We start from the raw sequence: 72,089 nt of genomic DNA on the forward strand, positions 1-72,089 counted from the left end.
CAGCCCAAATACTTTTTAAAAAGTCATCTGCTATCAAATTTATAGTGTGTAAATTTTTAATGGCCCCTTAGGGGCTGTTTATAAGCAGTAAAGCAAATACTAAATTATTTTCTTCAAGCATATTGAAAATTGCTGAACAAATAAAAAGTGGCAGAGCAGTGTTACAGATAGTCACATTTCCATATTATGTGAGGGTGGGTTTTACATCTAAAAGTCCTCAGCTAACATAGATATAGCAGTGTAGTGGCTCACAGAGCATATGGACACCAATGGAGGCCAAGAGTTAAAGGCAGTGAGAGAAGACCGTCCAGAAGAATCAAAGTATAAAAGAAACATTCAAGGGGCTGGCCCCGTGGCCAAGTGGTTAAGTTCACGTGCTCCGCTGCAGGCGGCCCAGTGTTTCGTTGGTTCGAATCCTGGGCGCGGACATGGCACTGCTCATCAAACCACGCTGAGGCAGCGTCCCACATGCCACAACTAGAAGGACCCACAACGAAGAATATACAACTATGTACTGGGGGGCTTTGGGGAGAAAAAGGAAAAAAATAAAATCTTTAAAAAAAAAATACACATTTAAAAAAAAAAAGAAACATTCAAAAGAACATGAATACCCACAACGAGAAGGACCTGCAACTAAGATATACAACTATGTATCAAGGGGGTTTGGGAAATAAAGCAGGAAAAAAAAAAAGGAACATGAGTAGAAAAAGCATTAAGGAAATGCTGACTTAGCTTACACTCAAGATAAAAAAATTATAAAGGAAGTTGATTAAAACATGTTCATTTGCATATTTATGATGTTTAAGGGGGGAATGGAATATACTATTGTATAGTTTACTGGATATTCAAAATGTTTAGGAATTGAGAGGATAAATATTTAATTTTAGGTTATATGAAAGAACATGATGTTTATGGCTCATCCAACCAAAGAGTTAGGTTAAGGGACCCATATGCATTTATTTTTTGAACATAGTTGCATATGTTTGTGGTGTAATAATAGTTAAAATATTTATAGAATGCTTTCTATATTCAAGAAACTCTTCTAGTTGCCTCACATATCTTATCATGTGCTCCTCATTGTAACCTTGTGATAAAAATACTATCATTATCTCTCTTTTACATTAAAGGAGATTGAATTTTTGAGAGGTCCTACAATATGTACAAGACAAATAGCCAAGAAGTGTTCAAGCTTGAGATTCAAATATACATAGTGTTTCTTCAGGTGTCATATGTGATGAGGATTTTAGGCTGGTTAATTTTAAAACTGCAGATGAGAAGCAGGCTCCGAGGAGTGGAATTTGCTTGCCCTTTGATCAGAGACAGCTGCATTTGTGAAGGAATTCTCCATGCCTCCCTCTCTGTCCCAGGAGGAAGGGGGGATGGCCTTATCTCTGGAAACTCTTAATGGGGAAGGCAAGAACTTAAGTTGTTTACTGTCTGGCAACCTCATGTAACTGACCCCCCACCCCAAAATCCTCCTTTGTCTTTAGCTGAAGATGATATTTGAGCAGTGACTTCTGCCATTTACTCAATCAGGTTTGATTCTTATCTAAAAGTTGTGGGACCGCCAAATGGCCGGACCCTACAGGCATTGATACCATTTTAACTTTTTTACATATCCTTTGTCTTGTAAAGAGATAACTCACATACCTATGCCTTAAATTTAGCTCTAACCCTCAACTTGGGGCAGCAGCAGAAGCAGCAGCAGCAGCGGCTCCTCCTGCCCATGGGTCCTTGTCCCCACGCAGCAGCTCTGACTGCCCAAGGGTCCTGTCCCCATGCTGGCAGCGGCAGCGGCAGCAGCAGCAGCTCCCCATGCCAGCAGCATCTCTGACTGCCCGTGGGTCCTGTCCCCACACAGCAGCTCTGACTGCCCATGGGTCGTGTCCCCATGGCAGCAGCAGAAGCTCTGACTGCCCATGGGTCCTGTCCCCATGCTATTCTATACTATTCTCTAAATAAAAGAGCACTACTGCCAGATCTTAAGAGTCTAAGAAACCTTTCTTTCGACTCCTCGGCTTACCGACCCCGCATCAATATGCACAGGTAAAAAAAAAAATTCTTAAGTACTCTAAGGAATGATCCTGAAGGGCAAAAACTCAGAAGATCCTCTAGGTGGAGAAACCAAAGTGGGGACCTAGAGTGTGACATTCTGATGGCCAAGTGATACTGTTACCTGAAGGACAGCGTGGGAGCCCAGGTACAGGTTGGGATGTCAGTCGGTTAACAGGACAGCCCTGACTCCTCTGTCTTCTTAATGGGCTTGATCCTTTCCCACTCTGTACCTACTAGAGAGGAGCTATCCTAGCTCTAGTTGCCTTATGGGAAGAAGGAGTTACTGCCAACAATCAAGTAATGACTTATCAAAGAGGCCCAGCCATTGAGGAATCAAGTGCCTGTGAACAAGCAGAAGCTCTTTGGACAATATCAGTTCAACAGAGTTTCAGCAGCTTGAAGGTGATGTGCCTTCATTCTCTACTCATATTGGCAAGACTTCAACATTCAACAGACAAAGATAATACCTTTCAGTGCTCATTCATTTTGAGTTTCAAGACCATGAATAAGCAATTTTGTTTGACATTCCCAAGAGAGTCATGATAAAGCAATGATTGATACTGCTACCCCCAAGAGTAGGATCTGATGGGCTAATGGGTGCTAGGTGGCACTTTGCTTTCATATCATGTTTTTCTAACTTTTCAGTGGCTCTCATCATATGCTGCAGTGATTTATAGGGGTTTATCCAAAGCAGTGGCTCAGCAAGCAAGGACTCCTTTGAGGAAAGTTTGCACATTTTTTTGCCTGTTTTACTCTGACATGATATAGAATCAGTGAAAATTTAGGCAAGAAAATATATTAAATTAGATTTAAGTAAACTTTGGGAAACAAAATTTATTTTTCTCTATGTTTGAAAGAGCACCGGTTGTTTTGCTTATGCTTCAAATAGTGATGCCCTTTGCATAAGTTTGGAATCTCAGTAACGCAGACCAAAGGTTATTCTATGCTCCTCCTACTCTCTAAAAGGAGATTAACAGGTGAACAGTAATTGCCGAAGGTATGATAATTACATCGTACATCAACGGACTGTGATCAGAAGGACAAAGATGTCTGACGCATAGTACCTTCAATAAATTCAAATGCTAAAAGCTCCACTCTATATTACATAATGCTCATATGCATTTATCATAATATCCTTATGAATTGACTATTTTCAATTTTCAGATAAAAAATGTAGTGAAGTGTTAAAAATTATTTTAATACAAACTTTACAAAGCCAGAAAGTGAGACTAAGTCTGTTTGTCTCCAGATATTTCGTTACCCAACCCTACCTTTTGTGTTTGTCAAGCTACAATATAAAATTCAAAAAATGCTGAGGACCAAAGGTGTGATGTAGATGAAGTGAAGTTTCATTAGTAAGTTCTTTAGTATTTAAAATCCCTCAGAATATAGCATTAAAATGGAGGGAAGGAGGGGAATATTTCAGGCAAAGTATTAAACCACAGGACAAAAGATACGAGGCAGGAAAGTAAAAGGCAAGTCATTTTAGAATTCACAACCATACGCTTTTTCTGTCTAGAATTTGAAAATGAAGAATTTGCTGATTAGAATTTCGTCTCATGACTCCAGTAAATGTAGGCTGCCGGTCCAAGGCCTCCCTCTACACATGTTGACCATCGACTAAGAGAACATTTCCACGTCATTCTCTCAGAATGAAGTCTGCAGCTCCGGACGATGGACTAAATGTGGTTTGACTGTTTTTTTCTGCTTTTCCTGGTACAATAATAGACCATGAAAAATCACCCCAAAATTATTGAAGCTAAAGCTTTTTTCCAGTTTGGTTTATAAGCTGGAGAAGATGAGCAATCAATGATACCTCTTCACCTTGCAATATCCAGAGGACACAGAAAGTGAAGTCCCCTGAATCAATTTTATAGTCAAGATATTAACCTCTGTGGTCCTTTGCCCAGCAGAAAGAGTAAGCTGTTAAAAACACCGAATCAGCCACTACTCACTTTTTTTATGATTATGAGTGTGGTAACAGCTTCTCCTTCAGTTACATGACTGGGGTTATTTTGCCAGACAGGGAGTATACCCAAGACAAATTTAGGTATTATCCCTTTGCAGAAATTCCCTGAAATAAGGGCAATAACTTATTATGTGGAGTATAGATTTCAACTAAAATTGATTTCGAATAAAAATTTCAATATTATCTGGCCTAAAGAATTTGGAAAAAATCATGCTCTGCCTCTGTGAACTCCACTGCAGAGAAGGGGGGGGGGGTAACTGTAATCTTCTTTTCTCCTTTTGGAAATTCGCAATATGCTTAAGCATATTTAAAAACTGTGAAAGGGGGGAGAAAGCAAATCTGACTAATTTGGTTAGTCCAATATTCCTTGGGTAAATATAAGCTTTGTATCTAATCTGTTTATATCTCTTAAGACCAGGAATTCCATATCAACCCTTAGCAGGTTAAGAGATCCCATACATCAGTGATAACTATATGTTGTCACTTTGAGAGACTCTACTGTGCCTATATGAATCTTCCAGAAATGCCCATTTTAAACCTTATCTCACATCTTATCAATCAATAGTCTACTCATGTTCTTAACATATGGTCAATTTTCATTAATCATTTTTTGAGATAATTATCGACTCACAGATAGTTGCGGGGATAGCACAAGAAATATTTCTTTGAAACTCAGAACATCCTAAAGATACACCAGAATACATGCATTAATGAAAAATAATAGAGTACACAATTTTGGTGCCAGTAAGTTAAATCACTACAACTCTCATTTTTCTCTGTTTTTTTTCTACTTGCTTATAAGAATCTACTTCATTACAAAGGTAATCCTTGAACTGAAACATTACTCAGATTAAAGAAGTTTTTAGTGAATTGATCAAATGGAAGAGTTAATGGAAAAAGGCTACGTTTCTCTAAGTAGATGGTTGTTCATCCTATTATAAGGGGTATCTTAAAACAAGTACAATTGATCCAGGGAAAGACCACCATCCAATAATGGAATACCCATATTTGACAATAGTGTATCGTGTAGAGAAGGTTCAACATCACTAGAAGCTTATATACTCTTGGCACTAAAAATTTGATCATGTAGCAGTTTGATGAGTAATCCATATATGCAGACTGCTTGGTGAGACATACAATTTACAGAAGAAAGTAGGTTGGGTGGCAGAAACAGGGTCTACAACCCAGGAGTGGCAACATGTCAGCAGTTTGGTGGGGGCTAGAGAAGGCAGCCATTCTTGGGTGGCATGCCTCAGTCAACATAGGGGGTAATTGGAGAGTAGGGGTATATACAATACAGGACCAGGGCCAGAGTGAGGTGGTTGGAGCCTAGGGTCCAACATTTAAGGAGACAATCACTTACACAACCCTGACAGTGAGTGTCCTCTGAAGAATAAGACATTAGAGTAAACCAAATTGATGGGATGAGAACAGACATAGCAGGACACTAGGAAATCAGAAGGTTCCTAAGGGGACAGTAAGGGGAATTCCCAGAGCAGCAGTATGTAAGACACGGTAAGACATGTGACTTCCTGTTGAATAGCTGAACAAAGTATTTTGAACTTGAATGACAACTCACATTGCCTTAATTTAGAGTGCAGTACCTCTCAAATTATAGTCTGCATTCCTGAACTCTGCCCTGTGTATCCCAGCATTTTATTAAATTGTTAATTGCAACTGAATGAGTCCCCAGTCACATAAATAAACACCTTAATTTTTCTACCCAAGAATAAAACAAGCCCAAAGAACCATTCCCGCATATTAAGTGGGAAGGTTATTTTTTAACATTGGCATCTTGTCACTCCTGACACAGAGCTCAGGCTTTCTCAAGCATCTCAAGCTTCTGTCTCTATTTCTGGATCTGTAGAGTTGGACAATCTCACTTTTAATTATAATTTTATTTAATTATTATGTAATCTCTTACCTCTCGCTGCCCAGATATTGTAGTTTAATAAAAAAAGAACTTGTAGTTTCCCTCTCCAAACTCCACACTATATTCTTCCAACCAATTGTGCCATTGTTTCTGTGGTTACCTCTTCCTGAAGCTCCCTTCACACCCACCATTCACACTGAGATAATGGGAGAAAATTTGAGGCTCTCATTAGATGTGGACTAACTCTTTAACGGCAAAGGTCTTGGTCTTTTCTAAGCTGCCAGTATTTTTCACCAAAGAACTCTAATGCAAAGTTAAAGCTCAAGACATATTTAGTGAGCTGAATTCAGAAAGTTGATGCTTAGTTATGACTGAGCAGACTGACAGAGCTTGAGAGGCAAGTGCCCCATGTCACTCTCAGCTTTTTCTTGCTCAATTATAGAACCCAGCTTTCTCTGACAGTCTCTGTCACCGTCATCCAACTTGGTCATCAACCTGCTGTTACCTGGTGCCCAAACTCAACAGGATGCTAGAGTGTGGATGTAAAGAAGAACAGAGTATACATCAGAGGTGAAAAGTCACAGAGAGAGACAGAGACAGAGACAAAGGGAGAATAAAGAAAAGCAAAGAGAGGTGAGAAGAAAAATGAAAAAACAGTCGGAAATTAGCAGTGATGAGATAGTAAGAAAAGATTACTATGCAGAGAATGAAAGATGCAAAGGGTATTCCTCTTGTCTGATCCCTGAAATCAAAATCTTGACATAATACTAGTAAAAGTTTAAATATTGAATGTATTCTAACGTATTCGTTTCCTGTTCTACCCTTTGCTTCTTTGTTCCAATTTTTAGCCTCTCATCTCAAAGATTCCATTAGAAAGGGGGAAATTCTCCTAGTCGTTCTAGAACTAGATTCTTTGTCACTGAATACTCCTTCCTTCCATCTTGGGATTGTTCTCTGTTTTAAACAGTTGTCTCTACTCATCACTCCTTGTAGGACCTGGTGCCTTCCTTGCTTGAGGTCAGAAGCTTCTAGTTCTATTAGATTTGCTGAATGCATTCTCCAGACTTTCTCACTGGCCATGCTACCATGATCCCTTTGAATTCGTTTCCCCAATGGTTTCTTTAGTTTACATTTTACTCATTCCACATTATTTTAAGAAGAATTAGCAGTCCACTCTCAATGCTAATAGCAATAATTCAGACTCATAGGCTCTTTTTGTCTTACTAAAAAATTTTAAATGCCTATTTACACCAAAGTCAACGAGTAACTCTGCATGTAGATAATGCATTTTTATTAATTATAACTTGTTGGACATGAGTGACAGATATTTTATTTTAATTATTTTAAACCAAAAGAAGACTTTATTGGCTCATATAAGCAAAGCGCCTGAAGGACTAGTAAAGCTGGCTTAAGATATGATGGGAACCAGAGGCTCCTGTGTCGCCAGGAACTTCTATGCCTCTCTTCCCTGTTCCTCTGCTTTCTATCTCTTGGGCAGGTTTCTGGACACAGAAGACCTGGTTCTCACACTTGCATGCTTACCTCTTTCTTGTCTTGAGTATAAGAGAAAAGAGGCCCTCTTTTCTCAGATTCTTTTAGAAAAACTTGAGGAAAAGGGATCCAGGAAGACAAATCAATAAACACTCGTAGCACATGATTGGAGTAAATGATAATCTTTGATAGTTATCCTCTGATTCATGGAGAGTTATTACTAAATATGTTATGGAAAATTTTAACTGAATTCTGACACTACCTTTAGTCTCTGAGACAAATAACTTGCTCAAGTTAAAAATAAACACAAAATGTGTCTTGTCTCAGTACTGAAAAATATAAAAGCACGAGATTCAGAACACTGAAAATAATCTAATCTTATCTCCAATTCAATGCAGAAGTCACTAAAAAATGGATGATTCATCTTCTACTTGTCAAGGGACTTAATAACTTAAAAAAATTACCCTTGTCATAATAATCCTATAAATTTATAATTCACAAATATATATTTCTTTATTAACAAGGCAACATATTTCTTCCTATAACTCTTTCCATTCCTCACAATTTTAAACTTTAAAACTCGTCTATCTGTCTCTCTCTCACACACATGCACAAACACACACACTGAATAACCCATTTTCCCGTGTATTTGAAGAACACCATAATGCCCTCCAACTTCTAACACTTAATATTTTCTTGCCTATATATTGGATTTATTCAAATATCTTATATAGTAGATTTAATTAGTATTTTTCACCTAGCTGACATCTTCTGGACAAACTCTAATTCAATATTGTTTTGAAAACGTAACTCAAAATCAAACATGATTGTCAGCATAAGATGTTCCCATTGAAAACACAATGAGAATATTGACTCCATTGTGGGCATATTCTCAATAATACTGTTAAGCCTCCTACCAGCTTTTATGGTGGAAGACATGTACATTTGTTAGCTCTTAGGCAGTGGAAGTGCCCAGTGGTTTCCCTACACACCAGGCCAGAAGCCATTGCCTAGGGAAATGGATTTCCTTGGGAAATCCAAACCCCTTTCCTAAGGAAAGTACTCCAAAAGGCTGTAGCCCCAAAGATAAATCACAAATCGAACTCAGAGAACCAATAAAGAACAATGAGAACATATCAGATGCAAGAGTGCATAAGTTTATTAGGTCAAGCAAAACTGAACTTCCATACATTTTGTAAGAATTTATGAAATTCTGAATCAGTTGTTTCAAAATTACAGACATTGGACTCTATATTTTGGTGATTTAATAATTTCACTATCTGAAAGAAGTAGTCCATAAGCCAGCGCTTGATACCAGAGAAAAGTTGGTGGTGAGAGGGCTTAACTAAGATTATTGAAAATCCCTATGATAGTAGCTCTAAGCAGAGGCTAAAACATTGTGCTTAAAAGGTCTGAAAACTCAACAAGTTGATCTACAGAAGGCTGATCTATAGCTTGGCCTATAACAAGAAAGCTGGCAGCTTCTAGAAGGCAAGTAGGCTGGGCTGGAGAATCTAGATCCATAGGCCAGGGAAGGGAAGCCACAGACTCCATAACCCAGAGGTCTGAAGACATTGGATCCACAGCCCAGTGAGGAGGAAATTCTCAATCCATAGCCCAAGAAACAGCCTCTGCTGGATCCAAAGCTCAGAGATGCAGCATAAGTTGACCGGCAGGGACTGCAGAGACTGGAGGTCCTTGGGCGGTAGCAGGATCTCTGGCAGCAGCTGGACACCACACAGGACATCTGGTGTCTGGCAGGCTCCCATCAGGTCTCCCCATAGCCACTGTAGAGAGAGGAGCCCAGCTAGCATGTGCTGGGAGAGCGGACGTCAGTGCTGTAGACCAGGTTGCTGGGGTAGGACAAGCCACAAGAGATGCCTGGGTTCTGCAGGTAGCTCCTAAGGAAGCAGGAGAAGTTTCCAGAGCAGCAGCTGTAGGACATGGTGACAGGAGAGGTGAGTTCAGCTGAGTTACAGTGAGAAGATTCTCTGAGTAACAATGTCATGGTTTCGACTCCAAGTTATATGCACTCTTAGACCTGGATGTGTCATTGTCCAGATGCTCCCTCTTCTTGCTCACCATTTTATACAAGAATACCTCTCTAGGTTATTGCTTAAGTTCACCTTATCACAACTTCACGTACTTAATTTTACTTTAATCACTCTGATACACTTAAGAGAAGTTTCTCAGTTTCTTTCCCCAGGAATTCTTTTTTGTTTGACCTTCAAAGTTATACGTCATCACATTTACAAATATCCTCCACCTTATTATTCATGTGTACAATGTGCCCTTGTCCTACTAATGGAATTACATAAACTTTTTCTGCCTTTCCTTTAAATTATTAGCAACATCAGAGGTTACTATTCAGAATAGTTTGTCCTTTTTTCCACAAGCATATTAGAATGGATTTCTCCAAATACCTGTGTTCAATAGTCTTAACAATCCATCAGTTGAAACTTTTACTCTTTTTCTTTTTGAAATAATCCACGCAATTCCTGATATCCATGAATTTAGCTTAATTAAATTGTGGATTCATTGGCAAAGCACTCAGCCTGCCTTTTCTGTGATGTGTGTGACTTTCTCATGTCTTGATCTCATGATCAGAATTAAGGAGTACAGACATCGTCTTTGGTATTCATGCCAATGGCTTCTTTAAAGGGAATAGAAGCCTAAAAAGCTTCCCAGGAGGCTATTCATTTAGGAAACAATAACTACAACCCTTTGAGTGGGACTTTAATGAGAAGTCTTTGCTAGAATGAATTTCTCTACATGTTTTCTGATGAGCCTTTCTTTCAGTAGGCATTATTCTCTGTTTATGCCCTAAATAAGCTCATGATTTTTTGTTTTGTTTTGTTTTTTAATGGAAGGACAGTTTCTTAACTTCAATTATTAACTTATACCTAAAATAATACTTTGGTAATAGTGAACATTTTTTAAAGCAACTAACTTGAAGTATTAGAGCTATATGGGTCTTTAAAATCCTCTGGTCAATCAATACATAGAAAAATTATGTTTCAGAGAGGTTCAATAAATTTCTCCTAATTTCTCAGTAGGATAGAAGCAAAACTGAAGTTGGACCATGGTCTCCTTATGCAGTCAAGATTCAGACACTCAAATACAAGAAAGAAAATTCAGTTTTAATTTGTCTCCTAAAAGAATCTATTAAGCTTATTTACACTAAGATACAAAAGCCTAATAAAGGCTTATTTACTTCTCCTAGGAATATTTGCATTGAACAGTGTTCAAGAGGAGAATTCCATACATCACTGATCTTTATATATTTAAAGTCTGTTTTACTTTCACAGCCCAAAAAAGAGAAAAGAACCTGGATAATCTATACTTAGATTAATGGAAAAAAGAAGACAAAGAAGTTCTTCCTATCTGGTTGTACCCATTTGTCTTCTTTGGAATATGACGTTTTATTTGGCAAAACTAAGGGAAATGGCATTCACAATGGTCATTGAAGACAGAGCTCCTTAACTACCTGAAAATTAACTTGCTTTATTTCAAAGCACACTGCTTCAGAGCACTTAGCTACTTTGTTTTATGATTATCTCTCCCATGCAGAATCCAAAGTGTGGTATGCATAACATGAAGTGCCCTTGTGCAATACTTAAACCATCGCTCTGTTTCACTGAAGTAAAGTAAGCTATGCTTTATGAATAGACACCTATTAAATTTACTGAAGAAGTATGTGCCATCCCCAACACATGGGACTTCTTATGATGCCAGTCTTTAACTCCTTTAGAATGGGTGGTACTTCTCTCTTCCTATTAGAAGTGGATTCTGTTAAAAAAAAAAAGTCTTTCTCACATCTACAAGTTCTGGCTTTTCCTGGCCAGCTCCCTATGTCTGGAAATTAATATTAAAATAACTTGGGAACAAGTCAATTCCAATTAACACTCCCCCAGTCCATTCCTAATGAGGTGAACACTTTTCATTAGAGTGCATTTGTGCACTTTGTACAAATGCTAATGAATAACTCATCAATGCTAATAAATGTTTCCCTCTGAAGGGAAGAAAAAGCACAACAAAACTAGAGTCGCTGTAATAGTCCAGAAGTGGATCCTGGAACTAATAAAATATTCTGTGTGCTCTATATACACAGTCAACGTGTTATAAGGAAAAAAAAAATCACTCTCTGGATATGTCAGAGGAAAAATGTGATTTGGGATAACTTTTTTTTTTATTTTAGAAATTGAGGAATACCCACACTACTGCATTTGAGGACCCACTAAACACAACTAGTTTATGATCTGAATTCCTTGAGTAGTGGTTGTTTTTCCAGGTCACCTTATTCTTGCAGCTCAGTCTTCAAGGTGACAGTCTCTTTTTGCAATGTTTGTGGAGATATTTAAATACCTTTCATATTAGGCAAATATTTTAGGGAGTAATCAAAACAGTAGAAGTCCATATGCTCCAGGCTAGATATTTTTTCCTTCCTGTTCACTTTTCTTTACATCCTCAAAACTATCTTCTCTAGACCTACCAGGGTCTTCTACTGCCCCGTCCCCAAAGATGCTTCTTTATAACGACTGTTCTTTGGTAAGATTTTACTTTCCAAATTCTCTTACCCAGGGGGTGGTCTGTCTGTTAAACATTGTTGCTAATCGTGGGCTGAAAGACTCATTTGTGGGTAAAGGACTTAAGGGAAACCACTCTACCCGTCTGCTCTGGCCTCTCTCCCAGGCACTGGTGCAAGTCAGCCTGGGCTGCTGTTCCCCAGAGGTCACCTGTCCATTGTTAGAGATTCATCTGGGCACCGACATTCCTTTGGTATCCCTGCAGCTTTTCCTTGCTTCAAACTCACCCATGTTATGCTTACAGAACCGCATCATCCATAATTTTTATTTTAAATGAAAAGGCTGGTGTAGCTGATTTCTAAAGGACTCTGCTTACAGACCTCTCTGATCTTCTTACACTTGCATTTACCCAATTCATTTCAAAAATGGAAAAAATAAAGAAAACTATATAGAGTAATAAAGCAAACTCTAGGGTGTTTTTGTGGAATGCCTAAATTCACAATTATTACCATTTCATCATATTTGCTTCATCTCTCTCTCTCTCCTTCCTCTCTCTCTCACTCTCAGTTAAAGAAATAAAACGTTACAGATATAATCCTTTTGTGGGCCAACCTCAGTCTCATTCTCCTTCCTATCTTTCTAAAGGCATAATAGTAATGCATTCAGTTTTGAATGGCGTTCCAGGGAACTTTCTTGATGCATATTTATAGATTTATACAGTTTATTGTTTTGTTGTTATTGTTTTAAGTTATAAGAATGCAATCTGATTGCACATATATTTGTAATTTGCTTTTGACATTAAAAATTATTTAAAAAATAAATCTATGTTGATATTTATACATTTGTGCATTTTTTTAATCATTACTTTAGTAGCACTTTTAAGTGCCGGGTAATTTTCTAGCACTTTATTACAAATAGTAGCTCATTTAATCTTCCTAATTGTCCTACTCTGTTATTCTTCTTATTTCATGGATGATGAAGCTGTGACAATGACAGGTTGAGTTCATTGCCCAAGGTCATTCATGTAGTAAGTAGCAGAGATGGGAGTTGAACCCAAATACTAACACCATTGTCAGAGTTTGTGGAAATAACCACTTTATTATCATATAAAGTTTCTTCTCTATTACAACTTTATAGAATTCTACCAAACAAAAATACCACATTTCATTTATCTGTTTCCTTACTATTTCTGATTTCTTTTCTTATTTTTTTTAAAGATTGACACCTGAGCTAACACCTATTGCCAATCTTCTTTTCTTTTCTCCCCCAAACCCCCAATACATAGTTGTATATTCTGGTTGTGCTATGTGGGATGCCACCTCAGCATGGCCTGCTGAGTGGTGCCATGTTCATGCCCAAGATCTGAACTGGCAAAACCATGGGCTGCAGAAGTAGAGTGTGCAAACTTAACCACTCTGCCATGGGGCCGGCCCTATTTCTGATTTCTCACTATCACAAACTGTGTGACAAGGAACATTCTTGAGCATATGTCCATATCTAGAGTTTCTCTCAGGTATACATTTAGAGGTAAAACTGCTAGGGATGTGCAATTTCAATTTTAGTGTAGTAATTCGAATCATGGCTTTTGGATTCAGACTGGCTGGATTTGAATCCTGACTACCGGTTGTAGAACCTGGACCCACTCGAGTTTATTCTTTTATAATTATCTTTTCGCTATGATTCTATAGAGTCATTTCTCCTTTTAATTTTATTTTTAGGGCTTCTTTGTGTATTCTTTATCTTAGGCCTTTGTCTCCCATATGTTTCAAATACACTTCTCCAGTTGGTTGACTATTTTTTTTTAAGTTAACTTTATCAAGGTACAATTCACACATAATGAAATTCATCTCTTTCAGGTGTACAGTTCAATGAGTTTTGACAAATGTACACAGTCATGTAACTACCAACACAATTGAAATACAGAACATTTCCTTTGCCACCCAAAGTTTCCTCGTGCCCTCTTGTGTCAGTCTCCTCCCACCTCATATCTGAATTTCTGTCCCTGTAGTCTTTTCTTTTCTGAAATGCACTGTAAATGGAACTTTACATTATATAGCTTTTTGTGCCTAGTTTCCTTCACAGAGCAAACTGCTTTCGAGACTCATCTATGTTGTATATTTCAGTAGTCCATTCCTTTTTATTGTTAAGTGGCATTTCACTGTATGGATGTTATCATTCACCAGGTAACAAACATTTAAATGATTTCTAGTTTCGATGATTATGGATAAGTCTGCTATAAACATTTACATGCAAATCTTTTTGTAGACATACGTTTTCATTTTTTCTTAGATAAATACTTGGGAGTGGGATGACTGGTTCATATGGTAACTGCATGTTTAGCATTATAAGCAGCTGCTCATCTGTTTTCCACAGTGGCTGTACCATTTTGTATCCCCAACAGCAGTGTATGAAAGTTTCAGTTGTTCTACATCCTCAACAGCACTGTGCGTTTATTATTATTATCATTTTGCCTACTCTGGTAGGCATGTAGTGGTATCCCATGTAATTTCAATTTTCATTTCCCTAATGATTAATAATATTGAACATCTTTTCCTGTGTTATTTGCCTTCCATATCTCTCCTTCAGTGGTATCTGTTCAAATCTTTGGATCATTTTTAAGTTGCTTCTCTTTTTACATTTGATTTGTAAGAGCCCTTTACACAGCCTAGATTCAAGTCCTCTATCAAATATGGGTTTTTCAACTATTATCCCCAAGCTTGGGGCTTGCCATTTCATTTTCTTATCAAAAATTTTAAAGAGTAGATATTCTTAATTTTGGTTCAGTCCACTTTATCAAAAACATTTGGAGGCCAGCCTGGTGGCATAGTGGTTAAGTTTGTGCACTCCACTTCAGCAGCCAATCCACACTGCCCATCAAGCCGTGCTGTGGCGGCATACCATATGCAAAATAGAGGAAGACTGGCACAGTTGTTGCTCAGGTACAATCTTCCTCACGAAAAAAAATTTTTCTGGTGTATTTTGCAAAGCATGGGTCGAGGATTTGTTTTTGTTTTTTTTTTTTGGCATATAGATGCCCAGTTGCCTCAGTACCATTTGTTGAAAAGACTACCCTTTCCCACTGAATCACCAAGAATCTTTTGTCAAAAGTCAATTAATCATATGTGCACAGAACAGACCCATTTCTGGAATCACTCTTCTATTCCCTTAATGGATATGTCTATCTTGAGGCCAACACCACAGTGCCTTAATTACTATAGCTTTATAGTAAGACTTGAAGTCAGATTGTGAATTCCCAAAAGTTGTTCTTTAGTTTCAAAATTATTTGCCTATTTGAGTTCCTTTGCATTTCCATATACATTTTAGAATGAGTTTGCAAATTTCTATAAAAAAATCCCTGATATGATATTGATTGGAGTTATATTAAATCTACATTCAGTTTGAGGAGAATTGGCATCTTAACAGTATTGGGTCTTCAGTTCCACAAAATGATGCATCTCTTCATTTATTTAAGCATTCTTTAGTAGCTCTCAGCAATATATTGTAGTTTTTACTAAACAAATCCTGCATATGTTTTATTAGATTCATAACTGAATATTTTGTGGGGTTTGGTGCTATTTTAAATGGTATTTTAGAATCGTAATTTCTATTTGTTCATCACTTTTACATAGAGTTACATATTTTTTTGGTACATGACTTTGTACCCTGAAATTTTCCTAAATTTTTTTATTAGTCCTAGTAGATTTTTGTGAATTATTTCAGGTATTTTGTATAGGCTATTGTGCCATCTGCAGATAAAGACAATATTCTGTCTTCCTTTAAAGTATGCGTGATTATTTTCTTTTTATCTCATTGTACTGGGTGGAACCTCCAGTACAACACTGAATGGAAGTGATCACAGCAGACATCCTTGCCTTGTTCCTGATTTTAGTGAGGAAAAGAGTTCAGTCTTTTTTTATTGACTATGATGCTACCTGCATGGTCTTGTAGATGCCAATTATCAGACCGAGAAATTTCTGCTCTAAACCTTGTTTGCCAAGAGGTTTTACCACGAGTGCATGCATGGTGATTTTTTTCAAATGCTTTTCTATGTATTTATTGAGATGATTACATAGTTGTTTTTTTAATCCTGTTGATGTGATAAATTGCACTGGGTGATTTTGAATATTAAACCAACTTTATATTCATGGGAAAAACATGATCATGATGTATTATACTTTTAATACAATACTAGATTAGATTTACTGACTTTTTTCTAAGGTTTTTCTTATGCCTATATTTATAAGGGATATTGGTTTGTAATTTTCTTATAATATTGTCTGTGTCTGATTTTCTCTTAGGGTGATGTTGACTTTATAAAATTAGTTGGGAAGTGTTTATACTTCTCTTTTCTGAAATATTTTATGTAGAATTGAGTTTTTTAAAAAATATTTTGAATAAATTTCCAGTGAAGCCACCTCAGCTTGGAATATTCTTTACTGGAAGGTATTTAACTGCCAATTCAATTTCGTTTATAGGTATAAGCCTATCCAGCCTGTCTAATATTCTTGATTGAGCTGGTAGTTTGCATCTGTCAAAGGATTTTCCCATTTCCTCTATGGCATCCCTGCAAGTAACCTCAGAGTCCAGCAACAGTGGTCACATGAATTTGCTGGGGCTGTAGAAAAGGCAGAAATTGTGGCCACCTGCCTCATAACCACAAGGACAGCATAAGCCATTGATGACCACTTGGCTAGAAAGCAAGGCAGGTTCAATGCTATTGGTTGAAGCAAAAACTGAATCCACGAGAGATGAAACCAACAATCTCATATTTATTATCTCACTCTATTTTGTCTTATTTTCATGTCAATCATTTCTGCCACAGTACTAATATATCTGTCCTCTCTCAGGTGTTCATTCAAACAAAATTTTATTGCTTTTTTTATTCAAAGTATTTTAAAGAAATCAAACATCTTTTGAATCCTATGAAACTCAATTTCCTCAAAATGGAATACATGCTCCAGTTGAACAGAGGCCCCAGTTTTCTTCTCTCCATCATTTTGCGTGGACATGCATGGCCCTTTTCTCCCTCCTTGCTCTCAGTGCCTCACTGAGCAGTGTGTTACTAAGGTAGCAGATTGCATCTGAAGTGAAGATTATTCCCTGGGTACTGGATGGATCATTTATCTGGTGGAGGCTAGTGGAAGTCCTCGATCTCCAGTTCACTTGTCAGTTGATAAACACTACCGACTCTTCTAAAAGGATTGGGAAATATCCAACTCCTCTTCTGTTTCCAAATATAGTCCTCAATTCTTCATCTTAAAAATTTTCAAAGATGTGCATAATCTAGAAAAAAATCTTAAGTGACAAGAAAGGGAGTCCAGTATCATGTTGAACTTCCATGTTTCTTATTCTTTTGTTTGTTTGAATTCAACACTGTAGACAAAACAAAAATAGAGCCTAACTAGGAATTGAGTAAAGCACAGAAATATCTCATAAAATTAGATATCTGCCTACCAAGGAAACGCCAATGTGTGAAACAAATGTATTACAGTGTCTGATTTCTTACACTGATGAAGACGAGCTTTGGTGTATTATGATGGAAACAACACTGAATTACAGCAGTTTACTTTAGGCTATTACATATGTCAGAGGCAAGAGTAGATGGTCCTGACAGTTGCAAAATTCTGTGACTCCAAAGTAAAATTCGTGTTCTGATAATTCAGTCTCTATAATGAGTTTCCATGACTACCTTTTGTTGTCTATTTTTTGTTCTTTGGCTGGTTGTGAAGGAAAAAGTACATTCCCTCCCTAGTGAACTTCAAGCAAGATTCAAGAAGCACAAGGACAATTGGGTTAGAGAGAGTACCTCTGAGAGCAAACGTTAAGGAAATTATTTCTTTGAAGAGTGTATTAGAGTTCTCCAGAGAAACAGAACCAATGATATATGTGATATATGTGGATGTGTGTATAGTCAGAGACAGAGATTTATTATTGAAAATTGGCTCATGTGACATGGGAGCTGGCAAGTCCGAAATCTGAAAAACAGGACAACAGGCTGGAAATCCAGTTTGATGTGGCAGTCTTGAGTTTGAATTCCATAGGACAGTAGGCTGGAAACTCAGGCAGGGTTTCTATGTTGCAGCCTTGAGAATTCCTTCTTCTTCAAGAAACCTCAGTCTTTGCTCTTAAGGCCTTCAACTGATTGCATGAGGCTCACTCACATTAGGGAAGGGAATCTTTCCTACTCAAGATCTACTGATTTAGATGATAATCACAGAAACATCTTGCTTGGTGTTTGACAAACAACTGGACACCAAAGCCTAGCCAAGTGGAAACATTAAAGTAACCCTTACAGATGGTTATGAAGATATTAAGCAATATCAGAATATCAGGCATTAAACAGTGTTCGAAAACAATTATTTAATCAGAAAAATATAACTATTTGTCACTCTACACCTTTCGTTTATTTATTACTTCTTCACTTCAACAGTATTAATAATATGGAACTTGCAAAAATCTCAGTATCTTTAAATCATCCCAGATTAAGTTATATTTAAAGTTACAAGCTTTGAAATCTCAACAGCACTTAAGAGAAAAAAAAAGAAGCTCTCAACATAAGTGTTTCTGAAAAGGTAAATCACCATCTGAGAAAGATTTTAGTCTTGTTTGTACGTGTAAGAAAAAATGTTTAAAAATAGTCACAAACTCTACTCCATACCTCATCATAATGATGAGGTTTTTTACATTTATTTACCAAAAAATTTACAAATTGACTTCCTATAATATTGAAATGTTTGTTGTAATAGTTTTATGAACCCTTGACTTTGACACATGAGACTATGGATCTTTGTTATAGAGAGCCACATTTGTTAAGATGTATTTGTTCACTTAAAGTTGTAAAGTATGTTTGCCATTTGGTGTAGGATGTGAATTTTCGCTCACAATCCTTGTAATTATTAATATCTTAACCATGACATCACTGAATTAACTATTGTTAACTCATTCAAGCAGTGTGAAAGCCCTAGAAAGTTCTTTGAAACTAGAAACATAGCTAAAAGCATTCCTAGTTCTTAAATATGCAGGTCAAATAGGTTAGAGAGTCTAATGATTAATTTTGGAACACATGCAGAATCTTAATTTTCTCTCTTAATAAAATCATGATAGTGGACATTATTTAATAAGCATTTAATATGGACCAGGCATTGTGCAAAGCATGAGACATCGTACATAAATTATCCTATTTAACTCACAGTGGTTCTACAATAATTTCCATCCCCTTATAGATTAGCTACAATGAATAAGAGACTAGGTAACCATCTTAACTTTATCAAGTTTACACTCTTAACCATACTGCCTCAGTTACAAGGAAGATGGATACAGATGGTTGGGAAGATAGAGAGTGAAAGATTGGAGACAGGGTAAGGAATGAAGAAATATTAGGAGAATAAATAATAAATACTGTAATAATTAGAGTTGGAGCATATTAGGAACCTGGTTTTTGCCCCAGGTATCCAATTCTATTGCAAAGAAATTTTAATTAGACTATTATCTATGCATTATTAACCCAAACCAGAAAAAACAATACCTAAAGTCTACTGCAACTTGATGCACCACCCGAGGCTTCAATGATATCAAAAATGTTCTATATCTCCAAAAGGAAAAACACAATTTTCCATCTCTATTCTCTAACTTTTTACAAATCCTTGCATCTTTCCTGAATATCTCCCTCTTCTTTTGGCTCAGCTAAACTCCAAAGAGTTGAACTTTAGATCCACCTAAAACAATGCTTCCCATGGAGCCTGTTCTAGCTTTTCTCTGACAAGATCCCTTTGGTTCAAGGATATTCATCAACTTAACACTATTCTCTGAGCTTACCCTGAAAATTACTTCATTTTAATTTCCAGTTTATGTGCCATAGATTAGGAGCATACAAAGCCATAAAAAGACAAGTTCAGGACTACTAACAATCACAAGCAAGCTAATATAAGAGACAGCATCAACACAAATACTAAGAAGTTGAGAAAGGTTAATCCAAAAAGTCTTCCTGGGTAAAGAGAGATCAAAACAAAGGCTATGGAGTAACACAAAAGTTAGATGGAAAAGAAAGAAAGTAGAAGGATCAATAGATACTTTAAAAAAAAAACAACTATGCCAGGAATTTTATACCTACAAACTAACTTAATTCTCCTGAGATATCCACGCCATTATCATTTACATTTTCCAGATGCAGAAGCAGAGACAAAATTAGTAACTTATATTAAGTCACTTCTTGTGAGTAATGGAATTAAGATTCAAGTTCAGCTTTGTCCTACTCCAAATTCCATTCTTTTCTATTCACTAATTCACTTATTCATTCTACTCATTCCATTTGCTTTCATAAGCATGAGTTTCTTACACAAAATAAGCATTTATTAACTTTGAACAGATGGGTTGATATATAGATACATAAACAAATGAGCAAATTAATAAAATCTATGAAGTCACAGCAGTCTGAACTATTAGTACCAAATCTGTCCCAGAATTCTCCCAACTATGACTCTGTTAGGAGCCTGAAATACATTTCTGGATGACAAGAACTATATTATCTGACCTTAGGCTGAATTTAGATTCTGCTTCTTTGAGATAATGCTTAGGTCACAAATGGAACAGCTAACACAAAAGAAAGATCATTTCTCAGCACATTTCTTAAGTTGTACTCTTTGCTTTATGTCTTGAGGGATGCGGAGAAGCTAATCATTGCTTGGGCTTTTTAAAAAAATCTTGCTTGGGGCTCCAAGTTTTGATAGAGACCAAGAGAAGAAAAAAATAGAAAAAAGAGAGAGAATTAAAAATCTAACTATAGCAGTGACTCCAATATCTGGGGCACCTGGCTTGCATATGCTCCTGACACTCTATAGCTTGCAGTTAAATGTTGTTCCTTAAGGGAAGCAGGACTAATGCTTTTTCATGCCAAAGAAAACTAACTAAAGGCACACAGAACACACTGAAATAAATAAGTAGAAATAGGAACCCGATTTCTATGTTACGTTAAGCAAATTATTGTAAAATAAGCTGGCATCTTTCTATTCCTTTGTGACATACTGGAAAGAGGTGATCCAGAAGGTAGGGAAAATAAAATGTGTTCTAAGAAAGAGACAGGAAGAGGGAGTGGAGAGAGAGAGAGACAGAAAGAATTTCAGAAGTAACAACTTTCAGATTTCTAGTTGTAGCATAGGTTATTGGTGAAATAAAAAGCGTCAGTTAGTGATGGAAGATGGCTTTTGAAGTTCTCATCTCTTGGAAATTGATAGGCAGCTCCTGAGTTGGTGGATCTAGAATTTCCTTAGCAATAAAGTTTTAAAAAATTATTTGTTTGAGATTTTAGAAATGCAACATGCTGATTTGTAGACCTCTCAACACAAATTGGTTAGGAATAAAGCGACTGACCTCTTCTGGAGAAATAATAGGAGAGTTGAAAGAGCCCAATCCATTCCTAGAAGTAAGGAAAGTCCCCGATCCACAGCACAGAAACTGGAAACCACAGAGTCTACAGCCCTAAGCTCATAGTCACCTCCTCTGGATAGACTGATGAGGAAGGGTGCTCATAAGTGGGCACAGGATGGCTGGAAGATTCACCGGTGGCCAGCAGAAACTTAGCAGACACTGGGCAAAGGGAGTCAATGCGGTCACTCAATTTCTGTGAAGGGAGGACTCCCCTCTGAAAGATGGAGGATCTATTTATTTGCTAAGGCTACCATGACAAAATCCCACAGACTGGGTAAACAACAAAAATGCATTGCCTCACAGGTCTAGAGGCTGGAAGTCCTAGATCAAGGTATTGGAGGGTTGGTTCCTTCTGAGGGCTGGGAGGGAAGCTCCAGGGTGATCTCCTTGGATTATAGGCAGCCATCTTCTCCCTACATATCTCAACATCTTTTTCCTTTTATCCATGACTATCTCTGTGCTCAAATTTCCCCTTTTAATGACATCAGTTATATTGGATTAGAGTCCATCATATTGACTTCACTATAACTTGACTACCTCTGTAAAGACCCCATCTCCCAATAAGGTCACATTCTGAAGTACTGTGGTTTAGGACTTCAACATATGATTTTTTGGCGGCACAATTCAACTCATGACAAAAGGCAAGTAGTCATTAAAAGTAGAAAAAGAGGCACATTAGACTTTGATTAGATATTGTCTCCCAACTTCAATTTTCTTTGGGTTTAATGAGGAATTGGAATGAATTTTCTCCTAAAGAACTTTATAAACCCTTACCATTGGGTGTGATATATGAAGAAAACATCCTGGTAAAGTCCTCTGGGATTTCACTAATCAATTATCTAATTAACGTGAAATTGATTTTCCCCCCTCACAGCCATGGCTGAGTATGTTTTATTCATTTACTTAAGAGACACCCATAATTCCTTTCTTACATATAGGGTGAAGGTGGCTATTTTCATGGTCAATAATCTGGTAATCACCATTCGACTCAGTAGGATCCTCTCCACCTCCCACTCCCTCCCATCTCACATTGACAAGATACCATGCTCTTTTATTTCCGTTTCCTAAGGAACCAGGCAGTAAAATCTCAGTTCATGAATTGATAATCATATATTTTCAATTGTCAACAAATAAAAATAGTAAAGTCAATATGAAGAATGCCTGCATTCATCTCTTTAATGCAATATTTATTGCTGAAAGTCCACTGTGAGCCAGAAACTGAAAAAAGGATGTCATCCCTGTCATCTAGGTCCTTTCAGTCTGGTACATTAAGATGAGATGTACGAAGCTGGAGATTCCTAAAGCACTCTATGGGAATGACATGCTAATTGCTACAGAGGCTAGATACATACAATCATGAACACATTTTCATTGGTACTACAGTTGCAGGTCATCTTGGAATTGTTTGCCATTGGGAATATTCTATTAAACAGACATTATAACACAGATTTCAAAATTTAAAATGGGAGCTGGAGACTTGTCATTCAATGATTTCTAATGTAAAATTAAATAAAATACCAGTAAAACCAATTAAATTTAGAGAATTTTAAAAGAAATGAATAGAAATACGTAACTGCTTTTGAAAAATAAATGTAGAGGACAGTTAATTCTACTAAATCAATGAAACAAATAGAAAACCTTCCTTAGTTTGAGAGTATTACCAGTTTAGAAAGCTAAACAAAGATGAATGGTTCACGAAATAAATATAAAGAAGTGGGGGGAAAAGAGAAAATAAGAGATGAATGGAAATGAGAAAGAAAGGGAAATTAGAGAAGAAGGATGAGAGAAGAAAAACAGCCTGTGAGCACATTAAATCCTTAAGTTAGGAGGTCATTTGTCACTGGTTTTGAAACGCTGATTGGTGTTGTAAAGGTTCAAAATAGTTGGTTTTCTATATTGGGGTAAGGTTGTTATGCTCTTATTTTTAAGTAAGAGTATTTTTTGAAATCCCAGGTTTCTCATATAATTATAAGAATTTTGCTCTTTTGCCAAAGAATGGCCCAGACAATAAAAATGTACTTAAGATATTTGCAGCAGAGATGCTTAAATTTGATAATTCGGCGTCACTTGGGAAACGTCTGTTTATTTGAGCAAAGATTTACATGTATTCCTTACTAACTGCCAGGCAGTACTCTGAGTACTTTACATATTTTACCTGATTAATTCTCATAAGAACCCAGTGAGAGAGGTACTATTATCCCTACGTCACGGATGAGAAAAGTGAGGCATGGAGCACTCAAGTCAGTGGCACAAGATCACAATGCTGGAAAAGACAGCACCAGGGTTTGCCCTGAGGTGTTCTGACAGCAGAGCCCATGCCTTCAGTCCCTCAATTACAATGGTCGGCCCCTCCTCAAAACTGCTCACTGTGCTGGTGGGATTCTGACATCTTTACAGGCACAATTTAAACTCACCAGAGTTTAAGATCCTGAGCGATCAAACACGCTCCACTCCACAACACCCTGAGATTACCTTATTTGTTTGTTTTAAATTCCAAATCTTTAAAAATAAATCAAATCCTGGTATTAGGCTGGTTAAAAAGTCGATATCAAGAAAGATAACAGGAAAGAAGGAACTCTGTGTATAACACTTCCCTAGGAATAGATGGGCTCGACTATGTTTTATAGCCCTTAAACATCCTCGTCAAAACCTTAGACTACTTTGGATGGGACAGAACTTGCAAGGGAATTACTCTCTGGGCACCATATCCCAGCATCATAGAATTTGAGCAATAAAATGGGAAAATGAGCAAACTGAGTTAAGCAGTTTGCACTGCTAGTAAGTGAGAAAACCAAAACAAGAATCCCAAATTGGGTTTCCCAGATTTGGAGCTCCTCCAGTTGTCTCTAACAGACACTGGGATATCATCGTCTCTGCTGTCTGCGCCTCCAAATATCCACCCACTGCACTGCTCAGCCAACTGAGCACTACTTAACAGTGTCTAGTCGAAAGAAAATCCAATTCCATTCCTGTCTATGGCTCCTGACTAATTAAAGGTACACAAGCCTCGGAAACAAAGAAACCTCAAGTATCCTCTACTTTCAACCCCTTGAAAATCCAGAAGCACCTTGAAATAAAACCTGTTCCTCTTTGGCTTCCTTTCTCCTGCTCTCCTGTGCATAGCATCCCCTCACCAGAGATGGAGGGAGTTCAATGACAGAAAGCTCGCCCAGCCCTGTGTTACTTTCCAGAGGTTAGATGAACAAATGCAGAGTAAATATGGGGTTGCCTTCCGTATGCCACTCATCACGACTTTATCAGCAAAGACTTTGGAAAAAAGGAAATGAGGAAAGGGAGGCACCAGGACCAGGAAGAGGCCAGACCTCCTCAAAGTGTCAAGGGAAGAAAGCTGTTCACACTCCCATGTCTTCTAGCATATGTTCTTTTCTCTTATTCCACTCTTTCCACTAGGCCAGGACTTGACACTAGCTGGATAAATTCAAGCCCCTGCGTCTTTTCTGACCCAATGCTGAGGCTTCCAACTTCTGGGCAGAAAGCTTCCAGATCTGTTGGAGATATAGCCAACCTTCATTCAGCTGCCCAATCAAAGAAAGAACAAAGAAAATGCAGTCACTATTTGCATACCTTTCGTACATGCGTTATTTAGTTTAAGACATCTGCTATCTAGCTTCCTTTTTCATTCAAACGACATGTATCTGTGGAGTGCCACGGACTGTTTCAGTTCCACCCACATATTCCACATGCCATTCATCTGATTTCTAACTCCAAAGCTCTTTTTATTCTGCCTCCCAATTTTAGCTATCAGAATCTGTCAAAATTGCTATTCTTCTCTCTCATATTTATAGTGAGTCATTACTAGTCATCATGAGGCCATCTGCACACTGTCACTGGGTAGTGACACGCAGCCTTTGTTCAAACCCAAAGATGCTGCGTCTTGCAGGATGGACATTAATGCTACTAAATCCATCTTCAACATTCCCAAATAACACCATTCATAACAGCTATTATATCTGCGCAATAGCATGAAGAGAGGGTGTGGCATATTATTAGCAAGAACTACCCATTACAATAGAATTATGATGTTATAAACAGAAAATAGATTTCCTTTTCGCTCTTTCTAATGTTGTGCTTTATATTTTTTGAAAGACAGTTCTTGTACAGAGGTGATTACAATTGTCAGGCATGTAGAATGATTTCTATGAGCATCTCCTGAGGGCTCCTGGCTGGATGTTAACCCTTTAACTGAAGAGAGGGCTCTCCACCATTGGTGGTATATCAGAATCACATGTGGAGCTCCTTCAGGAGGAGTTTGAACATCTGTCTTTTTATAATTGTTTATTTATTTGCTGGTTGGTTTGTATATTCTAAAATGACCCCTTGTTAATTCTGTTGCGTATTCAGAAGTAAGACACCACTGATTTAAGCCTTTGCCTAGTATATAAAAACCAACTCAAGTTCTGCTGGCATATAAAGTATTTTAAGTCAAAGGATCATAAACATAAGTGATGTGGTCCAGTTGACTTGTGATTTATGTCATGATTGGTGTTTTATATTTCAATCCATCAACATAGACACATTATATTTTCCTATTAAACATGGAAGAACATCCTTCAAGTGTGCAAGGGAGTTTGTTATCACAAACTGTCTTAAAACCCAAAGCCTCTCAATTCATCTCTCATTCTCCCATTTATGATAGTGACATTAACTAACACAACAAAGTAATGGCTCAAGCTTGATGACTAATGGCAACTGAAATTTGCCCTCAGACCTGGGAAAAAAGGGGAGTGGTTGGAGCTGTAGGGAATTATAGAGAGCACACCCCATATGAATTGAGCAGCTGGAACTCAGTTCCAGGCAACTGCAAGGAAGGGAACCCAGGGTAACCAAATTTTCAGAATTTTGAAAAGAAGTCAGAAATGCATATTTTATGTGAATTCTTTTGATTTTTAGATATTGGCAACTAATTTGGAGTTTAATAAAAAGCCCACGGAGGCCTGCACTTATGCAATGAATAAACCTACATGGGCTGGATTAGATAGAGGACCTGAGGGTTTGTGATCTATTATTTAAACTGGTATCATTCACGACCACATTGATGTGAGGAGGGTTAGAGATGTACAGTGAGGAGAAGGGCATCATTGCATTCTTGGGAGGGCAGCCAGGAGGTCGTGTCACTGTAGACAAATTTTGCTGACTTTATTATCTTGATTAACACTGGTCCTGCCTGTAGTGAGCAAAAAGTCACTCTTACTTTGGATAAGACAACGATTTTCAAAAAGTTCTTTGGAAAACAGAGATCTGAGAAAGACAAGGACTTCACAGCATGGCATAGGCTAGGATTTTTATCGCAGTGGCTAGAGGCTCATAGGAAAATTTTAGAAATTTAAAAGATCATAAGATAAACTTTTAAAAAGTAGTTGTTTGATGTGACTGCAGCTACTTCATCATTCCTCTGACTTCTAAAAGCCCTCTATAGGGCTTCCTTTCTTAAAATTGCAATTAAACGTACTTTTATATGGAGAAAAAGGTGATAATTTAAGCACATGTAGTATAATTTTATTGTATTTTTATGAAATAGAGTTGTAACTCAGTGCCATAAGCCACAGCATTATGTTTCTTGAGTCCCTGATAATAAATATTTGACCTTTGGTGTTTGTTACATCAGTGCAATGTACATCAGTACATTGATTAATGTACATCAGTACGTCAATTGCTTGAAATTGTCAGGAAACGTATATACTCAAAGAATGTGAGAAATCTGTCAGACATTTTCATTTTTTCTTTTTACTTGATGTTAAAGAGGACCAGAGACAAATAACAAAAGCAACAACAAAATACAGTAACGTAATTATTAAAAGTCAGAATAGGGACCATTCCGGTGGTGTAGTAGTTAAGTTCCTGTGCTCTGCTTCAGTGGCCCGGGGTTCACGGGTTGGGATTCTGGGCATAGACCTATACACACCACTCATCAAGCCATGTTGTGGTGGCATCCCACATACAAAATAGAGGAAGACTGGCACAGATAGTAGCTCAGCGACAATCTTCCTCAAGCAAAAAGAGAAAGATTGGCAACATTTGTTAGCTCAGGGCCAATCTTCCTCACCAAAAAACACAAAAGTTAGATTGGTACTATGGAGAGAAACATTATCATGGAAGGTATCCTGAAGGGAGATCTGGGGACTCCAGGTAGGTCCCTGATATCTCAGAAAGAATGTCACAAGCACATATTCAGAAGTCTCGGGCAGGCATCTTAGGTAAGGACAGACAGATTTAACCAATAGAGCTTAAGTGTGAAGGTTCTCTTGAGGGTTCTTTTGCCTAACCTTTTCCAAGTCTCCTCCAGGGAGATTTGGAGGAACCTACTCCTCCAGCTGTCCTGCTGTAGCATGACTGTCACTTCTTTGCCCTTGTGGTAGTTCTAGCACAGTGGGTGGATCCAAAGAGCTGCCTGTACTACCTCTAGTCCACAGAAACAACCTGATGAACCTCAGAAACTTAGGGAGCTTTGAACTCAAGAAGAAGGATTCAAACCAGGACACTGCTCTACTATATGCTAGGAGGCCACTAAAACTTAGGGACCACAGCCATTTGAAGATGATTCTCACACAAGTCCCCAACTCCCAGAGCCAGCACACAGGGATGGAGAGGTGAACCAGGGACACCTGGCTGGGCTAGGCATAATCCCAGGCTTGAAGCACTGACTGAGAAGAAGCAACAGAATGTTACTGATATGGCATTACTAATAACAAACGGCGATGTTGAAAGAAACTTTTCCACGTCATCAAAAATAATTTATTTTTTATATAAAATTGTAGAGGAAAGACTGATTTATATTTTATTCTTTCTACAGAAAATCATGTTGACAAAATTAGTGTCATATGTAGAGGTGATCAAAGACTTTGCAGCCAAAAAGTGTAAGGGAAATGTTAGAGATGATGATGCTGCTATCATATTATTGTCTTGATTTTGTGACATTTGTGTTTTTTGTCAACTTGTAAGTTTTTATTTGTTAATATTATTTTTGTTCTTAATTGGCATTCATATTTACATCTACTATTCTATTCACAATATTGTATTCTTTTTCTTAAAGAAAACCCCCAAAATTATAAACATCAAGATTTTCAGACCATGGATCCACCTCTAGTAAGACAGTTGGGACAGAATAGTGTACCTCAAGTAGGGAGAAAAACAGGATCTTCCATGACCTTGGAAATGCTCAAAAGGCATTCAAAATTTTGAGGTGGGGGGCCTAGAGATGTTATAGGAGGGTAGATTCCAGGATGTTTTACAAATATAAATGTACACTACAAAATCCATGAAATAAGTTCATTTTGAAACAATTTTGATTTGATTGATCTAAGAAGTAGAGGATCCATAGGTCGTCCAGTGGGAAGAAGAAAATCCTGACATTTCTGTCCCTCTCTCCACCACTGTCATTTATTTCCTCACCTCATCTCAGTAGGGCTCCCACTTTGTTTTTATTCACGTGTCCATGATGATCTCTTCTTGCTTTAGATTTGATTTCATTTTTCTAAACACTAAATTAAAAAATTTCTTTTTCAGCATCATGCCCATTCCTAGTCATCTCTCTCAATCCTTTTGGCTTACTTTTATATGCTCCCTTTAGACTAGACATAGTAAGAATTTCTAATAGTAACTAACAGATGGAAAGTTACACTGGAGAGTGTGAATCAATGGTTTGATATAGGGGCAATGTTCAGAGGGTTCCTCATCAAGACCAGATTTCTGCCTCTTGGCCACTGGCACTATAAGGAGAGGACTACATTGAAATCTCCATTCTAGGAAGAAAACATTCCTTAGCCAAAACAGGATCAGATGTACAAGTAGTCATGGCCACAGAAAATAAGACAAGTTTCCCTGGCCATGATGGACTAGGCATTAATTGCATACCTTCATAGCATTTGTAACATAGATGTAATTCATTGACATAGAGCTATAAAAATAAACTGAGTTCACCCATAAATGTAAGATGAAGGTTGTTAGCTAATTGTAACTACAAAGAGGATTACTGAGTTACGTGTATGCAAATGAGGGAGTTCAAATATGGAAAAGATGACACTATAAAATACCACACCCATTGCTGAGAGTATATAAATATCACAGTCCAGGAATGACATTCAAACTCAAAATCTTCTCACTGTAACTCAGCTGACCTCACTTCTCCTGTCAACATGTCCCACAGCTGCTGCTCTGGAAGCTTCTCCTCCCGCTCCCTTGGGGTCTACCTGAGCTACCCAGGCTCCTTCTGTGGCTCTTCCTACCCCAGGAACTTGTTCTACAGCACTGCCTCCCCCTCTCCCATCACCTGCCAGCTGGGTTCCTCTCTCTACAGTGGTTGTCAGGAGAACTACTGTGAGCCCATCAGATGCCAGACTTCCTATGTGGTATCCAGACCTTGCCAGACATCCTGTTACCACCCAAGGACCTCCACACTCTGCAGTCCCTGTCTGACGACTTATTCTGGATCTCTAGGTTTTGGATCCAGCAGTAGCTGCTCCCCACGCTGTGGATTTAGAAGCTCCTATTCACTGGGTTGTGGTTCCAGTAGCTTCAGACCCCTGGTTTATGGAGTTCGTGGTTTCCCTTCTCTGAGCTATGGATCTGGATTCTGCCGCCCATCCTACTTGACTTCTAGGAACTTCCAGTCTTCTTGCTACAGACCAACCTGTGGATCTGGCTTCTACTAATCATCTTATTAAATTTCTAATCTTGTTATCCAATACCCTCAATGCCTCTACTCATAAACGTCATTACCTTTGTCATCTACAGAAAGAATTATCCTCTTACTTTCTGATTGTCAAATTCTCACCTTGTCTCTTGCCCTAAACACTGGCTAAAAGGCCTCCCTAAAAAGTTCTATAATTAATATACTAACTCAAAATAAAGTCTAAAGTCTGCATTGGAGATGGAATTCATGTTATTGGTTTTTATTCCAAAATTGTTTGAAAGGTTCAATCATTATAATCTAATAAACTTATTAGTTCTGATATCCAACTGTGTTTGTTGTTTTTAGTTGTTTATTAACTAGAGTTTTAATTCTGATAGATGAAAGAGATATTATGAAAAGACCAATATGCACATGGAAATAAGTTTTGAAATCCAAAGAAGTTGGGGATTTGCACTAATTTTGGGAGACCTCAGATATTTTTCTGACTCAAACTATAGATAGTGGAAAACTATTGTTTGAATATATAGGCTTTTATGAATTAAAATCTCAAAATCAGGAATTAGATTGAGTCCCTCATAAGATGTGTGTCCTCAGATAGACATAATTACAGATATAGTTTTATATAACTATAGATATAGGTGAATGTATAGATACAGATATAGATAAATATATAGATAAATTTATAAATATAGATGAATATATAGATGATAGAGATATAGACACAGATAGCCTAATACCCAAGGAAAATTTACCAGACCTCAAGAAGTTAAGAAATGACTAAATCCAAAAGATGTATCATGTAGTACAAACAAACTCACAAGAGATTCAGTAAATAGAAATATTAGACATAGAAGTTAAAATTGATATGCTTAGGAAATAAAAGGATAGATTGAAAATTTTGGCAGAGCACTGGAACATATTAAAAGAACAAAGCAGAAATTCTAAAATTGAAAAATGCAATAAATTAAATGTAGAATTGGTGAATAGATTAAAAACAAATTATACACATCAGAAGAGAATTAGTTATTATTCCCTAGAATTTGTTCAAACTGAAAAATTAAGAAAACTGTAAGAATATTGAATGGAGTTTCAGAGAATATGGAACATAGAGAATGTGGAAAAGTCTAACATAATTTCAATTGGAGTCCTGAAACAAGATTGTGTGTGTGTAAGTGTGTGTATGTACATATGTGTGTATGTATGTGTATATATATTCAATGGACAATGAACAGCTATTGACAAGTCAAGATATCACCAAATCCAAGAAAAGTAACATGTAATATAAACAGATACAGAGAGAATTTTCCAATAGAGGAACAACATTAATTCACAAATTCAAAAATTGTTACAAAACTCATGCATGACAAATACGAGGAAAGACCTACACCTTGGTGCATTGAAGTAAAACTAATAAACAAGAAAGAAAAAGAGAAAAATTTAAAGCAATGAGAGGGGAAAAAGATGCAAGTTACCTTCAAAAAAGCAACAATAAGCAGCATCCTGGGCACAGATATGGCATTGTTCATCAGCCCATGCTGAGGCAGCAACCCACATAGCACGACTAGAGGCACTCACAACTGGAATGTAAAACTATGTACTGGGGAGCTTTGGGGGAAAGAATAAAAAAATAAAGAAGATTGGCAACAAATGTTAGCTCTGGTGCCAATCTGTGAAAAAGAAAAGCAACAGTAAGATTGGCAATTGAATTCTAAAAAGATAGAAAAAGGAAGACAGGAAAACAATTAAATATACTCAAATTTCTAAAGAAAGAAAACTTGAAAACTAGAACACTTGACTTGTGAGTATCTTTCAAAAATGAAGGGAAAACATGGACATCTTCAGGCAATCAAAAACTTAGAGATTTTGTCACTAGCCTTCCAGCACTAAAATGGATAACAAGGGTTATACATAGTCAAAAGCAAAATGATCCCGGAATATAGCAAAAAGAAGTAGGAAGGAATGAAGGGTAAACAAAAGATATATACTCGGTAAATTGCCTATCAAAACATGGAGCGAATAGATATCAATATACAGAAACATATATGAAATTAAAGTACCAAAAATCCCAACATAGTAATGTATATATTGGGGTGATGATAAATGGCCTTAAGATTTCTGACATTCTTGTACAGGAAACAGCAAAAGTATTAATATACGTTAGCAAATCAACAACGCATTCCGCAATGTCTAAGGCAGTATTGTTCAAACAGAACTTTCTGTGATACTTAAAATATTTTTATCTGCACCTTCCAATATTTGATATCCATCAACTACATGTGTCTGTTGTGCACTTGACGTGGTGAATATGACTGAGGAACTGAATTTTAATTTAGTTTAAGTACTGTAAATAAAACTTGATATATGTGGCTAGTGGCCACTCTATTGGATGGATTTAGAGTGACTTCTAAAAGAGTAATAAAATAATGTGTGTTATTCTGGAAGACTGACAGGATGATTGTTAATAAGTATCTTGCTTTATGTATAATACACTTCTTATCATATAGCAAACTTTGAGATTAATAAAGCAGAAGTAGCATTTTCTGTTTGCTTCTTTTGCCTGATATATCTTTTTTACTTTTCCCTTTTCTGTTTCCTTATATTTAAGAAAACCTATTATAAGTAGAAAATAGTTTTGAGTTTTAGCCCAGTATGATATTCTAAGTCTTTTATATGGATTATTTAGTCATATTACATTTAACTTAATTATTGATGTATTCAAGTTTCTGCCTACATATTTACTATTTTATTATTATTTGATCCATCTTCTATGTCCCTTTTTATCTCTTTTCATGCTTTTGGGAGAAGGCAATAAAATGGTTTAATGCTACATTTTTACTCTTTTAAGTTATTATTTTTTCCAAGCTTTTAATTTTTAAGCAATTTCTTAAGAGATTTTTAATGATCATTCTTAATTTATTACTGTTCACTTCTACCTACATATTAAGAATCACAAACCATTTTGTTAGTATTATGCACAGTGAGTATTTAGAAATAATTCACTTATATTTCAGTCCTCTTTTTCCCACTTGCAATTCTAAGTTTCCTTCTGAGATTATTGTCTATCTAACTGGAGAAAATCCTTCAACATTTCTTTTTCCTCAGCTTTGCCTGACATGCAGAGCTCTACAAAAAGAGGACATTTGGAAATTTTACAGTGAAAAAATAAGCTTAAAGAGGTAGAGTATGGAAAAAGTATGTTTTACAATGAAGGAGGAAATTGTATGAAATAATTTGAAGTTAAAAATGTCCAGAAAGTACTGCTCGATGGGAGTTATTCTACAAGAGAAAGCTCCCCAGACAAATTGTAAACATAGAAGACAAATATGACAGGGTATATACAAAAAGTCATAAATTGTACCAATTTTGAACTTTTTAATTTGAATTACAAAGAGATGGAAAAACCCATAGAGTCACTAGTTGTCTCCCCTCATCTCAAGAACATTTGACTCACTGAATCTTTTCATATGTGCACAAGTTCATATCCACTGAGTCTGTGTCAGATTAGTCTTCCTTGGTCATTTTGCCTCTAAGCATTTGTCCTGGCTTATCTCTGTGACCTACCATGTTTCTCATTAAATTTATCTTATCTATTTTCCCCTTCTCAAAGTATTTGAGAATTATATATATATATTACATACATATTATGTATATTATATAATGAAATATATGGGAAATAATTTTAGAGTATGAAACAAATTTAGGGAAAAAAATCACTGGAGAAAAATAGGGTGTCTCAGTGATGAGAGGAAAGCACACTTCTGGGCATCAAAAGGCATCACTCACACAAGCCCACCTCTCCAAGATTGTGAGACATAGCTGAACTACCTAATGCATAGATATAAGCACAGAGAAAGAGGCAACATGAGGAGACAAAGGAATACATTCCAAATCAGGGAATAGGACAAAACCCCAGAAAAAGCACTAAAAGAAGCAGAAATAAAAAATCTACTGGACAAAGAGTTCAAACAAAATGTCATAATGTTACTCACTGATCTTGGGAGAGGAATGGATGAACTCAGTGAGAACTTCAACAAAGAACTGGAAAATATAAAAAAGAACCAACCAGAATGAAGAGTACAATGCTAGAAGTGAAAAATTCACTAGAGGGACTCAATAGCAGAGTAGATGATATAGAAGAACAGATCAGTGAGCCGGGTAAAAGACTAGAGGAAATCACCCAAGCTGAACATATAAAAAAAAAAAAGAACCAAAAAGAATGAGGACAGACTAGCGGGCCTCTGCAACAGAATCAATTGTACTACCATCCATATTATAGAAGTCCCAGAAGAAAAAGAGAGAGACAAAGGGGCAGAGAATCTATTTAAAAAATAATAGCTGAAAACTTTCCTAATCTAAGGAAGTAAACAGGCATGCAGTTACAGGAAGCAGAGAGAGTACCAAGCAAGATGAACCCAAAGAGGCCCACACCAAGAAGCATTATAATTAAAATGTCAAGAATTAAAGACAGAGAATCCTAAAAACTAAAAGAGAAAGGCAACAAGTTATATATAAAGGAAACTCCATAAGGCTATCTGCTGACTTCTCAGCAGAAACCTTACAGGTTAGAAGGGAGTGGCATCATATATTTAAAGTGCTGAAAGGAAAAAACCTACTGCCAAGAATACTCTGCCCAACAAGGTTATCATTCATATGGAAGGAGAGATAAAAGAGTTTGCCAGACAACCAAAAACTAAATGGGTTTATCACCAAGAAAACAGCCCTACAAGAATGCTAAAGGGACTTATTGAAGTGGAAAAGAAAAGACCACAAATAGGAATAAGAAAAATATCCAAAAAAAGCAATAAAATCACTGGGAAAGGCAAATATACAGTAACAACCACCTATGAAGATAATATGAAGATCAAAAGACAGAAGTACAAAAGTTATCTATTTCCATGACAAGAGAGTAATGACATACACACATAAAAAAGAGGTTAGATAGGATATCAAAAACATAAAATGTGGGGGCCCGCCTGGTGGTGTAGCAGATAAGTTCGTGCCCTCTGCTTCAGCAGCTCAGGGTTCACCGGTCAGATCCCAGGTGCGAATCTACACACCGTTAATCAAGCCATGCTGTGGCAGGTGTCCCATATATAAAATAGAGGAAGATGGGCACTCATGTTAGCTCAGGTATCATCTTCTTCAAAAAAAAAAAAAAAACCAAAAACATAAAATGTGGGATGAAGGGAGAAAAGAGTAGAGCTTTTAGCAAGAGGTCAAACTAAAGATATCATCAGGGCTGGCCCAGTGGCACAGAGGTTAAGTTCGCACATTCTGCTTTGGCGGCCTGGGGTTCACCAGTTTGGATCTAAGGTGCGGACATGGCACTGCTTGGCAAGCCATGCTGTGGTAGGTGTCCCACATGTAAAGTGGAGGAAGATGGGCATGGATGTTAGATCAGGGCCAGCCTTCCTCAACAAAAAGAGGAGGATTGCCAGCAGATGTTAGCTCAGGGCTAATCTTCCTCAAAAGGAAAAAAAAAAGTAAAGATACCATCAACTTAATATAGATTACTATACACGTAGGTTATTAAATATAAATCTCATGGTAATCACAAACCAGAAACCTATAATAAATACACAAGAAACTAAGGAAATCTATAATGAACACATAAAAAACTAAGGAAAAACAAACACAAACGTAATACTAAAGAAAGCCATCAAACTACAAGGGAAGAGAGCAAGAGAAGGAGAAAGGAACAGAGAAGAACAACTAAAACACCCTGAAAAAAAGTAGCAAAATGGCAATAAGTACGTTCTTATCAATGGCTACTTTAAATGTCGATAGATTAAATGCTCCAATCAAAAGGCAGAGGGTGACCAATTGCATAAGAAAACAAGACCCATATATATGCTGCATGCAAAAGACACAATTCAGACCTAAAGACACTCCAAACTGAAAGTGAAGGGGTGGAAAAAGATACTCCACGCAAATGGCAATGAAAAGAAAGCTGGGATAGCAATACATCTATCAGACAAAATAGACTTTAAAACAAAAACTGTAGCAAGAGACAAAGAAGGGCACCACATACTGATAAAGAGAAAAATCCAATAAGAAGATACAACATTTATAAATATGTATGAACTCAACATAGGAGCACCTAAATATATAAAGCAATTATTAACAGACATAAAAGGAGAAATAGACTGTAACACAATAATAGTAGGGGACTTTAAAACTCCACTTACACCAATGGAGAGATCATCCAAACAGAAGATCAATAAGGAAACATTGGTCTTCATTGACTTATTAGACCAGATGGACTTAGTAGATATATACAGAACATTCCATCCAAAACCCACTGAATAGACATTCTTTTCAAATGCACATGGCACATTCTCCAGGATAGATCACATATTAGGCCACAAAACAAGTCTCAATAAATTTAAGATCAAATAATACCAAGCATCTTTTCTGACCACAGTGGTATGAAACTAGAAGTCAACTACAGGAAGAAAAGCAGAAAAGCAGAAAAGCCAGAAATATGTGGAAATTAAAAAACGCTACAGAACAATGATTGGGTCAATGAAGAAATCAAAGGAGAAATCAATAATTACCTGGAGACAAATGAAAATGAAAATACAACATGCCAAAATTTATAGAATTCAGCAAAAGCAGTTCTAAGAGGGATGTTTATAGCAATACAGGCCTACCTTCACAAACAAACAAAAAACTCAGATAAACAAGCTAATAGTACACATAAGGGAACTGGAAAAAGAGGAACAAACAAAGCCCAAAATCAGAAGAAGGAAGGAAATAATAAAAATCAGAGCAGAAATAAATGAAATGGAGGCTAAAAAAAAAACAAAAGAAAAAATCAATGAAACTAAGAGATGGTTCTTTCAATACATAAATAAAATTGACAAACCTTTAGATAGACTCACCAAGAAAAAAGAGAGAAGGCTCAAATAAATAAAATCAGAAATGAAAGAGGAGAAATTACAATGGACACCTCAGAAATACAAAAGATTATAAGAGAATGCTACAAAAAGTTATACAACAACAAATTAGATAATCTAGAATGGATAAATTCTTAGAATGATACAGCCTTCCAAAAATGAATCAAGAAAAAAGAGAATGAGAATAAACCAATCACAAGTAAGGAGATTGAAACAATAATAATCAAAGACCTCCCAAAATATGAAAGGACCAGATGGTTTCCCTGGTGAATTCTACCAAACATTCAAAGAGGACTTAGTATCTATCCTTATCAAATTCTCAAACTATTCCAAAAAACTGAAGGGAAGGGGAAATTTCCAAACTCATTCTATGAAATCAACATTACCTGGACACCAAAACCAGACAAGGACAACAGAAAAAAAGATTACAGGCCAATACCACTGAGCAACATTGATGCAAAAATCTTCAGTAAAATAGTAGCAAATCGAATAAAACAATACATTAAAAAGATCAGACATCATGATCAAATGGGATTTATTCCAGGATGCAGGGATGGTTCAATAGCCACAAATCAACCAACGTTACACCACATTAACAAAATGAAGAATCAAAATCACATGATCATCTCAATAGATGCAGAGAAAGCATTTGACAAAATACAGCATCCATTTATGATAAAAACTCTAAATAAAATGGGTATAGAAGAAAAGTATCTAAACATAATAGAGGCCATGTATGACAAACTCACAGCTAATACCATTCTCAGTAAAGAAAAAATGGAAGCTATCCCTCAAAGAACAGACAAGGACAAGGAACCTCAAAGAACCATACAAAGATGCCCATTTTCACTACTCCTATTTAACATGGTACTGGAAGTCCTAACCAGAACAATCAGGCAAAAAAAGAGAGAAATAGATGGGATCCAAATTGGAAACGAAGAAGTGAAACTGTCACTATTTGAAGATGACATGATTTTATATAGAGAAAACCCTAAAGAATCCACCAAAAAACTTTTAGAAATAATAAATGACCACAGTAAAATTGCAGGTTACAAAATCAACATACAAAAATCAATTGTGCTTCTAGACACTAACAACAAAGAGGCAGAAAGAGAAATTAAGAATACAGTCACATTTAAAATTGCAAGAAAAAGAATAAAATACTTAGGAATAAACTTAACCAAAGAGGTGAAAGATCAGTACACTGAAAACTATAAAACATTTTTGAAAGAAACTGAGGAAGACACAAAGAAATGGAAAGATATTCCATGCTCTTGGATTGGAAGCATTAACATAATTGAAATGTCTATACCTCCTAAAGCAATCTGCAGATTCAATGCAACCCCTCTCAAAGTTCCAATTTCAGGTTTCACGGAAACAGAACAAAAAATCCTAAAATTTATATGGAAAAACAAAAGACCCTGAATAACCAAAGGAATCCTGAGAAAAATAGCAAAGCTGGAGATATCACACCCCCTGATTTCAAAATATACTACAAAGCTATAGTAACCAAAAGAGCCTGGTACTGGCACAAAAACAAACACACAGATCAATACAACAGATTTGAAAGCCCAGAAGTAAACCCACGCATCTATGACAGCTAATTTTTGACAAAGGAGCCAAGAATATACAGTGGAGACAGGAAAGTATCTTCAACAAATGATGTTGAGAAAACTGGACAGTCACATGCAAAAGAATGAAAGTAGACCATTATCTTAGACTATACACACAAATTAACTCCAAATGGATTAAGGAATTGAATGTAAGACCTGAAATCACAGCAAAGGAAATCAACAAAATGGAAAGAGAGCCTAATATTGGGAAGAAGATATTTGCGAACTGTATATCCGAATATCCAAAATATATAAAGAACCAGTACATCTCAACAACAGAAAAGCTAACAACCAAAGTAAAAAATGGGCAAAAGATCTGAACAGATCTTCTTCTCCAAAGAAGATATACAGATGGCCAACAGGCACATGAAAAGATGTTCAACATCACTATCTATCAGGGACACTACAATGAGATACCATGGCACTCCTGTCAGAGCAGCTATAATTAACAAGACAGGAAATAACAAGTGTTGGAGAGGATGTGGAGACAAAAGAACCCTCATACACTGCTGGTGGGAGTGCAAACTGGTGCAGCCACTATGGAAAATAGTATGGAGATTCTTCAAAAAGTTAAGAACAGAACTTCGATATGATCCTGCTATTCCACTGGTGAGTATTTATCCAAAGAACATGAAAACACGAATGTGTAAAGATTCATGTACCACTATGTTCATTGCAGCATTAGTCACAATAGCCAAGACTTGGAAGCAACCTAGGTACCCATCAAGGGACGAATGGATAAAGAAGATGTGGTATATATACACAATGGAATACTACTCAGCGATAAACAATGATGAAATCCAACCATTTGTGACAACCTGGATGGACCTTGAGGGTATTATGCTAAGCGAAATAAATCAGAGGTAGAAAGTCAAATACCATAGGATCTCACTCATAAATAGAAGCTAAAAACAACAACAAACAATCACTTAGAGATAGAGATTGGATTAGTGGTTACCAGAGGGGAAGCAGGGAGGGAGGAGGGAAAAGGGATGACAGGGCACATGTGTATGGTGATGGATGGTAATTAGTCTCTGGGTGGTGAACATGATGTAATCTTCATGGAAATCAAAGTACAATGATGTACACCTGAAATTTATAAAATGTTATAAAAAATATAAAATGAAATAAAATAAATATAAAAATATGATTGACTGCCTAGAAAAAAATAAGGTGTCTCTTTTCCACTGACATAGGAAAAAAATGATTTCACCTCAATCCCTGCCCTTAGAGCTAAGCATCCCCCAGCCAATATACAGGCAAATGCACGGTGAGTCTCGGCCAAGGAGAATAGTAGGGGCTTTCCTGCTCATGATTAGATGGCATTAATGACATATAGTCATAGAATTCTGACAGTGGAATAGTTCATTGGTTTAGTGCTATAACAACATGATAAATTTACACACAAATATGAGTCAGAAGGAATTATTCATCTTCAATTACAGAAAATATTATTGAATTACACATATGGAAATGACAAATTCCAAGCATGAGAAAGATGACTTTCTAGAATGCCACACTCATGGCTGAGAGTATAAAAATGCCCCAAGCCAGGAGGTGACATTAAATCTCAGAATCTTCTCATTGTCACTCATCTGAATTCACCTCTCCGGTCAACATGTCCTACAGTTGCTGCTCTGGAAAATTCTCCTCCCGCTCCCTTGGGGGCTACCTGCGCTACCCAGGCTCCTTCTGTGGCTCTTCCTACCCCAGCAACCTGGTCTACAGCACTGATCTCTGCTCTCCCAGCACCTGCCAGCTGGGCTCTTCTTTCTACAGTGGCTGTGGGGAGACCTGCTGGAAGCCCCTCAGATACCAGATGTCCTGTGTGGTGTCCAGCCCCTGCCAGAGGTCCTGCTACCGTCCAAGGATCTCCACAGTCTGCAGTCCCTGCCGGTCAACTTATGCCAGGTCACTGGTCTCTGGGTCCAGCAGCTGCTGCTCCCTGAGCTATGGATCTAGAAGCTGCTACTCACTGGGCTGTGGATCCGGTGGCTTCAGACCCCTGGGTTATGGAGTCTGTGGCTTCCCTTCCCTGAGCTATGGATCCAGATTCTGCTTTCCAACCCACTTTGCCTCCAGGAGCTGCCAATCATCATGTTATAGACCAATCTGTGGATCCAGCTACTATCAATAAACTTGCTGAGCATTCAGAAATTTTGAGCAATATGTCTAATCTCCAAGCAGTGTCTACTCATGATCAGATTCAGAGCCTTTCATGATCTTCGGGAAAAACTATCTGATCAGGTGCTCTTCAACATCTTTCCAGCCACAAAAACTGACCAAAAAACTGCCTCTAACCTATACTGAACTTAATGATTAATTCTATTGGGTGAATTAATGGAATTGGTGGAATTGATGAAATAAATTACTAAATCAATTAATCAAATTCGTGTTAATGAACAATGAATTAATGCTAATTAATTAATGTTAATGTTAATTAATTTTATACACAATATAAATAAAAACACAGATGAATACAATCTAATAAACTCATTCATTCTGGCTTCCAAATATGCTGCTAATTCTATTGTTAGTTTTAATTGGCTAAGTTTTATTTTATGTTTTTGCTTTTTGGGGGGTATTTAGATTAAATTTCACTATACCACTGTGAGTAAACTTTGGAAACTTAATATATTAGTGGATTCAAACCGATTTATTTGGAATTTTAAACATTTCCTTGTTAAAACTGCTGTTTTATGGAATACTTAGGTTGCATTTTTAGACTTTATGTGAATAATAATTATTTATGTGAATAATAATCTCAGGAAGAGTATTGAGCACACTTCCTTCAAAGGATATGAGGCCTTGATGTTTGCTGACCAAAGGAGAAAAACAAGCAACTTGGAAAATACAACTGAGTGGGAAAAACTATAGGCTGTGTGCAAAGTTCATATGGCCACTAACAGAGTGGTGTAGGTCCATGCCCAGGAACCAGATCCAGGCCACTGAAGCAGAGCACACCAAACTTAACCACTAGGCCACTAGGGCTGGCCCTGTAATTAATTTCTTAACAAGTATAAGGAGGAAGTCAATTATCCTTGGTGAGAATTAATTAGGTTCATGAAATGTTGTGTTTCACTTTCTTGTATCTAAGAGTCAAACTAAACGTGGCAGAAAGAAACAAGCCTTTCATATCAACAGAAATGGTTTCATTCATATCTCAACACACATTTGCAGACCCCTTGGTTTTATGTTGATATTCTGATATTTTATAGACCAAATATTTCAGAAAATAATAACATGCTAAAATGGGTAATATGTTGATAAAGTTTAAAGCTGATAACAAAAAACCAGTATCTTTATACAGAGATAAAGAGCAACGTTCAAAGAATTTTCCTATTCAAATAATAATTTTCAGCTAGCGACAAGAATCATGAGGAACACACATGCCAAGAACTACAGTTATTTTACACTCAATGAAATGAAGACTCAAAGTGGATCAAGGGTTTGATTATAGGTCCCAGTCCTATAAGGAAATCAGGATCCAAGATTTCATGACAGATGGGGACTAATATAAGAAGTAAAGACACAAGCAGTGTGGGAGAGAATAAGGAGAATTTTGAGAAGATGAAATAAAATCAACAAATCAGAGAGGCATAAAGATCTTGTGTTCAGGGAATTATTGGAAATCAAGTTACAATTCGTATGGCATAGCAATGGCAAATCAGGCCGGAGATGTTTAATAGGTACCTGTCACTTCATTGTTTGGATATCTTGAGTTTGGGATCACATTAACCTTGGGATTCATCTTCTCTTATTCATACTATTGAAACTGCTTTCTGCTTGATCGCATTCACTCTATATTCCACCTGTTTAAACATTTTTAAATACTTTATAAAATAAAGCTTTTGTTAAATGTTATGTAAAATAATGTATTGTTATATTTACCTATTTTATACCAACATTCATGTTAAGAACACAATTTAACATAATATAAACATATATAATAAACACACTCTTATATCCTCTACTACAAATAATGAAGCAGAGCATCTGGTAGGTGTTTTGGGTTCTGGAATGAACAGACTCCCCACCTAGAAATACTTCTCTGGCCTATCTACACAGCTTTAGTTAGGCCAGGGGCAGGAAAGGATTCTGCAGGTCTAGGCTCACATGCAAGCAGCTCTATTGGTTATGCCAAACAATCTGGCAGGTGATATGGTGTTGATGGTATCTGTGGTACAAAAAAAATGCAGAGTGAAGTTTGTGGCAAGCCCCAGTGGGAGAATCCCAATGCAGGCAATTGAAGTTGTAGAACAAGACCTTATAATCTGCAGTGGAGAATTAACATATCTTTGGAAAATCAGCTCCCTGGATACCACTTGGACCTGGTTGAGATATAAAACTTGACCATGGGACAAGTGACCATGCATCTGTAGCTGTCCATCATGAGCAGGGTTCTGGCAAACCCTCCAAGTCACAAAGTAAGGTAGACTCAGTAGCAATCCATTGCAAGATGGAAATAGCTCATACAGGAATGAACATAAGCAGAACAAGAAAGCAAGGCTGCATGAGCAGGACCCCAGACCCTTATGTCATCAACCAGGATTGCACTACCTCTCCTTTCTCAGATCACATGTGTGGTCACATTGGTCCTCCTGAAAGAGGAGCGGGAAAGCCCAGCTAGGTTTGCAGATGAACTGGCTTGTTAAGTGGATGTCTTTAAACACTGTGGTGAGGAAAATATTTTCTCTATGAGCAGAATTTTATGTTCAGCACCTGGTTATCCACTTTGCATAAAAGAGGAAAAGAGGCTCCAGTTGATGATGCATCTAGATTCCTGGACAGCGGCAGTTGGCCTGACCAGGTAGTTAGGGACCCGGAGAGAACAATATTAGAATATTGAACCAAGGAAATCTGGTGTAGAGACATATGGATGGACATATGTAAGTGGGCACAAAGGGTGAAGATCTTGGTAATTTGTTTTTAATGCCCACCAGAAAGCATCTCCACAGAAGTGGAACTAAACAGTCAAACAGACAAAATGACTCAACCAGTTGATGTTAGCCCACATTTGTCAGCAGTCCCCACAATGGCAAGATGGCAAGATGAGCAAAAGAATAACGTGATCACAGAGACTATGAATGGGTCCAATGGCACAAGCTCTTACTTACAAGGCTGATATAATTAATGTTACTTGTGAGTGTGTAATCTGTCAGCAACAGAGGCTAATGTTAAATTCCCAGTATGGCACTATTGCTCAAGGAGACCAACTGGCCACTCGGTTACAAGTTGAACATGGCCTCCTGCTCTGGAAGGATCAGTGGTTCATCTCCAAACACACAGATACCTATTCAGAGTATGAGTCTGCTTTTCATGTTTACCTCAGCAGCACCATTATCAAGGACCTAATGAAAAGCTTGATCCGCAAGCATGCAATTCCTCACAATGTAGCATCCAATCAGGAAATCCACTTCACTGTAGAAACAGTGTGAAGTGGGATCCACAGGTTTTATCAAAAACCACACCATCCTTAAGCTATCTGCCTCATGGTGCATTAGATTGGCCCACTGACAGCAAAGCTGAAGTGTTAGCATGGAGGCAATAGCCTCAAAAGACTGGGCTCCAAACAGTCACTTGTTATCACTCCCAATGATCCAGTTAAGAACTTTGTGCTTTCTATTTCTGCAACCGGAATTGGGATAGAGTCCAAGTTCCCAGATTTGCTAAGGGACATACTAAGGGTCTCATTGAACTACAGCGATGGCTCCTGCCTAAGAACTTTGGGCTCCTTGTTTTCAAGGACTAGCAGGCAAAAAAAAAAACGAAAAAGAAAAAGAGTTGCCATCTGTTACACAATGAGGGTAAGGGGGTGAATGTGTGTGGAGCTCAGTTGATCTACTTGGATGGCTCCTGGAAGGCTCCTGGAACCACCTGTCCAATCTTAGATGTGATTTGTCAAATGCAGCAACTCTAGCAAGATAAAGGTATGGTTATTCGGGTTCAGGAATAAGGGCTTGGGTAACACTATCAAGAAATCAACCAAGACCAATAGAGGTGGTAACTGAGGGTGAGGCAAATTTATAAGGGATAATGAAAGAGGGAGATGATGAGCACCAATTGCAGGTCCAACATCAAATGTCATGACAGGGACTGTGTTTCAGCCCCCTGACCTCACTCTTTTATATTTCCCCTCGGAAAGAGAGGCGTACTTTTCTCTGTTGGCTTCTTCGGGGTCTGCTTCAGCTTTTAAGCCAAGAGCAAGTTTTTTCTCATGGCAGCCCCTGATCAATGATTGAATAGGTGGGAGAACAGCTTTTTTCTTTCTTAGGTGCTACTCTCGTACAAACTTTTTGTTCCCCGTCTCAGTGTCTGCCTCCTGAAGAGTTCAACTAGCAAATATTCTCTCTAATCTTTCTTAAAATTTAACATTTCCTTCTAAGATTATTTTTCTTCAGCCTAAAGAATTTCCATTAATATTTATTTCTCCAATATAATGAACCCATTGGAAATTAACACTCAGTTATTATATTATGCCAAGAAAAAATAAAATGAAGACTATGGGTGACGAAAGAAAGATATTTTATATTTTGGGAGGAAATTACAGGAAAGGAACTGACTTTGAAAATACACAAAACTTATACATAGTCTGAGCAGTGGAAAACCTGAGTTGTTCTAGGACGCAGATCCCAGGTGCTTTTAAAATTTGGATGATGTAAATGAATATGTAAGAAAAGACATAAACTATATTTTCAGTTTGTTTTAAATGGCATTTAAATTAAAAGATCTATATGCTAAAAGTAAGCAGAAGAGATACCTGAAATCTCTGTCACGTCAGTCCCTTTTCCCGATTTCCCACATTATCACCGTTACCCCACTCCCTCTTCACATGGCCCAAATCAACCTCCTCTTGTGACTCCATCTCAATTCAGTCTTCTTGAGTCCCTTTGCCTTTAAATGTTTTCCTGATTCTTTTCTGTTTCTAGCCATTTCTCATTATGTGCTATTTTTCTTCCCTCCATTAGGTGTGAGAAGCACTGGGTAATAACATGTGATAGATGGAAAATAAATTTGGAGAATGTGAATCAGTGGTGACAAGTAGAATCAATCATTAGAAGCATCCTTATAAAAAAACAAAGCTATGCCGCTTGACAGAGTAGAAAAGTGACAGAAAGAATCCCAGAGCAAAGCAGGAATAGATATACATGGAGTCACGGCCATAACAGGATGAGGATGACTGACAAACAGTCCTAGAAATTCTGAGATAGGAATGATCACTGGCTTTGTGCTATCATAACAAATTATAGCACGCATAAATACAATAGGTAGGAAGCTAGTCAACTACAATTACAGAGAAGGTTAATGAATTACACATATGCAGAAGAGGGTGTCGAAATGTGAGAGGATTGCAGCTGTACTGTACCATAGCAATTCATAAGAGTACATAAATTACCCAGTCCACAAGATGACAAACCTCAGAACCTTCTCATTGTGACTTATCTGAACTCACATCTCTTGTCAACATATCCCAAAACTGCTGCTCTGGAAACTTCTCCTCTCATTGCTCCCTTGGGGGCTACCCAGGTGCCTCCTGTGGCTCTTCCTATCCCAGAACCCTGGTCTACAGCACTGACCTCTGCTCTCCCAGCACCTGTCAGTTGGGCTACTCTCTCTATAATGGCTGTGGGGAGACCTGCTGGGAGCCTATCAGGTACCAGATATCCTGTGTGGTAGCCAGCCCCTGCCAGAGGTCCTGCTACAGCTCAAGGGTCTCCACACTCTGAAGTCCCTCATGGTCAACTTATCCTGTTTCTCTTAGCTTTGGGTCCAGCAGTGGCTTATCTCTGGGCTATGGATCTAGGAGTTGCTATTTGCTGGGCTCTCAATCCAGTGGCTTCGGTTCTCTGAGTTATGGAGTCCTTGGCTTCTCCTTCTTGAGCTATAGATCCAGTTTCTGCCACCCAATCTGGTTTGCTTCTAGGGATCTCCAGCCATCTTGTTACCAACCTACCTATCCATCTGGCTTCTACTGATCAACTTGTTGCATTTCAATAGTTTTAAAGCAAAGTTATCAAATGTTCATCATGTTCATTATTCCCAGTGGCAACTATCTTCTTAGTCTTTGATCACCAGTTCCTTACCTAATCTCTTTCCATCAGGCACAGGCTAACAGACTGATTCCTGAATCCTCTGAATTTGACGACAACCCAATAATATTATGGGTATTATTATTATTACTGGGTAATAGTAATTACCCAGTAAACAGTAATAATAATAATTACCCAGTAATATCAGCATTGCTGATGGAATTCATGCTAATTTATCTTCTGCCCCAAATGGTTAAAAAGTTAAATGATTAAATTGAATAAACTAATTCATTCTGGTGTTGAAATATTCTTATGTTATTGTTTATACATTATCGACCAGAGTTTGTGTTGTATTATATTAGCTTAAATAGAAGCTCAAATGAATCTGGGAGTAAATTTTGGAAGTCTAAAAAGTTGTGGATTTGATCTAATTTCTCTGGGCTTTGGGTATTTGTCTCATTCAAACTATAGTTACTGAACCTGAACTTACCTGTTCTGTACTTTAGAGTTTTATGAATGAAAGTTTCAGAAGCAGGATATACATTGATTCCTTCGAAGAACATGGATTTTACCTACGTGGACAGAGAGAATATGTAACTGTGAAGTTGACAGATTCATTGGGAATTTCATGAAGAAGAATATCATTTATGTTTACATAGTTAGGATAATAAGTGAAAGAAAAACTAAATAAAAGATCAATTTAAAAATACATGTGAGCCTTAAATAAATTCTAATGAGGTTACCCAATACTTACTGTTAAAAATGACCAGACTCATGCGTCTGATGGTGAGTTTCCAACATATTTCACTTTTTCGTATATATGGAAAGATAGAGGCAATGATTCTTACTGGGAAGGGTATAGCTTCAGAATGTCTGTGATTCCACATCGATGCTTTCCTAAAGCCCAAACTAAATATAGATGAAAATAAAAACCTCTTTATGTCAGCTGACTTGATAATTTCATTTGGATCTCAACATAAATTTGGGGATACTATGTGTTTATTCTTTTGGTAATATTTTCAGCTTTCACAGGCCAAGTTTGTAAGGAAACCACATGAGATTAAGATAAATAGCAGGTTACTAAGGAATAAAAACTAATTACAAAAAGACATTGTCCCTGAATAGTGCTGAAATCAGGATTCAAAGAATATCCTATTCATTATTTCTTTAGGCCCTTTAAATCACATGAGTCCTTATATCTTCCTTCACAGGAGAAAAGTATGCAAGTTGGTGGGTACAGATGGAATGCAGAGAGAAAGAATAAAATTTAATTACACTGCTAGGTCTGTACATGAAATAAAAACTAAACATTAATATGACTTGTGGTTATACATTTAACAAAAATACTAAATATAAAGCTTGAATAACTTCCATTAAGTTCGTCACAAGTTGGCTGGTAAAAATGACCAAATCCCCAAATCCCAGTGAATATTTTTCCGTGGAATTCATTTATTTACAGTGTGTAACATGGAGGCCCATTGTGCTTGCTATAAAGATTTTTGCTTCAAGATATTTGAATTTTTACCTTGTATGTTTTCGAATGGCTCAAACTACATGTGGCTGAGAATCACAAACCTTTATGTCAGCAAAAAAGTGGAGGTCTTTTATTTTTATTTTTTATAGTTACATGTTAATCTTTTATAGTCCACATAGTCTAGAAAACCATACATTGCTATGTCAGATACAATTTGATAAGGAGACAAATTTAATAATAAAAAGACCTTGTTTTTGTGTTGAACTAAATAAATATTTAAAGAAATTTTCAAGTTATTATTTCTTTAGAATTTCACACAGCACTCAGATGAAAATAAATTTTTATGTGCTACATTAAGTACATTTCTATTTTTACTTTTTCTTTTTTTGCTGCAGAAGATTAGCCCTGAGCTAATATCTGTTGCCAATCCTCCTCTACTTTTTCTATGGGAGTCACCACCAAAGTGTGGCCGATGAGTAGAATATGTCAGTCAAAATCCAAAGCCACAAACCTGGGCTGCCAAAGTGGAATGTGCTGAACTTAACCACTACGCCATGGGTTTGGCCCCTGTACATTTCTTTTAAACATGAGGCAATGGAAAATCAGTGAGTTAAGGTCTGGCATAAGATTCCAGTCCCACAGACAAATCTATATTCACAATTTTGCAAAACACCAGAAGTAGTATAGAGTGTAATATAGAATGGAATAGAGGAGGTTTGGGAAGGTACAAACAAATAAACAAAGCAGAACAGTAGAAAGTTATCTGGTATTTTTGGGGTACATTTGGACACTTAATTTACAATGGAGAACGTATTTGGTAAATGGGGCTAAGCACTTGTAATGGCTACATACTACTGCATCGTTTTGAATGAAAATAACCATAGGGTTCATATCTACCTGTTAGTCTTGCTGGACAGATTTCTAGTAATAATCCTTAATCCTCATTGCAGATTTCTTGTCTATTCTACACCATTTTTCTTTTTTTAAAGATTGGCACCTGAGCTAACAACTGTTGCCAATCTTTTTTTTTTCTCATTTTTCTCCCAAATCCCCCCCAGTAAACAGCTGTATGTTATTAGCTGTGGGTCCTTCCAGTTGGGGTACGTGGGACGCCGCCTCAGTGTGGTATGATGAGTGGTGCCATGTCCACGCCCAGGATCTGAATCAGTGAAACCTTGGGCCTCCGAAGCAGAGCGTATGAACTTAACCACTTAGCCACGGGGCTGGCCCCCAGACACACCACACCATTTTTCTTATATCATAAAATAAACACTTTTATTAGCCACCCTTATGTAGAGAAATTTAACATGATGTTATTTACCACATACAACTTTTGGCAGCAGCTGACTGGGTAGTTCAAATCACCCCTATCAATAAGAACCTTAGTAAAACTGGGTAAAATAACCTGTGCATTAACACAGCAGCACTATCAGGTTGAGAACTGCCGACTCAAAATTAGGAGAGGTTTTAAGTCAATACAAATGTTGATAATTGGGCTGGTTTCTTCCTAGAATCATCTACTGATTTCAAAAATGCTAATAGTCTCATGGTGTAAATGAGCAGAATCAGACTGCAAGGCATTCTAAGAAGCTGAGAATACAGGTAAACATTCTAGTCTTTTGAAAACTATGTTTTTGAAACATTCTACACTTTCAAAGATTCTCCTAGAATTTTAAGTGTAAGCAAACATAGAATATGCTTTATAGGAGCTGAAGCCAATCTTTGAATTGCATCAACCTTGATGCTATGAGATTATTCATAAGCTTATGCCAGGTTGCTACATCCAAAGTAAATTCCTCTACAAATTGTCACATTCAGAGCATCAAATTTTCTATAGTGATTGATTAAAGATTACCAAGGTTAGGGGCTGGACCAGTGGCACAGTGGTTAAGTGCACACATTCCACTTTGGCGGACCAGGGTTCGTTGGTTTGGATCCTGGGTGCCTGGAACATGGCACCACTTGGCAAGCAATGCTGTGGCAGGTTTCCCATATATAAAGTAGAGGAAGATGGTCACAGATGTTAGCTCAGGGCCAGCCTTCCTCAGCAAAAAGAGGAGGATTGGCAGCAGAAGTTAGCTAAGGGCTAATCTTCCTCAAAAAGGAAAAAAATTACCAAGGTTAGAAAAAGGCAAGAAAAGACCAAACCAAGAGACAACAGAGAGTACAAGCAAATCTATAGCAGAACCAGATAATGGGCATATTAGAAACATATAGAGAAATGATTGTAGTTATTAATCTTAAGGAATTACAGACAAGTTTAAAAATTTTGACAGAATCCTAGAATATATAAAAATGAACGTGAAAATCATAAAAGTATAAAACACAATAACTAAAATGAACAAAACTCAAATGAATTCAAAAACAAACTCAAACAGTCTGAAACTATGGGCCAACCTCCCTGGCAGCTGACATATAGAATAATGAGCTCAGGTCAGAAGATGACAACATATCTAGTTGGAGTATCAACCAAGTCAAGGTGCAGTTAAGCTGATTAAAATTGGGGTCAGTGCGGGGTTAACTCAATTCTTCGAGGCATCTTACTGATAAGCCCTGTAACTTTATAACATGCAGAAGAAAGGACTTGCATTCTCTGGAAAAAATTAATCAAAATATTTATACACCTTCTAAAACTGAATCAAGAGGAAATAGGAAAGCTACCAATCGCAAGTAAAGATATTGAAACAGATCTCAAAAACATCCCCCAAAACAAAAGTCCAGGGCGAGATGTCTTCTCTGGAGAATTCTACCAAGCATTCAAAGAAGATTTAATAGCTATCCTTCTCAAAATACTCCAAAAGATTGCAGAACATGGTATGCTTCCTAACTCATTCTATGAGGCCAAAATTACCTTTATACCAAAAGCAGGCAAGGAAAACAAAGAATTAAAATTACAAGCCATTATCATTGATGAAGATAGATGCAAAATCTTCAACAAAATGTTGGCAAACAGAATATACCAATGCATAAAAAGGATCATACACCAGACTCAGGTGGGATTTGTACTAGGGATGTACTGGTGGTTCAACATCCACAAATCAATCAATGTGATACACTACATTAAGAAAATGAGGAGTGAAAATCACATGATCATCTGAATAGATGCAGAGAAAGCATCTGACAAGATCCAATATCCATTTATGACAAAAACTCTGAATAAATTGTGTAAAGAAGGAAGGTACCTTAACATAATAAAGGCCAAATATGACATACCCACAGTCAACATCATACTTAATGGGGAAAAACTGAAAGCCATCTTTCTGAGAACAGAACAAGACAAAGGTGCCCACTCTCATCACTTCTATTCAACACAGTACTAAAGGTTTAGCCAGAGCAATAACAAGAAAATGAAATCAAGAGACTCAAATTGGAAAAGAAGTGAAACCTTGCTGTTTGTGGATGACATGATTCTACATATAGAAAAGCCTACAGAAGTCACCAAAAAACTATTAGAAATAATCAACAACTACAGCAAAGTTGTACAGTAAAAACTCAACTTACAAAAATCTGTTGCATTTCTGTACACTATTAATGAACCAGCATAAATAGCACTCAAGAATGCAATCCTATTTGCAACTGCAACAAAAAGAATAAAATATCTAGGAATAAATTTAACGAAGGAGATGAAAGATCTATACAATGAAAACTACAAGGCATTGTTGAGAGAAATTGTAGAGGACATAAAGAAATGGAAAGATATTCCATGCTCATGGATTAGAAGAACAAACATAATCAAAATGTCCATATTACCTAAAGCAATCTACAGATCCAGTGCAATCCCAATCAGAATCCCAATGGCATTCTTCACAGAAATAGAAGAAAGAATCCTGAAATTTATTTGAGACAACAAAAGACCCCAATAGCCAAAGCAATCTGGAGGAAAAAGAACAAAGCTGGAGACATCACAATCGCTGACTCCACAATGTACTATAAAGCTATAGTAATCAAAATGGCATGGCACTAGCATAAAAACAAACACACAGACAAATGGAACAGAATTGAAATCCCAGAAATAAAATCACACATCTGTGGACAGCTAATGTTCGACAAAGGAGCCAAGAACATACAAGAGACAAATGAAAGTCTCTTCAATAAATGATGTTGGGATACCTGGTCAGCCACATGCAAAAGAAGAAACGTAGACCATTATTTTACACTATACACAAAAATTAACTCAAAATGGGTTAAAGACATGAATGTAAGACCTGAAACCATAAAACCCCTACAAGAAAATTTAAGCAGTACACTCTTTGACATCAGTCAAAGCAGTATCTTTTTGAATACCATGTCTACTCAGGTAAGGGAAACAATAGAAAGAATAAACAAATGGGACTTCATCAGACTAGAAAGCTTCTTCAAGGCAAGGGAAAACAGGATAGAAACAAAAAAAAAACCCACCACTTGGGAAAAAATATTTGCAAATCGTATATCTGACAAAAGGTTAATCTACATACTATATAAAGAACTCACACAATACAACAACAAAAAATCAAACAACCCAATCAAAAAACGGGCAAGAGACATGAACAGACATTTCTCCAAAGAAGATACATGGATGGCCAATAGGCACATGAAAAGATGCTCATCATCACTGATCATCAGGGAAATGCAAATCAAAAGTACACTCAGATATCACCTTACACCTGTTAGAATGGCAAAAATAACCAAAACAAAAAGGAACAAATGTTGGAGAGGTTGTGGTGAAAAAGGAACCCTCATACACTGCTGATGGGAATGCAAACTGGTACAGCCACTATGGAAAACATTATGGAGATTTCTCAAAAATTTAAAAATAGAAATGCCATATGATCCAGCCATCCCACTGCTGGGTATCTATCCAAAGAACTTGAAATCAGCAATTCCAAAAGTCCTCTTCACCCCTATGTTTGTTGCAGCATTATTTACAATAGCCAAGACATGGAAGCAACCTAAGTGCCCATAAACTGATGATTGGATAAAGAAAATATGGTATGTATATATATATATATATATATATATACAACAGAATACTACTCAGCCATAAAAAAGGATAAAATCATCCCATTCGCAACAACATGGATGGACCTTGAGGGTATTATGTTAAGTGAAATAAGCCAGATAACTAAAGACAATCTCTGTATGACTCCACTCATATGTGGAAGTTAAACATGTAGACAAAAAAAACAGATCTGTAGTTACCATGGGAAAGGGGAGGTGAGGGGTGTGCACAAAGGGTGAAGTGGTGCACCTACAACATGACTGACAAACAATAATGTACAACTGAAAATTCACAAGGCTGTAAACTATCATAATCTCAATAAAATTTTTTTTAAAAGGTGGATACAATTAATAAAAATATGGGAAAATTTAAGAGCTATGGATATAATAATTAAAAAAAACCTAATAGATATCCTCAGACAAGAAGTAAATGGTTTGAGGTAAAAACAGGATTAAGAGAAAGTTTGACAAAACAGCTGCTGGCCCAGTGCCCGAGTGATTAAGTTCGCGCGCACCACTGCAGGTGGCCCAGTGTTTCATCAGTTAGAATCCTGGGCGCGGACATGGCACTGCTCATGAAACCACGCTGAGGCGGCGTCCCACATGCCACAACTAGAAGGACCCACAGCTAAGAATGTACAACTGTGTACCAGGGGGCTTTGGGGAGAAAAAGGAAAAAATAAACTCTTTAAAAAAAAATTTGACAAAACAGAAGTGAGGATAAGTGAAGTTGAAGATGGATTTTCTAATAAAATATTATCCAATCCAAGCTACAGAGAGAAATAAAGATTGACAGAAAAGACAGAGTAAGGATTTGGAAACTTACCGTAAAACATCAAGCAATATAAAAACTATGTGACAAAAGTTCCAAAAAAAAAAATTAGGCAGAAAAAAATAGAAAAATTATAGTTAAAAACTTTGCATGTTGGATAAAAAATAAACCAACAACAGCAAGCAAACCAAAAAATATATCCAACTCACAGATCCAAGAATTCCCGAATCAGAAGAAATAAAAAGAAACCCAGATTAGGCACATCACTGTTAGTTGGTGGAAAAGCAAAGATAAAAAAGAAAACCTTAAAAGTAGCCAGAGGAAAAAAGAAACATTACATGCTGGAGAATAGTAATAAGAAATACAGCTAATTTTCTTAGAAGAAAAATGAAATGTTACCTTTAAAAGACTTAAAAGAAAAAAAGTCAACAGAGAATTTTATATTAGTTCAAAATCTCCTTCAAAAATGAAAGACAAAAACATGTTCAAAAAATTTGTATCCTCAAAAATTGTCTATAACATTATTCATTTGACCCTGGCTAACTTGATTGGCAATTTCCAGAAGAATTTTTATCATAAATCGATGTTGGATCTTGTCAAATGCTTTCTCTGTGTCTATTGAGGTGATCATGTGGATTTTATTCCTCATTTTGTTAATGTTTTGTATCACATTGATTGATTTGTGGATATTGAACCATCCCTACGTCCCTGGTATAAATCCCACTTGGTCATGCTGTATCATCCTTTTAATGTAGATGTATTCGTTTCGCCAACATTTTGTTGAGGACTTTTGCATCTATGTTCATCAGTGATATTGGCCAGTAATTGTCCTTTTTCATGTCGTCCTTGTCTGGCTTTGAGATCAGGGTGATGGTGGTCCCATAAAATGTGTTAGGAAGTGTTCCATCTTCTTCAATATTTTGTGATAGTTTGAGAAGAATAGATATTAAATCTTCTTTAAATGTTTCATAGAATTCTCCAGAGAAGCCATCTTGTCCTGGATTTTTATTTTTTGGGAGGTTTTTGATTACTGTTTCAGTCTCTTGTGATTAGTCTATTCAGATTCTCTCTTTCTTCTTAATTCAGTTTTTGGAGGTTTTATGAGTCTAAGAATTTATCCATTTCTTCTAGATTGTCCACTTTGTTGGCATATTTTTTCATAGCATTCTCTTATAGTCATTTGTATTTGGTATCCATTGTAATTTCTCCTCTTTCATTTCTAATTTTGTTGTTTGGAGCCTCTCTCATTTTTTCTTAGTGAGTCTGGCTAAGGATTTGTAAATTTTGTTTATCTTCTAAAAGAACTAGGTCTTAGTTTAATTGATCTTTTCTATGGTGGGTTTTTTTTTTTTTTTTGGTTCCAAATCATTTATTTCTACTCTAATTTTTACCATTTCTCAACTTTTACTGACTTTGGGCTTTGTTTGTTCTTCTTTTTCTATTTCTCTTAGGTGTAGTTTAAGATTGCTTGTTTGAGAATTTTGTTGTTTGTTAACGTGGGCCTGTATTGCTATGAATTTCCCTCTTGGCACTGATTTTGCTGTATCCCATGTGAGTTGGTATGGTTTATTTTCAGTTTCATTTTTCTCCAGACATTTTTTGAATTCTCCTGTAATTTCATCAATGACCCATTTGTCTTTCAGTAACATGTTGTTTAATTGCCACATCTTGGTACCTTTCCCAGCTTTTTTATTGTACTTGATTTCTAGTTTCATAGCATTATGGTTGGAAAGGATGCTGATTTCAATCTTCTTAAATTTATTGAGGCTTGCCTTGTTTCCCAACATATGGTCTATCTTTGAGAACGTTCATGTGCCTTGGAGAAGAATGTGTACTCTGCTGTTTTTGGATAGAGTGTTCTGCATATATATACATCTAGTAAGTCCATCTGGTCTAGTGTTTTGCTTAATTCCACATTTTCCTTGTTGACATTTTGTTGCATGATATATTCATTGATGTAAGTAGGGTGTTCACTTCCCCTACTATCATTATGTTGTTGATATCTTCTTTTAGTTTTGTTAATAGTTGCTTTAGGTACTTTGGTGCTCCTGTGTTGGGTGCATATATATTTATGAATGTTATGTCTTCTTGATGCAGTGCCCCGTTTATCATTATATACTCCTCTTCTCTGTCTTTCATTGCCTATTTTATCTTGAAGTCTACTTTTTCTGATGTGACTATGGCAACATCTGCTTTCTTTTGTTTGCCATTAATTTGGAATATCACGTCCACCACTTCACTCTCAGCCTGTGTTTGTCTTTAGAGCTGAAATGTGTTTCCTAGAGGTAAGATATTGTTGGGTCTGATGTTTTAATCCATCAAGCCACTCTGTGTCTTTTGATTGGAGAATTCAATCCATTTACATTTAGAGTGATTATTGATATATGAGGGCTAAATGCTGCCATTTTATCCCTTGTTTTCTGGTTGTTCTGTATTTCCCTTGTTTCTTGCCCCATGTATTTCAGATCGCCTATTCAGATGGTTGTTCTCTAGGATAGTTTTATCAGTTTTCTCTTTATTTATGATTTGTGTCTCTGTTCTGATTATTTGTTTAGTGGTTACTGTGAGGTTTGTATAAAAGAATCTCATAGATCAGACAGTCCATTTTCTGATTGCCTCATTTCTTTTGTTGAAGCAGTTTCCATCCCTATCCTCTTCCCCTTCTAAGTTATTATTGTCACAACTTATTCCATTTTGTGTTGTGATTTTATAGTTAAAATGATGAGATTATACTTTTTTTTTTTCAGGAAGGTTAGCCCTGAACTAATATCCACTGCCAATGTTCCAGTTTTTACTGAGGAAGATAGGCCCTGAGCTAACATCTATGTCTGTCTTTCTATGTTTTTTTATACATGGGACGCCTGCTGCAGCATGACTTGATAAGTGCTGCTTAGGTCTGCATTTGGGATTTGAACTGGTGCTTCCTGGCCATGGAAGCAGAGGGCATGAACTTAACCACTGCACCACCAGGCTTGCCCCAGATTATAGCTATTTTTTATGCATTTCTTTCCTTTATCTTAAATGTTATAATTAAGTGTTTTCTAAGCAGTTTTGAAAGAGAGCTGCAATTTTCAGGGTTTTTTCTGCCTATGTATCCCCTTGATCAATGGTTTACAAACACTTTCTTCTTTTTTTTCAGATATGAGGGCCTTCTTGATCACATCTTCTAGGGGAGGTATTCTGGCAGTGAACACCATGAGCTTTTATTTATCCAGGGAAGTTTTTATTTCTCTATCATATCTGAAGCGTATTTTCAATGGATAGAGTATTCTAGGCTGACAGAAGTTCTTGTCATTTCAATCCACACGCTTAGAAGGAATGTATACCTCAGCAAAGACAGAATAAGAAGCATGTGCAATGCATAACAGGAAGAAAAAGAAGGACATTCCTGACCATGATGAGGTGGTCATTAATGTAAAACGGTCATGGAATTTCTGACACAAGCGTAGTTTATTAGCTTCATATTATAACAAAAATTATTATAGCACCCATAAAAACAATATGTAGGAAACTATGCAGCTGCAATTACAGAAATTATGATTGAGTTAATGCTACACAAAGAGGGAGTACAAATGTAGGAATGAGGCCCTCAAAGCTTTCAACATCTACTGCTGAGAGTATATAATGGCCAGAGTCCCAGAGGTAGAAATCAACCTCAGAATCTTGCCACTGTAATTCAGCTGTACTCACCTCTCCTGTCACCATGTCCTACAGCTGCTGCTCTGGAAACTTCTCCTCCCACTCCCTTGGAAGCTACCTCCGCTATCCAGGCTCCTTCTGTGGCTCTTCCTACCCCAGCAACCTGGTCTACAGCACTGATCTCTGCTCTCCCAGCACCTGCCAGCTGGGCTCCTCTCTCTACAGTGGCTGTCACAAGACTTGCTGGGAGCCCACCAGATACCAAACGTCCTGTGTGGTGTCCAGCCCCTGCCAGAGATCCTGCTACCACACAAGGACCTCCAGTCTCTGCAGTCCCTACGGGTCAACTTATACTCGGCCTCTGGGCTGTAGGTCCAGTGACAGCTGTTGCCCAGGCTATAGATCTAGAAGTTCCTATTCACTGGGCTGTGGATCCAGTGGCTTCAGACCACTGCATTATGGAATCTGTGGCTTCCCTTCCTTGAGCTCTGGATCCCGATTCTGCCATCCAACCTATTTTCGTTTTTGGAATCTCCAGCCATCTTGCTACCGGCCGATCTGTGGATCTGACTTCTACAGATTCACTTGTTGAGTGTCCAGATCATTCTGCAGAATCTCAACTATTTTATTCTCACAAGCAACAACTCTCTTCACGGTTTTCCAAAACTAACTGCTCACCCTTTCTTGGGTCACCCAGCTTAGCTTACAAGTTCGTTCTTTCAGAATGTAGAACTAAGTAATGAAGTTGAGTTTTAAATCATATAGTTGCATTGGTGATAGAATTCATCCACTCATTAGACATTGTTCAAAAATTAAGAAAAATCTAATCATCTTAATTAAATAAACACATTTATTCTTGCATCCATATATGTTGTTGTTATCATTATTTGTTACTTATTTATTAACCAGGAATTTCTTTTACTATTTATTGGGTTTATATATGTAAAAGATGAATTTATTTGCTAAAGCAAGATTTGAAATCAGAGAGGCTGGGGGATTTGAATCAAAATTTTTGCTTTTTAGGGTTTTTTTGCCTCTTTATATAAACTTGGGATAAACAAAATTCTTGAGAGCTTTGAAAGCCTAATCCTTTAAATCACATGACTCCTTGTATCTCTCTTCAAAGGAGAAAGGCATGTAAGTTAGTGGGTACCTATAGACTGCAGCGAGAAAGAATAAAATTTAGTTACACTGCCAGGTCTGTACATGAAATAAAAATTAAACATCAATATGACTTGTGGTTGTACATTTAACAAAATTACTAAATATAAAACGTGAATAACTTCCATTAAGTTTCTCTTATGTAGGTTGGTACAATTGACCAAATCAATGAATCCCAGTGAATACTTCTCCACGGAATTCATTTCTTTACAGTGTATAAGGTGGAAGCCAATTATTCTTGGTGTAAGGCTTTTGATTCAAGGTGTTTGAGTTTTTACCTCTATGCTTTCTAATGGCTCAAACTTCTTTTGGCTGAGAATCACAAACTTTTATGTCAGCCAAAAAAATGGAGATCTTTTGTTTTTATTTTTTATAATTACATGCTAATATTTTATGGGCCATTTATTCCAGAAAACTGTACATTGCTATGTCATACACTGTTTGAGCAGAAGACAAATTTCATAATAGAAAGACCTTGTCTTTGTGTTGAGCTAAATAAATATTTAAAGAGATTTTTCAAGTCATTATTTCTTCAGAATTTTAAACAGCACTCAGAGGAAAATAAATTTTATGTGCACCATTAAGTACATTTCTTTGTCTTCTTTTTATTTTGCTGAGGAAGATTAGCCCTGAGCTAACATCTGTTGCCAATCTCCTCTACTTTTCTATGTGGGTCACTGCCATAGCATGGCTGATGAGTAGTGTATGTCAGCCAAGATCCAAACCCACAATCCCAGGCCACCAAAGTGGAAGGAACTCAACTTAATCACTACACCATGGGGTTTGCCCCTGTACATTTCTTTTAAACATGAGGCAATGGAAAATCAGTGAGTCATGGTCTGGCTCAATATTCCAGTCCTACAGAGAAATCGCTATTCACAATTTTGTGAAAAAAACAGAAGTTGTATAGAGTGTAGTATAGAATGGAATAGAGGAAGTTTGGGAAGATACAAAGAAATAAACAAAGCAGAGAAGTAGAAAGGTCCCTGGTATGTTTTGGGAAAGGTTGGACAGTTAATGTACAATGGAGGATGTATTTGGTACATGGGGCTAAGCATTTGTAATGGGTGCATCCTACTTTATCATTTTAAATTCTGAGTTTCAAATGAAAATAATCATAGTTTTCATATCTACCTATCAATTTTACTGGACAGATTTCTAGGGATAATCCTCACTGTAGATTTCTTGTCTATTGTACACCATTTTTAATATATCGCAAAATGAACATTTTTACCAGCCACCCTTATAGAGAGAAATTTAGCATGATGTTATTTACCAAATACAACTTTTGGCAGCAGCAGACTGGGTAGTTCAAATCACTCCTATCAATAAGAACCTTAGTAAAATTGGGTAAAATGATCTTTGCATGAACACTGAAACACTATCAGTTTGAGAACTGCCAGATCAAAATTAAGAGAGGTTTTAAGTCAAAATAAATGTTGATAATTGGGCTGGTTTCTTCCTACTGACTCCAAAGATGCTAATGGGTTCATGATGTGAATGAGCGGAATCAGAATCCAGGGTTTCTAAGAAGCTGAGAATACAGGTAAACATTCTAGCCTTTTGAAGACTAGGTTTTTGAGACATTCTAGGCTTTTAAAGACTCTCCTAGAATTTTAAGGGTAAGCAAACATAGAATATGCTTCACAGAAACTGAAGCCTTGGTGGCCAGCCCGGTGGCGCAGCAGTTAAGTGTGCACATTCCTCTTCTCAGCGGCCTGGGGTTCACTAGTTCAGATCCCAGGTGTGGACATGGCACTGCTTGGCAAAAGCCATGCTGTGGTAGGTGTCCCACATATAAAGTAGAGGAAGATGGGCATGGATGTTAGCTCAGCACCAGTCTTCCTCAGCAAAAAGAGGAGGATTGGCAGTAGTTAGCTCAGGGCTAATCTTCCTCAAAAAAAGAAGAAAGAAAGAAACTGAAGCCAACCTTTGAACTGCATCAACATTGATGTTATGAGATTATGCATAATCTTACCCCAGGTTGCTACATCCAAAGTAAATTTCTCTGCAAATAGTCACCTTCAGAGCCTCAACCTTTCTATAGTGATTGATTAAAAATTACCAAGTTTAGAAAAAGGCAAGAAAAGAGCAAACCAAGAGACAACACAGCATTCAAACAAACCTACAGTAGGTCCGGATAATGGACATATTAGAAACGCACATAAAAATTATTGTGGCTATTAATCTTAATAAATTAAAGACAACTTTAAGAATTTTGACAGAGTACTCGAATATACAAACATGAACGTAAAAATGTTAAAACTATAAAGTACAATAACTCAAACAAACAAAACTCGAATTCAAAGGCAAACTAAAACCATCAGAAACTATGGACCAACCTCCCGCCAGCTGACAGGTAGAATATAATACTGTGCTGAGATCAGAAAGTGGCAGCATATCCGGTGGAGTATAGGCAAACTGGAGGTGCAGTCAAGCTGATAAAAGTTGGGGACTGTGCTTGGCTAACTCAACTCTTTGAGGAATCTCACTGATAAGCCCTGTACCTTTCTAACATGCAAAAGAAAAGACTTACATTCTCTAGACAAGAAGTAATTTATTTGCATATGTATATTTGTGTGTATATATGTATCAATCATACTTATATGATTGTATGACCATATAATCACAAATGTATATAAATACAATCATATGTGTATGTAGATATAAATATATCTACTCCGGAATCCATGGTTCTTTTATATACAATGTCTGTAATGCAATAAAACAAAGAATTTCAAAGAGCACTTAAATATTACCACAACCAAAAGAAAAATAATCAATAGAAAAAAATCCACATTTTACAGAAATATTAGAGTTAGTTGGCACAGACTTTAAAATGACTATGATGAATAATTTAAGATAAAGATGGCTATAATTGACAAACATATGGGGAATTTTAAGAAATGTGGAAGTAATAATAGTAATAAAAATAACAATAAAAAACGTGGATATCTTCAACCAGAAAATCAACTATTTAAAGTAAAAGTAGGATTAAAAGAATATTTGACAAAACAGAAGTAAGTATAAGTGGAACTTGAGGATGGATTTTTAAATAAAATATTATCCAATCCAAGCTACACAGAGATTAAGGACTGACAGAAAAGACAGAGTAAGGATTTGGAAACTTGTTGAAAAACATCAAGCAATCCAAAAACTATACAACAAAAGTCTCAGAAAAAAATATTAGGAAGAAAAAAATAGAAAAACTATAGTAAAAATCTTTATATATTTGACAAAGAATAAGCCAACAACAGCAAAGAAACCAAAAAAAATCTCCAATGCACAAATCCAAGAATCTTAGGATACTTGAATCAGAATAAATAAAAAGAAATCCAGATCCAGTCACATCATAGTTAACCGGTAAAAAGAAAAGATAATAAAATTGTTAAAGTAGCCAGAGGAAAAAACAAATATTACATATGCAGGAATAGTAATAAGAAATATAGCTAATTGTCTTAGAAGAAAATGGAATGAAATCTTTAAAAGACTGAAAAGAAAAAACAAGTCAACCTGGAATTTTATATCAGTTCAAAATAGCCTTAACAAATGAAAAGAAAAACGTAAAAATATTCAAAAAGTTTGTATCCTCAAAAATTACCTGTAAAATAATTCATTTGACCCTGTCTGATTTGATTAACAATTTCTAGAAGTGGGTGCAATTGAAACAGTAGGTACTATAATATATGGATAACACTCCTTAGATCAGAAACAATTGAATCCAGATTGGGGGCTGGCCCCCAGGTGACTTAGTGGTTAAGTTTGGGAGCTCTGCTTTGGTGGCCCAGGGTTCAACGGTTCAGATCCTGGGTGCAGACATACACACCACTCATCAAGCCATCCTGTAGTGGCGTCCCACATAGAAGTGCTAGAAGGACATACAACTAGGGTGTACAACTATGTACTGGGGCTTTGGGGAGGAAAAAAAAAAAGAGGAAGATTGGCAGCAGAGGTTAGTTCGGGGCCAATCTTCCTCACCAAAAAAAACCCAATAAAACAAAAGGGAGTTGAGTAAAAAAAAGAAAATGGTTCAATGTCTTAGGAATGCTGACCCACAAACAAAAAAATTGCAAGTCCATATTTCCACAGGAAAGAACATACATATTTTGAAATTGTCCATTTGTATAATGTTCACGCATAATTCACTTTAAAAAAAAAAAAATTCCCCCTGAAAGTCTACATTGTATAGAACTAATCAATACGAGGTTAGGACTGGACTGACCAGGATGTGAGTGCATGGAAAGTCTCCTTCAACTGATACCCCCATCGTTTACTGTCATACAAATGTAGAATTAGAGATGAAAATAAACTGGAAGAGAATGAGGTTCCAAGCCTCGTTGATTGGTGCAGAGGATCTTACTAGGACTCTCAACTCTTTGAAAACAAATTTATTAACTTTCCACTTTTGCCTAGAGTAGTTTTGCTCCTTACTCATTCTGTGGTTACTCTTAAGTTTGCTGTGAAGGCTATTGTGAAGATGTGTTTGGAAAACAAGAAGAATGAGGAAAGTTGAGACACTCACCTTACTATCTGGATGAAATGAAGGAAAAATTAATTCTGCTGAAGAATATAAAAAAATGTTTTTTTCCAAATAATTACGTAGATTTTGTATAGCTATTGGTCACTTCTTTTCTTATATGGTTTATTTTAAAAATTGAAATAATTGATTTTCACAAAATCTAAATTTTGACCTTACTAGTTTTCTCTGCTTTATGTTTGACTTCTATTTCATTGATTTCTGTTCTTATCTTTATAATTCCTATTTTAAAATTTCTTTTGGTTTAAATTGCTATTCTTTTATCTAGCTTCCTCATGTAGAGTACTAAAAATTTGATTTCAAGCTTTCTCGTATTTTCATATATACATTAAAATCTAAAATTTTCTTCTAAGCAGCTGTTATCTGTCAAATTTTACTGAGTTGTCTGATTATTATCATACATTTCAAAATATTTCTCAATTTCCATTGTGTTTTTTTAATTTGATGTTTGGACCTTTATGAACAATATACATTAATTTACAATCACATGAGATTCTTTTACGTTAAAAATTTGTAATTCATTTCTATCTTAAATCTACTGATTTTTCACTTTTTAAAAATGTACTGCCAGCACTAAACTGAACAATAACCCAAATTTAAAGTTTAATATCATCATTTGTGATAGAATTTATTTCAAAAGATTTTCTCCTTAAAATAAAATTCACGTGATTCAAATGTAATAAACTCCTTAAGCCAAAAATAATATGATGGTTTGTTACCTGTGTATTTTCTAATTTTGTTTTGTTGTGTATTTGTGGGATTAATAAAAGGTCAATACTTCCCTATGAATAGACTTTGAAAATCTGAGTGTATGCAAAGTCCTAACTAATATTTCTAGTGTTTTAACTCTCTTAAAGTGGTAATTTCCTGGAAGTTGATAGTTTGAAGGTGCAACTTTCTCTAACTGTAAATCTCCGGAGCAGAGGAGAGCCAAACCAACACAATGACCAACTGACCATGTGTGTGTGCTGGCAGAACAGGAAATTAAGAAGTTGACACGTACACCAGAAATATAGAGAGCAAGGAAATAATTTAGTTATACGGTTTGGTCCATAGGATAAAAAGCAAGTAAATAGAAGACTAGTATATGTTTATAAAATCAAGAAAAGAACACCTATGAGCTTTCAGCACCTAGAATTGAATTCACTCCATTTGGGTTGGCAAAACTGTCTGAATTTTGCAGTCCAACAACCGCGTTCCTGTCTGATTCATTTCTCTAAGTGTCTGGTGTGCAGGGACATCATCACTGAACCTAGGTGGTGAGGGTGTAGGTTGAGAAGGAGTGGCTTCCATCTTGGTGCTTTCCCAAAGCCCAAACTCAACACAGCTGAAGAGCTTCTAAAGAAAGCCATAGGTCTGTTTCAGTTGTATCTCACCATGAAATTGGATACTCTTTGATTTTTTTATAGTTACTTTCCAAGCTTTTATAAATATAGTATTTTAGGAAATAATAAGTTGCTAAAGATATGGCTTGTTGTAAATAAGCCAAACATAACAAAATGATATCTTTGTGTAGAGCCAAGAAATCTTTAACTAAATTTCCTATTCATTATCTCATTATACCCTACAGCAGACCTGTGAGGGATTCATCTATTATATTCTAAGGTCCTTTTAGCATATGAGAAAAATGGAGGCTCAAAGAGAATCACAGACTTCTCGAAGGTGCTATTTCTTTAAGGAATTGAAAATGTCCCACCTTCTTCTTAAATACACTAAATATGAGAGACATAAGTAACTGTATAGATCACCAAGTTAAACTTACTTACTATATAGATTTGGAACTTGAGACCTAGGAGAGTCAGTTTCTAGGTCATACAGCAAATTAATGGTAAGGATAAGAATAGAACCCCGGGTTCCGAAGTTTCATTTTAATGTGATTTCAACTGTGCCATGAGATCTCATCGCTCCCCTCCTGTCATTCCTCTTCTTTCTTCTCTTCCTCTCCATTATCACCACCGTTGTAATCACCCCCAGATTGCTTGGGATATAACTATGGTTTCTAGAATGTTACCAGGAGATTGAAGGTGATTGAAACAATGAGAGAAAATATACAAAATTCCACTTGGCTTTCTCTGACAGATGATGAAACAGCAACATTGTGTGCTCCCCTGTGAGCTCAATCTTATTTTGTTTATAACTAACATGATTTTCAAAAATATAATAATCCAAGTTATCTTCACTTGCAAATTCCCACTTGGGGGCCACGGTCATTTTAGAGATCCAGCATGTAGACAAAATTGCATTAGTGTGGAGAAATACGTTTTGGCTAAATTGGGGCTGTCCTTGGTAATTAAAAATTATCTGCATATTTTAGATGTGAAAGTGGTTCTCTGTTCCCTGTAAATACTAGAGTTAAAAAGCAAACTTGTTTTAAAGATAAATCAGCAATAGATTCAACAGTAATTCCACAGCCATATAATGAAGTACTCGTACACAATCACTACTTACAATGTTGGAGATAGTAAATTTGTAATATCACAACTAGTGCTGAAGTTAAACATAATAATGTCTCATTTAAGGATATAACCATCAAAATATAAAATCTTTATCATTATATCTCAAGGAACTGTCCCAATTCCATACAAAAGCTGCTCAGAAACAGCCAGCTCATACCCCTAAGTCTTTTGCGGCATTCTGAATTACCAGGATCAAGATAAAGTTCTCCCTATATGCCAGCAACTTAACAGAAGTGGTTCTGGGTCTCCAGTTCCCTACAAAGACACCTCCACTCTCTACCAGCGTCCCGTTAGATCTCTCACAGGTCCTATCCTACCAGACTTCCAGTTTCCCACTGTTATGTTCCCTGCCCATCTATTACAGTCACTGGCTCTGTGAATTTTGAATTCAATGGTTTGAATCCCAAGCAACTCTATTTCCAGGAATTGCCAGGCATCTTTTCACCCGCCAGCATGCGGTTCTGACTTCTAGGGATTAATATATTCAGTTTCCCGGGAAACTCATCATGAATCATTTCTATGCAATTGATTTCACCAATTTCTATTTATTTATTCTTGTCACATTAGTGATTACAGATAACAGCTTTGTCCCCCACCCCAACCTTAACTCCCATATTTTTTATTAGTCATGCCTCAGTAGTACAATGTCAAACATCTTGTCAGTACCAGTCAGTTCCCAAAATAATATTCATTCTGTTCTGCTCCATTCTGCTCTGCTCTTAGAGAATGCATGAAGAACAAATGTTCTATTTTTTTCTGAGGAGAATGAACTCATTCAAATGCTGCTCTATAATGAGAAAATTTAAAAACAATTTTTAAAAGTGTGGTTTCTTTTTCTCCAAATTTACCATCTAGCAAGGTTAACAAAATAACTATTTAATTACAATTGTGATTCAAGTTGTAAATAAGCAGTTCCTCAACATATAAGTATGTTTATCAATGAGATCTTAACTATCTTAGAAGTCGATAAAGCGTCCCAGAGAAAGTATTTTACAAGCTGAATCTGGAGAATGAGTAAAAGTAGCTTGATTAGGGTAGAAACTGGAGTAAGGATATTGAATTAAAATATGAGTGCACTAACTTGAGTGAGAACGATAAAATCTGTAATTAATGATGTCCAAAAATCAGAATATCCACACGTACCCATCCTGTATTGCTATCTCCGTCTCCCATTTTTACATACACCCTCCTTTTCCTGTAAACCAACTTAACATCAATTCTTTCCTGAACAAAATTGTGTTTTTCCTCTCTGCTTTGGTCATTCGACTTATCTTCTTATTCTTCCCCTTATCAGTTCTCATAGCTCTTGTGTTTTTGATATTTAAGATAGTCCCAACTTTTAGAGTTATTTTTAAGTACCATTTTCTTTATAATACTTCCATCACCAAGTAAAAGTTTTCTTTCAGTCTTCTGAAATTGGGGCTAAGGTGAATTACAGTGAAATGTAAAAAGCAAGGTGATAGGGATTGGATGGCATAGTGACTATGGCAATCTTGAATTAGAAGGAATTCAATTAGTAAATTGCAATGTGTAAAGATCCCATTGCCTGAGCTGAGGAGAATTTGAAAATGAGTTCCCAGGCTCACTGGGGATGAAAGAATTGGGATTTTATTGCAGTTGCCTTCTCAGTGAGCTAGATTAATAATATCAATCAAATTTCAACCCACATCCCCGGTCAGATATAATTTGATACTGTAAATAACAGGTTCTCAAAACTAAAAAGATACATATTTAGTTGTTGTGAGCAGAGGAGGTAACACACTACACACTCATATGAACACATACAAAATCAGCCACATTAACAACATTTCTAGTCATCACCGTGCTATAAGTCTTAGCCACATCAATAAGGCAAGAAAAACAAATAAAAAGTATAAATAAGAGCAAAGGAATGAGAAGACTTTCTGTATTCACAGTTAGGATGATTGTTTGCATTAAGAAATTCCTGAGGAATCTACAAAATTACTCTAAGAATGTATTTTATTTTAATATAAAACCAAAAATATGTAAAAAATTGTCTAAAATATGTTATAATAACAACAAAACATATTATCAAAAAATACACTTCAAGATCTAACATTTCCACACTTAATACTATAAAATATTACAGAAAAAAATCAAATAAAACCCAAATAAATTGAGAGACATGTCATAGATTGAGGGATGTTCATTATCCCTAGTTTATAGATTCAATACATTCTGAACAAAATTGCCAGTAGGTGTTTTTATAAAAATTTGAAAACTGACTCTAAGATTTCTATAATGCAAGGGGGCAAGAATAGGGAAAATAATCTTGAAACAGAAATAAAGCTGGAAGACTTTTGCTATCTCATTTCAGGACTTAACATAAAGATATATTGAGGTATCACGCTACTGGAATAAGTATAGATAATTAATCAAGGAACAGAATAGAGTTCTGAAATAGACTCATATATATGTTGTAAATACTTTTTTTAAGTGTCAAATCAATTCAAATGGTGGAAAATGTCTTCAACAAATGGTATTAGAATTAGTGGGTACATGTAAAGAACTAAAAAAATAGGAAAGGAAATGTGTTGATGTGTATCATACACCTATATATAAAAGCTGAAATTTTAGGGGCTGGCCCCGTGGCCGAGTGGTGAAGTTCGCGCGCTCCGCTGCAGGCGGACCAGTGTTTCGTTGGTTCGAATCCCGGGCGCAGACATGGCACTGCTCATCAAACCACGCTGAGGCAGCGTCCCACATGCCACAACTAGAAGGACCCACAACGAAGAATATACAACTATGTACTGGGGGGCTTTGAGGAGAAAAAGGAAAAAATAAAATCTTTTAAAAAAAGCTGAAATTTTAAAGCCTTTAGTTAAAAAAAAACATAATAGAGTATCTTTCTAACCTGATGATAGACAAAATTTCTTAGAGAATATGAACAAGTGCTATAAAAGAAAACTAATTGATCAATTTTATTTCATCAAAATAGAAGTTTTTGCTTGTCAAAAGTCACTGTTAGAAGACGAGGAGACAAGTCACTAATAGGAAATTATCAGTAATACACAAATCTAACAATGGGCTTATTTCCAGAGTAGGTAAATAATTCCAACATATTAATGAAAAGAAAACCTATTTATAAAAGTGTGGAAAAACATGAATAAACACCACACAAAAGAAGACATGGGTATGATCAATAAGCACAAGAAAAGGTGCTCAAAATCATTATTCACCAAGTAAATGCAACTTAAAATCACAATGGCATACCACTGTCATCCACCAAACGGCTAAAAGAAAGATGGCAACGTCCAATGCTGATGAAGATGTGGAGCTCCTAGAACTCTGGGGCATTGTTGGTTGGAGAGTAAAATGATAAAACTGACTTTGGACAACTGTTTGCCAATCTCTAATGAAGTTAAACATACGCTCACTATGGCCCAGAAATTCCATTTAGGGTTTTTTTTCTCCAAGAAAAACTAAAACCATATGTTCAAGAGAAGACTGGAACAATCAGTGTTCATTGCAGCTTTATTGATTTAAAAAATTTTTTAACTCTTGAAACAATTCAGTACCTGTCAACAGACAAAGAAACAAACACATTATGATATATTTACACAAGGGTACACCACAGAGAAATAAGATGAATCAAACATAAGCAACATGGGGAGTCTCAAAAACATTATTTTGAGTGAAAAATGCTGGATACACATGAGAACATATTATACGACCTAATTTTTATGAAGTTTTTAGAATAGACAAAATTATTCTATGGTGAAAGAAATCATCACAGTGGTTGGATGTGGGGGCAGGACTTGATTAAAAAGGAACATGAGGATACTTTCTGGGATGGGGGAATGTTCTAGAACCTGATCAGGTAGTTGTAACATAGGTGTATTTTTTTTGTCAAAAGCATCAATCTCTATCTTTAAAATCTGTTCATTTCATTGCATGTAAATACTAATTGAATAAAAAAGATTTTAAAAACGAACAAATCAGACAACTTTATACCTCTGCTTAAAGCCATTCAATGGCTCTTGTTGCTTTTAGAAGAAAGTACCATACTGAATCAGACCACTAAGGACCTACAGAGAATGGCCTCAAAATATTTTTGGCCTAATTTCAAGTCTTTCCTTTTCCCTCAATGATCAGCCAAAATGGGCTTCTGTTTCATAATGCACATCTCAAGACTTTGGTCCTAAAAACACTTCTTCTCCAGCTCCCACCTATATGTTCTCTACTTATTCTTCAGATTTATTTCAAATGCTATTCCTCTGGGAAATTCGCCTTGACCTCTAACAAGTTGAAATTCCCTGGATGTATAAATCATATTCTTAGCATCAAGAATGCATTCAAGCTCATTATTATTGTAATTAAATAATTATTTATTTAGCATTTGCCTTCTCTGTTCAACTTTCAGTTCCGTTAGAACGGAGACCACACATTTTCTTAATTTGCTTTTCTTTATGGTGTAGTACACAAGTGCAATCTCTTTTAAAAAAAAATATATTGAGCCATATATTTCCATAGCATAGGTTCTGGCTCATGGTAAAGTCTCAAAGAAAATTTTGTGAAAAATAATGATACTGAAAAAATGTTTGACAATGTGTTCTGAGGCGTGACTAAGTAAAAAACACCCACGAGGACAAGGAGTTGGGGGGGATAAAACTGTTCTCGGTAATCACTAATGAGATAAATATTAATGAAAAAGAAATTGTTGAAATCAAGTGCCTAGAAGTGATTCATGAGAGAATTTCCTGGGAAACTGTGTACATTTATTCTTGGAAATCAGCCCTGGAAACTGGTTGGTAGACAGATGATCTGCAGCTTCTGGAACTTTAGCTGTGTGGGCAGCAGAAGCTTGGAACCTAAACTCCTGGGTTTACAGTCCATGGTGTTATTCATTTGTCAGAGAATGCAACTGGAGGAAGCTGAAAGACTAGAAGCAACTAGACATAAGTCAGATAAGTGCCAGCTGGTCTCCCATTAATTGCGTAGAGTGGATTAACTTGGTGAAACCTGGACTACCACAATTCACCATACTATAGTTAATTCTTGAAATATAGAAAGAATAAAATCTGTACTCAGGGAAATTTAGAATGTGCCAGAGACTTGAATGGAGGAGGATGCCGTTCCCTGAGTGGTAATGGCAAGACATCGACTCAGGAGTTATGAGTGTCTTGTAAAATAATACAGTCTTCTTATCCTGACTGTCAACCTGAAATGGGATAATATGTATCACTTCAGGTGTAATTGTGGGGTCACAAGTTTGTTGTTCCCACCCATGAGTTCTACTGGTTGTTTGTAAGCAATACATCATACTGCTGATTATTTACAGTCAATCGATCTTTGAGTTGTTTTGATAAGTTTGCTTGTTTACTGCTTTTGGAAGGCAGAATAATAGCCCCTCAAAGATAACTATATCGTAAGTCCTGGGACTTGTGAATATGTTTCCTTACGTGGCAGGGGTATTTAAGGTAGCAGATGAAATTAAAGTTGCTAATCAGTTGACCTTAAAATAGAGAGATTACCAGGTGGACCCAACATAATCACAAGCATCCTTAAAAACAACAGAGAGAGGGAGAGGAGTAGTTCAGAGTGATGCACTGTAAGAATGATTTGACTCGCCATTGCTAGATTTGAATATGGAGGAAGGGGGACATGGACTAAGGAATGTAGGTGACCTCTAGAAAACTAAAAAAAGGCAAATAGATTTTCCACTAGAGCCTCTGGAAAGGAATGCAGCCCTGCCAGTACCTTGATTTTAGCCCGGAGAGACTCTATCTCACTTTTGACCTACAGAATTGTAACATAATAAATTTGTATTGTTTAAGCCACTAAATTTGATATAATTTGTCATAGCAATATAGAAAACTAAGACACTAGGATATTCTTGAAAGTTAGAAAACTTTCCTCTCCTGCATCTGAAATCTGGAGACATTAACACGGGAAGCCTCAGTTTGGCCAAAACATATTGCTGTTCCCCATGAGTGCTCTGCCATTGCTTGCATTTGTGGGTCTGACATTTTTTTGTTTCTCTTGGTTGGAGATTATGAGCATGAGACCAACTAGGATTTTTAAATGTCGCCAGCATTGCTGCTTACAGAGGAGTGTGCTATTTACCATTTTCAATTTTATAACGCAATGGCTGATTTAATTTTTTCCCAAAGTTTTCTGTCATTATTTCTTTTTTTCTCTAATTATATAAGTGCCATAGCTATTTCCTATACATGGTGGAGGAGAGGGCGGTGGGAGAAGAAGATGAGGAAGAGAAGGAGCACATGATGGAAGAAAGAACATAGGAGGGAATGGTACAGTTGGCTGGAATAAAGTGGAACTACACATAACTCTACAATAACTTGCTGTGCAACCTTGTAAACCTCTTTTGAACTCTTCCATGTTTCAATCTTCACCTCTGTAGATTAAATAGGTTGCATATGATGAACTCTACAGATCCTTTTATGTTTCATCTTTTATTACATTGGCAATAAGGGAGGAAGTAAAGAGAGCATGATGAGGAGACTGAGATATACCTATAAGACTGAGTTTTTTGCCAAGGCTCACTACTCTGCATTCAACT

The 72,089-nt window shown here is 36.6% G+C and overlaps 3 protein-coding genes and 2 pseudogenes across 3 annotated transcripts; 4 read left to right on the forward strand and 1 right to left on the reverse strand.

The window, feature by feature from the left end:
* Positions 1–3,579: 3,579 nt before the first annotated feature.
* On the reverse strand, positions 3,580–16,317 carry LOC139040979 (keratin-associated protein 13-2-like; annotated as a pseudogene).
* A 10,576-nt stretch (positions 16,318–26,893) lies between these two features.
* On the forward strand, positions 26,894–30,305 carry LOC106847373 (keratin-associated protein 13-1-like). Its single transcript, XM_070488657.1, has one exon. It carries the CDS (start codon positions 29,491–29,493, stop codon positions 30,004–30,006), a length of 516 nt encoding a protein of 171 aa, XP_070344758.1. The 5' UTR covers positions 26,894–29,490; the 3' UTR covers positions 30,007–30,305.
* Positions 30,306–40,117: 9,812 nt separating this feature from the next.
* On the forward strand, positions 40,118–40,636 carry LOC106847384 (keratin-associated protein 13-1). The gene has a single exon (XM_014866639.3). It carries the CDS (start codon positions 40,118–40,120, stop codon positions 40,634–40,636), a length of 519 nt encoding a protein of 172 aa, XP_014722125.3.
* Positions 40,637–45,002: 4,366 nt separating this feature from the next.
* Positions 45,003–46,475, forward strand: LOC106847084 (keratin-associated protein 13-1-like; annotated as a pseudogene).
* A 10,930-nt stretch (positions 46,476–57,405) lies between these two features.
* Positions 57,406–58,251, forward strand: LOC106847391 (keratin-associated protein 13-1-like). The gene has a single exon (XM_014866653.3). It carries the CDS (start codon positions 57,456–57,458, stop codon positions 57,981–57,983), a length of 528 nt encoding a protein of 175 aa, XP_014722139.3. The 5' UTR covers positions 57,406–57,455; the 3' UTR covers positions 57,984–58,251.
* Positions 58,252–72,089: the final 13,838 nt, after the last annotated feature.

The sequence above is a fragment of the Equus asinus genome, chromosome 18 (genome assembly GCF_041296235.1).
Source record: "Equus asinus isolate D_3611 breed Donkey chromosome 18, EquAss-T2T_v2, whole genome shotgun sequence".
Classification (NCBI taxonomy): Eukaryota; Metazoa; Chordata; class Mammalia; order Perissodactyla; family Equidae; genus Equus; species Equus asinus.

What these genes read in the sequence shown, in the direction of transcription:
- LOC106847373 (XM_070488657.1), top strand. Translation starts at nt 29,491, where the DNA reads ATGTCCCACAGCTGCTGCTCTGGAAGCTTCTCCTCCCGCTCCCTTGGG.
- LOC106847384 (XM_014866639.3), top strand. Translation starts at nt 40,118, where the DNA reads ATGTCCTACAGTTGCTGCTCTGGAAAATTCTCCTCCCGCTCCCTTGGG.
- LOC106847391 (XM_014866653.3), top strand. Translation starts at nt 57,456, where the DNA reads ATGTCCTACAGCTGCTGCTCTGGAAACTTCTCCTCCCACTCCCTTGGA.